The following is a 72,089-nucleotide window of genomic DNA, read 5'->3' on the forward strand; positions in this document are numbered from 1 at the left end:
TGCTGAAGGAACAAGAAAGCTGCCAATGATTGTAAGTACGTGCTAAAATTTCTTTGATACAATCAAATACTAAGACAATTCATTCTGGAGTTACTATATGCATATATTTATGAAATGTATTCTTATGCACCATTTGGAAAAATGGAAATAAAAGCCAAGATGATGTTAAACTGTGCATTAACAATGTGATAAACTTTAAAGCAATATAGATAATAAAACGTACAATCTGCATCTGGATCTATTTGGGGAAGAAGAACATATTTTACAGATAAATGCTTGTAGTCCATTATATGATTGATTTCATGTGAAAAAAAAACATTAAAATTTTGTTAAAGAGATATTTCTGTCCAGATTTTCTAATCTGGACCCTAAGGAGAACATCAGTTATTGATTATGCGATTAGGCACATATGAGAAAAGATACTATTTTAAACTAGAAAGCAATGAGAGCTTCAGTGAAGACTAGAGAGTAAACACTAATGTTAAACTGAGTGATCAAAAGCTTATTCACTTGAAAAAAAAGATAGTTAAAACTATGTTGATTTTGTTTTGATTTAATTTGCTTAGTGCTTTTTTTTTTTCTTTTTGCAAGAAAGTAATTGTAGCTAAAAGTTTATATCCATGTAATACTTTTTTAAAATTGAGGATGTGCATTAAGATCAATCCATTCTTTGCCTACCATCAGTCACAGATTCCTGTCCCTTACCTCTTCACCTCTTCATAGAAGTTGGAGACATTATTCCTTGTGCCTTTTAAGCTGGTAATTTACTTTGTTCTAGATTAGATCTGTAAAGTGACATGATTAGGAAAAAGAAGATTGTATTGTTTTTGATATAAGACTCACTGAAGCCAGCTGAGGTCAGGCTGCACAAAGACTTAGCCATAAAATGGCATGTCGAATTTTTGTTCAGCAGAATATAAAACCTTGTGATGCTTGTAGCTTACATTAATAGGAAAAGACATCAAAATTCTCTGTCTCCATAAATAAAAACTATTCCACAGAATATTAGAAACAAATAAAAGCCTAAGAGGGTTAATACGAAAATACAAGTTAATGAAGAAAGCTGAGTAGCACCTTGCAAAATCAATGAATCTCTGTTCATTCAAGTGGCATTAAAAACAAAACAAAACCAATAGACAAACAAATAAAAGGAAAGTAGAACTGGTCCTATAGTGAAAAGAAGAAAGATAATCTAGACACTGCGCTGAAACAAAGAAATATTTTTTCTTGATTTTCAGTGAAACTGATGTTTTAACATATTTGATTGTTACTGGGAATAAGACTACTGAAATAGAAATCATAGAATCATAGAATCATAGAATTACTCAGGTTGGAAGGGACCTCAAGGATCATCAAGTCCAACCGCAGCCTCACCATAGTACCCTAACTCTAACAACCCTCCGCTAAATCATATCTCCAAGCACCACATCCAAACGGCTCTTAAACACATCCACGGACGGTGACTCAACCACCTCCCTGGAAAGCCTATTCCAATGTTTAACCACCCTTTCTGTAAAGAAGTGTTTCCTAATGTCCAACCTAAACTTACCTTGACGCAACTTGAGGCCTTCAGGTGTGAAGAGACCTACCCCACTCTCACTGTAAGCACCTTTCAGGTACTGGAAGAGAGTAATAAGGTCTCCTCTCAGCTGCCTCTTCCCCAGACTAAACAGCCTCAGCTCCCTCAGCCTCTCCTCATAGGGATGATTTTCCAAGCCCTTCACTAGCCTCAATGCCCTTCTCTGGACCTGCTCCACTACCTCCATGTCCTTTCTGTACTGAGGTGCCCAAAACTGAACACAGTACTCGAGGTGAGGCGTCACCAGTGCCGAGTACAGGGGCGGGATGACTTCCCTAGTTGAAAATACTGAATTTAAGGAAAAAATAGGTAGAATTATTGTATTTGTTAATCTCCAAATATTGAAAGAAGTAGCAAATGATGTCCACAGTCATGCAATTAAGATATTTAGTAAATCTATAAAGTTTGAATTTATGTTGTGTGAGGTTAATATGATGTACATTAATCCAGTGTCAAATTTTTAGAACCAGTTATAAAGGAAAGACTGTCTTCAGTAGATTTTATTATAGTTTTTGAGCCAGAAAAATGAACACAGGGAGCTCAGGATTTGCCTAATCAAAAGCCTGATCAGAATTTCATGGCATGAGCCTATCTGTAATTGAAATTGGCTTCAGTAATGAAGTTAGAAGGAAGAGGGCAAGCTGGCTAATTGAGAAACACGAACATAAGATCAATAAGTATAAAATGCTCAATATCAAAAAACACTTGGAGAGAAAGAACTCAGCATGACCACAATGAAGATGGAAGTAATCTTAGCAATAATGAGGGAACTGAAGAAGGATCTTTTAAAGAGTCACTACTAAACAGTATTTCAGAACTTTAAAATGTGTTGGATTTGATTATTGACCAGGTCAGTGGTTAAGAGCCCATTACTTTGTTTTCATTAGATGTCAAAATTAGCTTCTAAAACAATCTGAACTGCTTTCTTTCCTACCTATTGGCTAGTATTTCCTGACTATTGGCTAGTATTTTAGCATTTTTCTGAGGTTTCTAGAGCTGTTAGGCTCCTTTTCTGGACTCTCTTCAACTAGGTCATGGAATTACACTAGAATAAGATGGAGAGAATAACTAGTTTTCCATACCTAAGCACTTCTGATCACTCAAAGTGACTGATTTGGATCCTGAATTACAAGGAACATGCCCAGTGACTTGTGAGTTTTAGAGAATGAGATTTCCGATTTGGTTTTCTGAGTATAAATTTATGCTTTCTATGCTGAAGTTACCCAGTAAGAATACAAAATGTCGTTCAAGGATGTCATATGCCATGCATAGTATTACACATAGAATTTAGTTTTAAAATAGCAAGCATCAAATAAATGCTCACTGTGAACTGTTCGAGATTTGTAGCAAAAATCTTAGAAGTAGGAAAAATATTTAAGTAAGCAAAATAACAGGGAATTTCAGAGGTTGAATACATTTCTCTCTCTTTGTTCAAAATTTGATTTCACCAAGAACTTCTATGATCCCTCAGATTATTCATTCCAGACTAGTTTGCCAAAGTTTAGGCATCTGAAAGGGACTTTGAAGCAGTTGCTGTGTTAACTTCTTTTTATCTAATGATAGCTGACCTTTTTAGGTTTTCCACAGCATAATTCAAAGCATGTCTCTAGCAATAATGATAGCTTAAGGATGTGCTAAACTGTACTGATTTGTGTCTTCTATTGTGTCAGCACTGAATAGTCAAGGTTCAATGGAGATGTAAGTGCTCTTCCTCCCTAGCCATGATCTCATGCTGTTGAAGAGGAAAAACCTGCTACAAAATAGTCTAGTTTAAGTAAAGTTCATAGTTATTCTATGAAATTTGCTAGCCAAATCTCCGTTTTTGTTTCCTGCATATGCCAGGTACGTTGGTCTTCCATTCCTTTGCTTTCTAAAATGGAAAGACTTATTTAAAATAAAGGCAAGTATACTCAGTACTAAAGAGAGCTTCTTTCCCATGTCTTCAGCCAAAAAAAAAAAAAAAAAAAAAAGCATTCTATTTTCATATAGCGGAGATCAGAGCTGAATGTATAAACTGTTTGTTTGCTAAGTCTCTCATTCTTATTTTTATATTGCTAACTCCAGCAATTCATTCTGTTAAGAAGATACAAGATAAAAAGTGAAAGAATCCATATATTGTCAAGTTTTCCTCAGCCTCTATAAGATATTAGAAGCTAAGACTCCCTTTATTTACCATAGGGGCAAATGTATATATATATCCATATATTACTTATGTTGTTTTTGTTTATCTGTTTTCTTGTTCTTAATATAAGTCCCTGCCAGCTACCTGTGTCCCTTCTAACACGTTGTGTTCATGACACACTTTTGAGAAGTACACTCAGAAACAAACACTGCAGTTGGCAAAATTTTCCCCCCTGTACTTCATCTTAACAGCAGTTGTTTCTTGATATGAATGTTTGTTATGAAAAACGGCTAAGCACAAAGCATTGCCTCTACTGATAAATCAAGAAGGAATCCTGCTATGCTAATGAATAACCAAAGATTTGCAGGCATATTGGAAGCTTCTATTTTATTTTCCTCAATTGTTCATTTTGCTACCATTGTACTTGTACTTCCCTGCTTTTTATTAAGGAAGAGTATTCTACCTTCGAGAATTTAGCAGATCATAGGCCTTTTCAAATGCATTATCAGTTGTGGATGTGTTTAAATTTGTGCAAAGCATCCAAATTACAGACCATTTTCTTCACCAATCTTTACGGTTAAGATGATCTCACGATTCAGGAGTAGAACAAGTTGACTGCAGCAGACAAAAATAATGAAAACCTCTCAGACATGAGAGATACCTAATTCCATTCTTGTTCAGAGTATATCTGCACCTATTTTAGCTCAACTGTCATATTTGTTTTTCTAACAAAATAATTCATTGTCAGTAATATTTCCTAAATAAAACCTAAGAAAAATATTGAGAAAAACAGGCTCCAAATTCTTATCTTGATGTTAGAAATAGATGCAAAACAATCAAGAAATTGGAATAGGCAACATCTTTCTGTCTGACAAAATAACTTTTAGCCTCCTTACTAAAGGACTAGCTACTAGCTAGGAATATGCCACATACATTATTTAACATTTTAAAGATCTAATAAACTCTAAATAATCACATTATTTTGAATCAGTTTATTAATACTAAGTAATGCATTTACCATGTATCATATTTTGTCTTATATGCCAACTAAAATTTTCTGTAGTAGATCTCATTCACATGTAAAAATTAGAATGTGCTTACAGTTAACAAGTATGCCTAATGCTACATAGGTTGCTATAAAACCATGTCTCCTATTTATTTCCATGGAAATTACAACACACACAAAGAACAAAATAACACTCTTTGACAGAGCAAATTCCCAGCCACAAAACACAAAATATTTTTCAACATAGTCACTATCATTAACTCACTTGCACAGATGAGATGAGTGAGGTGCTCTTCATTTTATGGTGTGACACTTTTTCATGAACATCAGAACGTAGTTTGTCTTTCATGTCACTCTCTGCATCCTTAAGCACACCACTCGTAGCCTGACTGCTTTCACAGCCATTGTTTGGTCTTCAAAAACGTTTGGCAAGTGTCCATGAATATCAGTGAGTGCAACCTTTTCCATGTGGAGGAATTCAATTCCCCACCTTTTCTTCGTAAGCACTTCCATATCAGACACCATTCTGTCAGACTGCCTCTCTGCTGCTATCTGTCGTGCAGCAACAAAAGCAATGGTGAATGAATTTGTGGGAATGTTCACTACAGCCATACCACCACCATCTGCCTCTGACTCTGTGGGCCAACACAATAAAATAGAAGGTATTACTTTCAGAGCAGCCCTTGTACATTCAAAAGTGAAGGCTGTGGCTCTGACTTAATGATTCAAATCTTACAAGATGCAAAAATAAGGTTATATAAATGGTCAATTCTTTAAACATTGTTGTAAATAATTAACACAACAGAAAAGAAAATATCACAATGAAATCTGTGGATTAAAATGATGACTGTACATCTTCTATGCACATCATGGAAAGCATAAATTTCTAAAGTGAATGCTGAGGTACGTTCTCTTTGATACTGTAATAGGAAATTATCTTAACAAAGTATCTTAACAAAGTTCCCTGAACAAAGAATCAGCTTGACAACACTATGAAGTTCTACCCTTACTTTTGAGAAGGATCAGAGTTATATGTGTTTAGTCTAGCTTTGGATCTTGTGATTAATTTACAAAGCTAAATATACCAAGAGAACAGCAAAGCTTTATGTTTGTTGGGCACCAACTCAAGATTCATGCTGGGATAAAAACTTTTGACTGATCTTTAAGCAATTAACAAAGACACAGTCTAAGCACAGAACCTTGAAGTTTCTTCTGTTGTAAGAGGGCTTCTAGACAAATCTTTCTGCTTTTGGTTCTCTGGAGACCTCTTTGCCTTCCTCTCTCCCTCTCTTCTGACTCTAAAAAGGTGATTATCCTGTCAATTAAAACAGAATAACATCTACTTCAGCCTTCTTCTTTCTTAAATATTAAATTCTGTGAAATACTATAGCAGAATCACAGGATCATGGAATGGCTTGGATTGGATGGGACCTTAAACATCATCTATTTCCAACCCTCCTGCCATATATAGGATTGGCAGTCACAAGATCAGGCTTCACAGGATCCATCCAATCAGACATTGAATGCCTCCAGAAATGGGGCATCCACAGCTTCTCCGGGTATCCTGTTCCAGCACCTCATTACCCTCTGAGTAAAAGATTTCTTCCTAACTTCTAACCTAAATATCCTCTCTATTCCTTTAAAGTCATTTCCCCTTGTCCTATAATTATCAGACAGTGTAAAAAGTTGCCTCCCCTCCTCCTTTTAAGCTCCTTTTAAGTATTGGAAGGTGGCAATGAGATCTCCCTGGAGCCTTCTCTTTTTCAAGATAAACAAACTTAGTTCCCTCAACCCATCTTCATAGGCCATCCCTCTCTGATGCCGTCCAGGACACTGTTGGCCTTCCAGGCTGCTAGAGAACACTGCTAGATCAAGTCCAGCTTTTCATTCATCAGGATCCACAAGCTCTTCTCCACAAGGCTGCTCTGAATTTGTTCTTCTCCCAGTCTGTACTCATACCTGGAATTGCCCTGATTTAAGTGCAACACCTTGCGCTTAGCCTTGTTAAACCTCATTAGATTCTCATGTGCCCACTTTTCAAGCTTGTCCAGGTCCCTCTGGATGGTGTCCCTCCCTTCTATTGAGTCAAATGCACCACTTGACAGTGACAAATAAAACTTTCATATATTGATGTTAAGCTACATAAATTAAGAAGTGATTTCCTAAATAACAGCCAGGGTGGAGATGAGCTGTAATTTGTGAGGGATTTACCTTTGGTTGCAAATGAGGAGACATGCAGCCTGTTCAGAAGAGTGCATGCATGTGAAAAGAAAAAGACAAGAAGAAAAGCAGTCATGCAGTTGGGCATAAGAAGAGTGCTGTGTAAATGCACTGAAAGGAAAACAGAAGAAACTAAAAGCAAGATTCTGTTCCTCCTCTGCTCAGGAAAAACAAAAAAAAACAAAAAAAAACAAAAAAAAAAGAATTTTGTGCGTAGGATGAAGAATCTTAGTTTTGTAATTCATTACTTCTCAAAAGAGATGGGAGTTCCCATCTACAGACCAGTGTGATGAATAATGCAAATCAGAAAATTCTCACTAGCTTGTCGGGGAAACCAGTTCTGTACAAATATGTGACAGTCAGTCAGTGGATAAAGGAAATGATTTAGCACACATTAACAGATGTGCTATTTCTCAATTCTTCTTGCAGAAATGCAATGCTGCAGCAGGTGAGAGGATTACAAGTGTTGTTTTTTATCATACTTAAATGACATTAGCTTAATGATGAAGTTAGCTCCCCTGAGATCAGGCAATCTTTTTTCCTCCAGCTCTGGCATCTTAACTATCAGCTATCTTGACTATCATTCTCAGATGCTGCTTGCATATTCAAAGGGAATCTGGAAGCTAATTTTTCTGTATGCCAGTACAAATGGAAGATAAGGTCAGGTTTTAGACAGAGTACTTAAAAATAAATTAAATAAATTTATATTCATGATATGATATCTTGTCAAGTTACATCTATGTTAGTAAAGTAACAATGTCCAAGTTAATTTTCCAGTCCTAAACTGTCTCCAAGACAGGAGGATTCATTATTCACATACTCTACTGGGAATATTCCTTTGCCTGTGCTACCTCCTGAACTATTCCCAGGACTTGTTTGATAGAGGAATTATTTAGTATGGCTGAAAATCAGGTCAAGGACAGTTTTAACAACTATATCGTGAACAGTCAAGTTCCAGTGCCCAGACCATGCACTGACACCGATTATAAGTTATGTGCGGATGGTAGGTGGGATCTTTCTTTGATTTTTATAATAATTTACCATTTGGAGGCAGTATCCTAATACACAGAGTGATTTTTATTTTCAAATGAAATGGTGTGGTGCCTTGTCTGAAATGTGCCTGTCATCAGCATGATAGAAATGTTTCAAATTTTCCCCAGACAGAAAATTCTGGTAAGCTTCTCATGAGTTCATGTACTATCTTATATCTCTGTATCTAAGCAGCAACAAAAGGAGAGACATTGCCCAGTACAGAAAACCTGTGGGTAGTAAGTTTTTGCTTTCAGTCTAAAATACAGCACTTTGGGTTCTGTTCTTGATTTTTTTTTTAATCTGATGTTATGCCTTTAATAAATAAGCATTCATAAAATAAAGATACAGGTTTTATTATCCTATTTGTCCCAGATAGTGTAAGTTTGTCACTTGCACCCATTGTCATTTGCAAGCATTCTCATTTTTCAGAGTCGCCTTGAGAGAAGTTGGTGCTGGGACAAATAACTCTCAATGTGCTAAATGTAGTATGTGCATCCTCCTAGAGCCTGGAGCTATCTGTTGGCAATGTGACTTAACAGAACTTCAACTCTGTTTTGTCTTTTTGGAAATTTAGATACTGAGAAACTTTAAGGAAACTTTAGGGGAAAAAAATATTTTAATGGTTTAAATAAAAATAAAACTGAGGGGGTTTTTTTCTGCTTTTTTTTTTTTTTTTTTTCCCTTGTGCTGTTCCATTGCAATTTTATCATCTATGATTTTATAGTGCAGATGTACATGACTGAAACCAGCATTATCTCTAGCTGTTCCTGATAAGATAAGGCCTCTCATGGTGGACTCATTTATTTAGCTGACATCTTTATAAGAAGTAAACTAGAATCCTTTAATTAATTTAGTAATAGTCCTTTGTTTCCTGTAAGCAGTTTAAATTGAAGAAATATATGGATTATAGCACAGTTTACAATACTGCTTCCTTACAAATGAATCAACTGCCAAATCAATCTTTTCAAGTGGCTCTGCAGAACCTTCATATGCCATCTATTCTGTCACCCAAGAAAAAAATTCTGAAATGCTTGGACAGCAACCAAACCTCAATGGTTTTGAGTCAGGACCTTTAGAAGTTTTCCTGATTTTTTTTAAGAAGTACTTTATGGGTACTGCTGGGAGAAAAGGCAATTCCTTGTACTTAACTGTACTTAACTCAACCTGCTGGCACACTTGTGCAAGTCTGGCTTCTGGCTTTGAATAGGCCTTGAGGCTGTGATCAAGTGGAATAATGCTAAATGGACTGATCTATCTCTTGCTCCATGAATTACTGGATGAATCCATAATAGAATTTTGGTTTTTTTTGCAGTAGTTGATCCATCTAGTCATGCTCAGGCATCCAAGGAAATATTCATATGATGTGCCACATGCCTTTCTCCAGTCAAATGCAAATAATTAGTGAGTATAATCGATGAACTTGAAATATTTATGCAGAAGTGTGCCAGTTAATTAATCTAATTATTTGAGTTTCATTGAGAATGGCATCAAGCTTGCAGGGAATACTGACTGACAAGAGCTGTTTGCATTCAAACTACCAATGCTTGCACTAATGAACAGTTTGGACATGGGTGCCTTCATTAAAAGAGTATAAGAGTTAAATAGTATGGATGCAACTGCTAGAGAACTGTGTCGAGAATACTAATTTATAAGTATAGACATGGACTCACTTTCATGATAAATACCACTCCTTTACTCAGATGAAAGCTTCCATGCGGGGCTGTGAGCTTTTGGCAATGGCAGCTGGCTGCCTGCCTCAAAACACAGTGGGTTTCTGTACCAGTGTTTAGGATGTGTAACATTTAAACATCACCCCTGTCAGAACATGACTTAGACATCGTTAAGGGATTCCCCTATGTTCCAGGGAGCCAAAGTCAGTCTGTGAGAAGCCTTCACAGGTGCAGATGAAGAGCAGTGTCTATTCAAGCCTTTTTAGCAACCTTCTAGTAATGTAACTCTCAGCAGGTAGCTTTGACTAGCAGCCAAAATTACAGAGCACACAGTCATAGTTCTGTTCTGATCCACTGGAAGGGAAGACTGCAATGTTAGATATAAAGAGTATTTTGAAATGCTTGGGCTTATGGATGCCTCATATCTTCAGAGGCCACCTCGGTCACAGTCACATGTGCACATCTGGTGTCAAAGATGCAAGATTAGGGATTCGGAAACATGAGTTTGATTTCCAACTGTGTGAACAATTTTCTTTGGGTCATTAGAAAGGTTTGCACATCTCTTTAATTTTGTTTTTGTCCCACATTTTTCTTTCATGTCCGTTCCCACAGTTATCTCTTCAAGGATGGCCTTTTTTTTTTAACTGTGTATTCTTGGTTTTTCTAGGCTACTGTGGTTTTCTTATAAATTCAGCCTTTCGGAATAATAACAAGGCAGTTTGTGCTAACTTTCATGGGCTTTTATTGATTTATAACTACTATGATTTATTACTTGCACTGCCTAATTTAATTTAACTAAAATCTCAATCCAACCATAATGCATATAGCACTTGTCACAGAAAACATCAAGGACACTTCTCTTCCTAGGAAAATCCATCCTAACTGAGTAAATAAAGTGTGTTCCAGCAAGAAAAAAAAATATAAAACAGCAGCCGATGCAATGGACCGAAGGACTTGCAGCTGAATTCTCTGGAATAAGTAACCAATTGTTCCCTTCATTCCCTTTCAGATACATCTGCAAGACATACGGCATGCTACAACCATCATCAATCCAAGATCTGAGCATTACTGGGTCATCTGGCAGTACCAGCTGCAACCAAATGAAAAATAAGGGCATGGATGTAGTTCTGATGCTTCAAAGAGAAGAGAGGTTTTATTTATTTTATGATAACTGTACAGATGACCCTTGATCTAGATTAAAAATTCTTCACAAAATCCCGAACACACTTTTACCAGAAATTTTTTGTGGTTAAGCATTTCAAAACAGGTGACAACGACCATTTTAATACCTGCTGACTACAAAAACAAAAATGTCACATGCATTTTCAAGGACAAGGAGGATCGAGGGCACCTAAAACATGCCAGGAGCCTTCTTTTGATGACACCAGTTGACATGACTCACATCAGCACAGATAAACTCTTTTTACTGGAAAATAGATAGCACTCTGAAAACTGCCTGTTGGAAAGGAAATGCCTCCTGCCTTATTTCAGCCTCGAAATCATACTTAAATATAGCTCAGATTTTGTTTAGCTTTCTATATAGATTTAGCCAGTACCAGAAGAGATGTAAGGCAAAGATACTCAAAGCCAAGAGCAAAGTAATGTTGATGTAGCTAGCTTGCGGTATGTTAACACAAGGCCAAAAATGACACCCTGACCTTGTTTTATTTTATAGATGCATACATTACATTACATATTGGTTAAACACATACACAAAATCTTCAAGTGGCAAGCAAGTTAAAAAGTGGACTGTAAATACTTTTCTGATCTGTAGACAAATTCCACTCTAAACAGCAGAATTTTCAGAGACTAGTCAAAGACTTTTTAGTAGAACACAAGCAGTAAAAGCGAGCAACAGGAAGGGTGCTACACATCGCTTTCTGGTAGCATTTTATATGTGTATTATACTTTTCAGATGTCTGTTCAAACTGTAATTTATTCAAGAAATAAAATGATTTGGGCAGATATGGCAGTTTTGAGTACTAGGTACTTTCTTAATCCATCTATTTATGTATTTATTTATTTATTATATTTACCATTGTTATTTAATAAGTCTTTGTCTTACAGTAAAAATACAAAGAATTCAATGGAAAAAAAAATAGTAAGTTTGTGAATATTGTAAATTTGGGCACAGAGTTAAACTTTCTCAAGGATTCAAACTCATTATTATTGCTTAAATGAGAATAATTTCATTATTCTTTTCTTAGCTGCTTATGAATGAATGCCCACCAAAACATTATTCACAGTGCTCACATAATCAGATATTCCTTCTAAAGTGTGTTTCTCCTCATGGAGAGGAAATGTATGATAACTTGTCTCTAGTCCCTAGTAAAGGAAACCATAGTTTTTGGATAATTAGTTAAATGCTAGTTGTCTAGGAGACATTCATGCACAAGAGGCAGCATTAATCTTCTTCTCTGGAGCATTGCTTGCTATCCAGTGTGCCCTCAACCTACGGCATTAAGCTCTGTTAATGAGTTTGGGAATAGAAATAGGAAACTTGCTTCTGTGCAAATATCTTGAATAACTGTAGAATAATTTAGTCAGCTTCTATGTTATTAATGTTGGTCTTAGATTTTCTCTGTGGAAGAGAGGAACAAGGAGTGTTTGTGAATGACGGTGTCACTAGAAGTTTGTGAAGTTATCTTGACTACATACACTGTGCAGATTCATTTATTTTTTTGTGGCTAAATCTGCAGATCTGAGCAGTAGTTTTTGTGTCCTGAGATGTGCATCAATGCAAGCTCTTGCACTGATGCTTCATCACAATGGGAAACCCTTTTCCAAGGAGATGGTTACAATGCTGTATTCAAGAAGTGATGTAATTTTCTTAAATTGTTTTTTTTTTAAATAATTTTATTTTGGACTTCATGTAACTTAGAAAAATGCAGTCAGTTCAGCAGTAACCATCTGTCTTTCCTGTTATTTTCTGACAATAATTTAAAAAATACGTAATTTATCTGTGGATACTTTGTGTATTCACACTAGATGGTTTGTGTGTAGGCAAGAAATTTGCTTGTTTAAATGTAGTTTAACACATTTATTGCATAGATTTTATATTGCATTAACACATGAGCAAGAGGACCCCAGGTATCTTAATTTTCCATGGGAAACTTCAGAAATTTTACATAAGTTCAAGCAGCAAAATTTCAAAAACCTGAAGATTGAGGATAAGCCAAAGTTTTTGTTAAAATATATAATGAAAACCATGGAAATTCTTGTTATTTTTGTGAATGGTGAGAGTTTTTGTAAAATAGCTAAATGTTAATCAACATTTAATCAATTCTACAGAGTCACAAAAAGACCTACAAGATCATCCAGTCCAATCATTCACCTATCACCAACAGTTCTCACTAAACCATATCCCTCAACACAAAATCCAAACGTTCCAAACAGACTACTTTAACTCTGTTGTAAGAAAAGTTATTGGATCTATGCTGTATTTTCCACTACTTTTTCACTTTCTCATTTCTTCTTTGTGCGCCATGAGTTAAATAGAGCAAAAATACACAGGCTGATTTCCTCTTGCTGCTCATTATTTGGCACACATTCACTGATAGCCTTTCTGATCTGGTTTCTGTGGTAAACCATCCTCATTTTTCATTTTCTTTTCAAAGACATTCTCATTGTCTTTATCTTTCTCAATACCCTTTAAAAAGATCTTCAGAATCTGCAGTGTGCTATTTGAATGATAGATTGACTAGCATATCCAACAGTATTACTTGTGAGACAACACCACTGATAAATTTAATGATACTGTTTTTTTTTTAAATTCTTCGTGCTGTCTCACTGTGAATACATATAAATTAGAGACCAACAGTGAACTTTAACAGGAATATAACTTATAAATTGAGGCACACATACATCAGATCTTTTAGATTATTCATCTCTTGAACTAGCTCTTATTATCTAGCAAGAGGAATAAAAATTTTAAAAAGTAATTTATTTTGTGGAGAAAGACTTAGGGGTCCTGGTGGATGAGAAGCTGGACATGAGCCAGCAGTGTGCATTTGCAGCCTAGAAGGCCAACTGTGCTCTGTGCTGCATTAAAAAGGGGTGGCCAGCAGGGAGAGGGAGGTGATTGTCCCCCTCTATTCTTGTGAAGAGTACTCTACTCCCCCTCTACTACTTGTGACACCCCATCTGCAGTACTGTGTCCAGGCCTGGGGCCCCCAGTATAGGAAAGACGTGGAGCTCTTGGAATTGCTCTAGAGGAGGGTCACTAAGATGATCAGAGGGCTGGAGCACCTCTCCTATTAAGAGAGGTTGAGGGAACTGAGCTTGTTTAGCTTAGAAAGGAGAAGGCTGTGGGGAGACCTCATTGTGGCCTTCCAGTACTTGAAGGGAGCATTTAAACAGGAGGGGGAATGACTGTTTATGGGGTGGACTGTTTACAGGAGGGTGGATAGTGATAGGACAAGGGGGAATTGTCTTACACTGAGACCGGGGAGGTTTAGGTCAGATATCAGGAGGAAGTTTTTCCACGCAGAGGGTGGAATAGGTTTCCCAAGGAGGCTGTGGATGCCCCATTCCTGGAGGTATTCGAGGCCAGGCTGGATGTGGCTCTGGACAGTCTGGTCTGGTGGTTGGCGACCGTGCACATAGCAGGGGGGTTGAAACTCAATTATCATTGCGGTCCTTTTAAACCCAGGCCATTCTTTGATTCTGTGATTCTAAGATAAGATGGAAAGGTTTGGAAAAATGCAACACATTCTGTGAGCTTTTTCAGCATTCTTAATTGCTGATAATGAGATCTTAATTTAATATTATTTCTACATATTTTGGGTACTTGTAATGAGTTCTACTTCACCTGGGAGGGCCATCAAACTCTATGACTCTATGCTTTTTCCTAAAACAAAATACATGTATTCTCACAAAAGGTTAGGAATGAACTCCATTTAGGTATTCAGGCCTTTGTAGATGTGAGTAAATATTTTGAAGCCAGGCTCATTCCTGATTATTTTGATACTAAATGAATTATTAAGAAAATTTACAGAAAGAAAACAAAACAAAACAAAAACCTGAAGGACAGGCATTCTTTTGAAGTCTCAATATAGATTTAATTAATTTAGTATGGACTTCAGTCAGTGCAGCAGTATCAGGAGTTCTGCAACTCATATTAACATAGGTGCTCAGCTCACCATCCTTCACTCTCTTCACATACCGCACTTTCATTTTATGTTGTCACAAATATTAATGGGAAGAAAGTTCTGTGGGCCCAGTTTGCAGATAAGGATTTAGAAGGTGGGGTTAGGTGATGACAGTTTTCCATAAGTGGTTACAACCAACTTACAGTGATGTTTATAACCATTCTAAATCCTCCTGAAGTACTTTATATATAATCCTGTTTGCAGTGAAAACACTAAGATCTCAGCTGTGCTTTCCAAGGGATATCATCCAGACTTAGAGCACCTGTTATGAAAGCCACCAAAGGAACTGTAAGAGATGTCTGAGGAGGTGTAAACATTTAGAGACTTGAAATTTGGAAGGAAAAAAAGTGAATAATGCTTTTTCCATGCAACACTTTCCTAAGCTCTGCTCTACCACAACATATTTAGCTGCAGATCTTAGCTACTCACGAATCAACTAGAAGTAAGCAGAGACAAGACTGCCCTGTTTGCGAGGTGTTCTGTAGCAGTAAATGAAAAATGGGCACCCAATATAATTATATTTTTCAAAACAGAACATTCAGTAAGTTAAATGTTTCCATTACTAACGTTGAACTGTATCTGAATAATTCTTTGGGTAGTTTGTCTAAAATTCTACTACAACAAATGCAGTCCTGACAGGCATATTTTACAACAGTGTGGATATAGCTATGTATTTGCTATGAGACTCTTCTTCAATTCCCTAACATTTATGCCTCTTACAGCTAATTTTACAGCCTTTTAAAAGCAACAAGAGAGAAACATATAAGCATGCCAATCCTTAGCAACAAATATGCCTGCAATGAGTTCTTCAGAGCCCTGTATGTGCCACTGTATTTAGGCAGCAGGTAGAATTTATAAATATTATGTTAATCACACAGATTAGTAGAAAGACTACCTGTGAGTGAAAGTATACTTACAAGAAGTGAATACTGAAAACAGTGAAGGTCTCTTTGATCCTTCAACTATGTTAAATGAGATACTTACAGGTCCTGAATGTGAGAATACTTGAACAGACAATTATGGTTAGCCAATCTGCAGTGTATTGTTTTTATTTCTCAATATAACAAATAATCAAAATCATTTTTATGAGACTATATATCTTTAAGAACCTCTGAAAACCCTAGTCTGAGTTTTCTTTAGAAGAGGTAAGAATTAGTACTATGTAGCATGGAAGTATTTTATGACCTGTAGTCTGGGATCCTGGAAAAAAAAAAAAAAAAAGTGGATTATTTTTCTTTAAAAATGGCTGGAAGGATTGTATAGAATTCTGTATTTACTCAAAAGCGCTGTTGGAATAGTCCTAGGATTTCAAGTTTGCTATAGTCTCCAGGTTCATGATCATCACTCAGAGCACGTTAAGCATTGCATCTCAAGTCAACTTCATGGAAAAATAAGTGTTTGTCCTCTTCTGTTCTGGTGACCAAAAACATAACAGTAATGTGATAAATTATGATAATTTGTCTATATGTATTACTCTGACAGCTTTCAGATTGCTCATAACACATGATTCCCATGCTGGATTATCCTGTGTGGAGCTAGAACTTGGACCTGATGATCAGATGTTGTACTACAGAACACGGATTAATGAGGAAATATTGGTGGGAGGTAGACAGTTGGACTGAATGATCTTGGAGGTCTTTTTCATCCTTGGTGATTCTATGATTCTGTGATCCTTATAAGTCCCTTCCAGCTCAGGATATGATATGATTCTATGATTCTATGCTGAAGGGTTTCCTGTCCCTCGGTGTAAATGAGGTCGTGTCTGTACTGACACAAGGCTGAGCCAACTCAGGCCCCTGCCAGATGCACAGGAGGTGAGTAAATTTGCATAAGACTGATTGATAAAGACACAGAACTGATCCTTTCCCAATTGCCTTTGCAGGCAGCAAGGTCCTTAAATGACATCCTGCTCTCTTTAGATAATAGGCTCATCTTACAAAGTACATACATGTCTTTCTTTCTTTTAAATCTTAGATACAAAAAGATTTTAATAATAGACAGAAATATAATTATCTAAGGCTCAAAAGCTGTCAAGTGGCAAAGGGAAGAGAGAAATATTTTCACTAATCATAGTTCTGGTATTCAGGCATAAGAATTGAAGATAGATTTGACTCATAAAATGCAAGGTAACTTGACTATTACAATAATATGGGTTTAAAAGTCTTATCTGATATTCAGGCTGAGATAAATTCTGCAGTACAGAGTTGATCTCTATTTAGGATTTTTATCATTTTCTCTCCTTTATGTCAGTTTGGGTTTGTTTGTTTGTTTTATTATTGTTCTTTTTTTTTTTTTCCTATTTTTTTCTTCTTTTATGTTCTTCTTTTTTGTTTTCTTCTTTTTGCAGATCGACTTTTTAGTTGACAATATTTAGAAGAACAAATATCTGAGCCAGCAGCTATCTAATAGGATATTGGATAATGAATAATAATGATAGTGTTCTTTGATGTACAGCCAAGCAAGGTAAGACTTACTGAAACATGTAACTAACAATAACAGATGAATACAAAATGAAATATTCAATACTTGTGGAGATGGATGTGACCACTAATGGCTGTAGTTTTGATGATTCTATACAAAAGGCAACTGCTAATACGATTTTTTGTTGTTGTTGGCAAATGAAACCCGTTGATGAAACCAAAAAAAAAAAAAATGGTTATAGGACTGGACTTGTAGCAGTCACCATGTTCATTGATTTAGGAAGAGGTATACATAGAAAAGACAACAATTTTTTCTGATATGATTAATTGAGTAACAAAAATAAATTGATTTCTGAAAGTGAGATCCATTTAAGTAACGACTAAGCAAAATAAGACTTCTTAAAACTTGACAGAAGAGAAGAATATTGCAGGTGGTAATGAAAAAATGGAAAGGGAAATATTCTGTTCTATAGCATATAAAAAAAAACTTCAAAAAACTCGAGGAAAATTATCAGCAACAGTTTTAAGGGTAGCAAAGTAATAAAAGTGCAATAAACTGTGGAATTCATTGTTTCTAGTTACTGTAGAAGCCAAATGTTTAGATGGCTTCAGAAAACAATTAAACATAAAACATAATGCCTATTAACCAGACAGCTAATGTTTTTCCTCAGGAAGATGCTAACTTGCTGATGGCTTAAATTTGGAAAGTTGTAATGGTGGAAAGTATCACTGTAAACTTGCCTTGCTCTTATTTTCTCCTTTAAACACTTATTTCTGACCATACAGTCATAGAATCATAGAATCACAAGGTTGGAAACGACCTATAAAATCATCTAGTCCAACCATCTTCTCATTACCACTGCTGCCACAAGCTACTAACCCACATCTCGCATCTCATCACCCAGACACCTCTTGAACACTGCCAGGAGCAGCGACTCTATGACCTTTCTGGGCAGCCATTCCAGTGCCTGACCACTCTCTGAGAGAAAAAGTTTTTCTTTATGTCTAACCTATACCTTCTCTGATACAACTTGTGGCCATTTCCCCAGGTCCTGTTTGTTGCCTGGGAGAAGAGGCCAAATCCCTCTTCACCACAACCTCCCTTCAGGAAGTTGTAGAGTGCAATGAGGTCTCCCCTGAGCCTCCTCTTCTCCAGACTGAACAATCCCAGCTCCCTCAGCCGCTCCTCATAAGACTTGTGCTCCAGACGCCTCACCAGTTTTGTTGCCCTTCTCTGGACACGCTCCAGGACCTCAACATCTTTCCTGTAGTGAGGGGCCCAAAACAGAACACAGTACTCGAGGTGCCGCCTCACCGGTGCTGAGTAGAGGGGGATGATCACCTCCCTGCTCCTGCTGGCCACACTATTTCTAATGCAGGCCAGGATGCTGCTGGTCCTCTCGGCCACCTGGGCACACCGTTGGCTCATGTTCAGCTGAGCATCAACCAACACCCCCAGGTCCCTTTCTTCTTCACAATCATCCAGCCACTCATCTCCAAGCCTATAACGCTGCATGGGGTTATTGTGGCCAAAGTGCAGGACCCGACACTTGGCCTCGTTGAACCTCATCCCATTCACCTCAGCCCAGTGATCCAGATAATCTAGATCCCTCTGTAGGGTATTCCTACCTTCAGGCAGATCAACACCACCTCCCAGCTTGGTGTGCCATCTGCAAACTCACTGAGGATGCACTCAATCCCCTCATCTAGGTCATCAGTAAAGATATTAAACAAGATGGGACCCAATGCATACCCCTGGGGAACACCACTTGAAACAGGTTACCAGCTGGATTTCACTCCATTCACCGCTACCCGCTGGGCACAGCCCTCTAACCAGTTCCTTACCCAAAGAAGTGTATATCTGTTCAGACCACGGGCAGCCAGTTTCCCCAGAAGAAGCCTGTGAGGGACCATGTCAAAGGCTTTGCTGAAGTCTAGGAAGACTACATCAACAGCCCTTCCTTCATCTACCAGACTGGTCACCCAGTCATAGAAGGAGATGAGGTTGGTCAAGCACGACCTGCCTTTCACGAACCAGTGCTGGCTGGGCCTGATCCCCTGGACACCACGCACATGCCATGCAATCTCATCCAAGATGATTTGCTCCATAACCTTCCCTGGTACTGAGGTCAGGCTAACAGGCCTATAGTTCCCTGGATCCTCCTTACAGCCCTTCTTGAAGATAGGAGTCACATCAGCAAGCCTCCAACCATCTGGGACCTTACCAGTTAAACAGGAGCGTTGATAGATGGCCGAGAGGGGCTCAGCAATCACCCTCACCAGCTCCCTCAGCACCCGAGGGTGCAGCCTATCTGGTCCCATGGACTTGTGACAGTCCAGATGGAGGAGGAGCTCTCTGACTGTCTCCACTGGAATTGCTAGGGGCATATTCTGAGCAGCATCCCATGGGCATAAAAAGCCCAGAGGATAACTGATCTGGCTATTAAAGGCAGATGTAAAGAAGGCACTGAGGACCTCAGCCCTCTCTTTGTCCTCAATGACCACATTCCCTGCTGCATCAAGTATAGGATGAGAATTATCCTTGGTTCTTCTTTTGCCATTGATATATATATAAAAGGATTTTTTATTGTCTTTTACTGCAGTGGCCAATCTGAGTTCAAGTTGGGCTTTTGCCTTCCTAACTTCCTCCCTGCATACCTTAGCTACTTCCTTATAATCTCCCCAAGTAATCTGTCCCTTCTTCCAGAGAACGTAGACTCTCTTTTTCTCCCAGAGTCTCAACAGTAATTCCCGGCTCATCCACACCAGTCATCTTCCCCTACGGCTCGCCTTACAGCACTCAGGGCAGCCTGTTCTTGTGCCTTTAAGATTTCGGTCTTGAGGAGCATCCAGGCTTCCTGGGCCTCTTTACCCTCGAGAAGCAAATCCCAAGGGACCTGTGCTACAAGCTCCCTGAACAGATCAAAGTCCGCCCTCTGGAAGTTCAAGAAGGTAGTTTTGCTGGTCACTCTTTTGACATTCCCAAGAATAGAAAATTCTACAATTCCATGGTCGTTCTGCCCAAGACAGTCCCCAACCTTCACTTCTCCCACCAGTCCTTCTCAGTTAGCGAAAACCAGGTCCAGCAGGGCACCACCCCTGGTAGGCTCTCCTACCAGTTGCATAAGGAACCAATCTTCCACGCAGTCTAGAAACCTCCTGGACTGCTTCCTCTGTGCTATATTATATTTCCAACATATATCAGGGAAGGTGAAGTCTCCCACTGTCAGACATGTAACACCGATTAGAACAATCTTCGATCTCATGCAATATGATCTGCTTTCTGAGAAATTAGAAAATGAACAGCCTGATGAAAGCCTAAAGACAATGTGGTACTTTTGGTCTGATATTATGTCACTGAGTGGCAGTACGTCATTGAATCTGAATACGGAAGATATAGGTCAAAGCTTGTCATGCAAATCAATGTCATTTACCTTTCATAGCACTGAAAGTGATACATTACATAAAAACTTCCTTGTCACTGTTTTAATTCCTGCTATTAATCCACATTGCCTACTTGGAATTTTCATTCTGAAGAACATAGATTGTTCCTTTCTGAATGTAGCAAAGGATAAATCCAGAGCTCTGACATTAAAATCTTCATATAATACATAGATGCATATGGAAGACTTTTATTCCTTTAAAATAATTATTAAAAAAAAAGAATGATCAAAAAGATCTTTGTGCCTCTATATTCTTATTTCTCAAAATACTCTGCATGAACATACCTATCTTGTCTCAGATCACAATAAAGACCCTGTGCTACTTCTAAGTGGATCAGGAATAGATACCAGGGAAATTATTTAAAAAAAAAAAGTATTTGGAGTTGAATTTTATTTGACTTCTCTCAAGTGAAAAGTTTCATCTAAGCACTTGGTGGAAGCTGTAACAAATTGAATAATTTTGTAATAAATTTGCCATTGTTTCTACAACAAGCTTTGGTATTCACATAAACATGAGGTGAAGAAGAGCTTTTTCTTTATTACTTATTAAATCCTGCTGACTGAAATTGTCCCTCTTCCAGCTTATGTACATACATACTTCAGAGATCTCTTCAGGAAAGATGTATCGTAATTTGTTCCACCGAGGTTGGATCTGTAGCCTGATCATTAAGTGTGTTTGCTTTTAAATGCTTGTATACTTAATGGAGTAGTGAATATTACACATGGAGCTCTTTCAGTTTCCTAATCAAAATGAACGTTTTTGTGAACTCCATTCAGTATTTGGCAGTAAATAAGAAGGAGGCCTAAGTGAAGCATGGAGGAATTGTGTGCTTACACTAATAAATAATTTTTAGAATTTTACCAAGTTGGAAGGCTGGAATCAGACTTTTTTTCTCTTGAAATACCTTCTGTGTTGATAGATATTAGTAATGATGGCGGTATGAATTAGCCAGCTGATGACTTTTCTTATCTGATCATTGCTAGAATTAGAGCAAGTCACCCTGGCTTTGCCTCATTGTAATGGTGCTAGGAGCTAATAAATCAATAGAGCTTAGCTGGTAATCTTAATATATCTGGGTAACTGTAGTTTAGCATGCTGTTGGATTGCATAAAGCAGGATCCTGTTCTGGTTTCTATACATAAAGAGAAAAATGCCTGAAGTTGGCTAAACAAGGCTTTTTTTTTCTGTATCAGTGGTTGTTTCAAAAATTCAGCAGCAGATTTGAATAATATTTGTCATGCTAAAACTAGTTTTGCTCTTTCAGTCCACAGTTTATTAATGAATTAACGATAAGACAAAAGGGGACCTAAAGAAAATGTGGTGCTATAAGTGTGTTGTGTGATGGAGCATCATTACCTTCATTTCTAAGGTTTTCTGATTAATTCCATTGTTTTCACAAGCCTACAGTATTATTTTTTCTTTTATAGTTCTTTGCACCTCCTTCTTGGTAGTTATTACCCTTATTACCCCACCAAATTTTATGGCTGCAGAGGTTTCCAAACCTGGCCTTTTCTATCTGTCTCTCTCTCTTGCTCTCAGCTTCTCCCTGTTTACCCATTTAATATCTTCTCTTCTTCGTAATATTTAGCTGATGACAGTCAAATTCTTTCAAGAACTACTTAGTGCTGCTGCCAGGGAAGCAGTAGTTCCACCTTGAAATAACATTACAGGAGGAAAGATACCAGAGGGATTTCACAGACAAAACACTGTATATGACTGAGCACGATTGCTCAAGCAAATAAATGGTAAGGCTGTTTTTCTATTGAGCAATCATGTGGCATATTTCATGATAGCAAGAAAGGAGGCAGAGAAAAGTTGTTAAATCAGAGTAGTGAAAGAAAAATGGGAAGGAAGGACATATTCACACAAAACATCACCACTGCCAATACTACAGTCTATTTCTCTTCAGCAGACATGTTTATGGACTTGCTTCCCAAGAATGAAAATATGTGTTAAGTATTCAGCCAAGAGATCCTAAGGCTCAGCTTCCTCTAAACCTAAGTCTGCAAAAACTTTTGACTCCATTCTGTTCTGATAAAAGGTTCCAAATGTGGTATGATACTAGAAGAGTATGAAACTAATCCTCTGAATAAAATCAGTTTTAAAATGAAGAGACTAGTCTTTTACACAGGAAAAACTGCTGCTCATTTGTGCAATCAATAAAATCATATATCAACAATAGAATGTTTACTATGGAGAGGGAAAATATGCTTGATTAGCCATTAAGTTTGGATGCTGAATTACAGTTGGTTTGTTCTCTATGAATGTCAGATCCTTTTAGCTATCAGATGCAACAAAGCATAGAATTGTGTTTGACCTATATTCACATTATCTAATATCATATAATAAGTGGCACTGAAAGCCACAGGGCATATCTTTCAGGGCTGATAATTGCAGTATTTGGGGATTAGTGATGGAAAAATATGGATTAGAGATGATATCAGTGTATGTGAAGACTTCAGATAAATAACGTATTAGACAGCATTTCCATTAGATCTCAATTTTAATAGAGATAAACCTGAATTTATCCTCCTTTTAAGGGCAGGACAGCCAATAAATTCTTTGTAGGAGTTTTTAAAGCCACAATTTATGGAATTTTAAATTGTTAATTAAAAATAAAAAAAAAGGTAACAAAATAGGAATTACTTTTGAGCATTTATTGTTCACTTGCATATGAAAGAAACAGATTTAAACTCTTACATTAGTCTTATTATAAATAATATAATTAAAAGATAAGTCAGCGGTAAAATTCATCAAATTAATCTATTTTACTAACACATCTTCACAAATTAGAAAGCCACAAGGGAATACTCTAATCATTCAGTCTGACCTCTTGCATGCTACAGGTCAGACAACTTTTCTGAATTAATTCCCATTTCAGCTGGCACTTATCTTTTAGAAAAGCATTCAATCTTGATTTTAAAATATACTGCTAAAATGACTCACTTTGAGAAGTATTTCCCCAGTAGTAGGTTTTTGTGGCTGAAGCATATTCTAGTTCAGTTGAGTTTCTCTCATATTTCTATGTATCTTCATCTGTTTCTACAGGTATACTTATTTGTACTATCAGTTATAACACAAAGCTTTCTGGCTACAGAATCATGATGGTGCTGTGTGTAGCTGATTATCTCAATTTTTTGATAATTTGCCAACTTCTGGAAGGTCATTCACTGATGAGTGCAACAGAACCCAGAACTGACAGCAGAAATACATGAGCTCAGGGATGGCTCTGTTTACTGTTTCATTCTGGAATCTGTTTGTTATGGAGTTATTAACCTTTATAATGTGTGGCGCATGTTTTTTTTATTATATAGTCTACTTGATCAAAATGTAATGTACCAGTAAAAGCAAATGTCTTACAGCACTCTAGGAATAGCATAGTTATGCAGATTTGTGTGCAGATTTTGTGTATAATCGGTCATTTATGCCTTTATCAATCAAACTCACAATCTAGTTAGAAAAAAAAAAAAAAAAAAAAAAAAAAAAAGAACTCTAGGATATATTTTTCATCAAAACCATGTTGTTTCTTAATATTTGTGTCTTTTTAGTTCAATTCCTTACTACTGGTGACAGAGGAAGAAAGAAGAACTCAGTCCAAAAAAAACCAAAACCAAAACAAAAACACTACTTCACAGCTACTTGGAAGCAAACATTGAAATTATGGATCAACATTTTAATATATGAAACAAGCTGAAGAATGTGTGTGGCTTCCTTCTACTGATCACCAAATGGCCATACTCTGTGTCAGCTGTGAAGACCATGAGAAACTCCGTAAACATCTCTTTCTGTGCACCAAGTACACCTGCATTTCCACATTCTCAAGAGACCTTAGATCTCTTCCCAGCACTCAACCCAGCACATTTAGTGATATAACCCCAGCTGTTTTCACTAGTCAGGAGTGTCCAATCTTTATTTACGAGGTCTGCAATATCTACTTTTCTACTTTATGCGAGGTGTTGATCTTACCTCTATATCCAAGTATATCTCATTCTTTAATATCTTTGTCCTAAAAGGTTCACGTAACTTCCCTGTGGATGGAAAACGGATCTTTTTTCTTTATTTTATGGAAATAAAACTATATCAAAGAGAGCAAGTCTATAGAAATAGGTGCCCAAAGGCAACACCAGGTAGAAGAATGCTGGATTAGACTTTGAAGGCAATAGGGAATGCTGTATGCTTACAAAGGATTCAGGAAGCTAAAGCACTGTCTAGAGCTAAGCACTGCAGTGTTTATGAATATCTGGCTCTCTCATAAGTTTATGTGTTGGAAGTACAGTCAAAGCAGACTCACATTCTTCTGGAGGTGCATATAGACATTGAACTGAGTGAGACGTGTCATTTCATAGTGGAAATGGTGCTTATATCGGCTGAGACTTTCCCATTGATCTGTTTTAGCCAGTGCCCACTAGAGCTAAGTGTTCATGAACATCTGGCTCTGTGTTAAGTTTATTCATTAGTAGAGTCACACAACTTTCACAAAGAGACACGAATGTCTCATTTTGAATGGCTCCCTTCATCCTGTGTCTCCTCCGCAGCAGCATGTCGAATTCACGTCCTTTCACCTGCAGGTATTTCCAACAGATGCCCTTTCACGTCCAAACACGGGAGAGCTGAAAAGTGAAGCAGTGGAGTCAGAAGAGAGGGATGCAACCGTCTGGATGCCTTTCCCCGCGGCCGCGGAGGCTGCGCACCCTGCCCGCTCGGGGAAAGGCAACCGGGCGTGTGGGGCCGGCTCGAAGCCCCAGCCTGGTCCGGCATTGGTTCCCGAAGTTCCCGCGTCATTTTCTCCCCACACCCCGCTTGGCACTGGCAATCACAAGTCTCAATGGAGGGGCGGGAGAGAGCTGTGGAGCGCTGAGAGGGTTCCTCCAGCCCCCCGGATCACCACCAGGGATGTCCGGGACTCAGCCCGAGGATGCTTCGCCTCCTTGCAGGAACTGGACATCCTCTCCAGAGCTGAACGAAACGAGGGAACCTTTTTTAACTCCATCCGCCGATTACGACGATGAGGAGTTCCTGCGCTACCTCTGGAAGGAGTATTTGCATCCCAAGGAATACGAATGGGCGCTGATCGCCGGATACATCGTCGTGTTCATCGTGGCTCTCGTCGGGAACGTGCTGGGTGAGTCTGGCTTCCGAAGTTTGCCCAACCTGCCTTCACTCGCGGGCAGATTCCGCCTCTCCCCGTTGCAAACCTCGGGGAACCGGGCTGCGGGGAAGGGGCCGCGGTCACCGGGGCGGGTCGGAGCTCGGAGCTCGGCGAGGCAGCCCGGATAGAGCCGCCGCGGGCTCCGTCGCTGTCCGCGGGGTGAGGTGCTGAAACAACGCACACCGCCGGCGACTCCGCCTCTCAACCGGTTGCCCTTGTTCCCCGGGCTGGAAATCACAAACGCGGGCATTTTCTAACGGCTGTCCGTAAGAGACGCGCGTTTTCTAACGGACAGGCACGGGGGAACGGCCTCGGGGTGACGGACGCCGGGGAGCGGCCGCTGGACCTCGCCCCGCGGCGAGGGGCCGGGTCGACTGTCCGCCCTCAGGTCGGCGGTCGGCGGCTCTCTCGCAGCCCCGGCGGCGGGGGCGGGCTCCTTCCTGCCGCTCTCCCGCCCCCTCCCCGCTCCCACGCACCCGGGTGGGAGGCGGCGGGGGGCTTATCCGCTTCCCGCGGGCGCCGCTGACGGGGACGGGCGGGGGCGGTATGGGGGCCGGGGGGCAGCGGCTCTGCCCTGCTCCTCGTCCCCAGCCCCAGCTATGACCGCGCCGTGACAGCCGCCCTCGCCTCGGCGCGGGGGAGATGGCCGCGGGGGTCCCTGCGCTCGTCGGAACGCGTTGAGCGCGATAAATAACGTCTTTGTGAATGAACGTGCGCATAGGGAGCGGAGTACGCCGTGAGAATCAGCTCCAGCGGAGCCACGGCCATTTGCATTTTTCATTCCCATAACTGACATTCTCATGAACGGAGCGGCTCACTAGCGCCCAGCCCTGCCATGTGGGCCCTTCATTCATGAATTTCAGCGCGTCATGCGCTCTGCCGGCGCTCCAGGCTTCCCGAGGCACGATGCAAATAAAGCTTCAGCCAAAGACAGCGTTCTGCACGGCTCTTTTTTTCTTTCGATAGTCTGACGGTGCTATTTTTGTCTGGAGCTGCCGATAAACACCGAGCGTGTACGTTGGGCAACACATGGAGCCTTCACCACAAAGGCTGTGTAGCAGAGTGCGTGCTGGACTGCTGCTCTGTGGTCACAGTATAAGACAGCTGCCTTCTCACAGAGCCTGTGCTTTGTACTAGAAAGAAAAGTGCCTTCCGTCTGATCCTGAAAGAGGACAGCTTTTAGAACTGTCTGTGTTTAGCCGTCCCAATCTACTCATTCTGTAAACAGGCTGTCCTCTAGCCTTTCAATATTCAAGGTCAGATCTTCGGCTACCGGAGCTCTCATCCTGTTTACTTCTCCTCCCCCCCCCCACTCCCCCGAAGGAAGAGAAGAAAAGATTTCCTCTCTTTTCACTTGCAAACAGAAGCAATATCGGTGCTCCTCCCTGTCGTGCCTACCTTATCTTTGTGCCTGGGATGAAAGCTGGCATTTAGCTGTCCACCCACCTGTCCTTCGACAGGATTGCTTCTATCCAAGCCTCCAAGCCTTTATGCATCACACAGACCTCACCCTTCCAAAATGCTGCCCCTGTTCACTGCCAACTTATTGGGATCTGCAGGTGCAGATGTTCATTAGCTGAATACTGTCTCATCTTTATGCAAGAAAACTGATTGCAGGCTCATGTGTTGTTGAGGGCAGAAATTGATGTGGTCTTGCAAACACATTTTTGTGAAACCTTGTTTATTCAATTAGCAGTGAAAGTCTGAGAATGATGCATCTCCAGAAAATTCCTGCTTGAAAAATTCTTACATAGGGTTAATCTGTGATTTAGTCTTGGACCTTCTCAAAGTAAACCAGATGTGGTTTAAATGGCTAGCAGTGTTTTGGTAGAGTATAGTAAAGTTTTAGTGCTTCATCATGTCATCCTTAATGATGCAGCCTCTGCTTAGATTTGACTAATGCATTTGGACTAGTGTGAGATGAGAAGTCAGAGTTTTGCTTCCATTTGCCCATGTTTCACTCAGTTAGCACTTTGAAATACAGGAAAGACCCTTGAAAATCTTAATATCTGGTTGTCGTTTTCAATTGTGTATTCATATAGAATTAGGTCACTCATTGTACTCTCAGAACGACATTTGTGCAAGTGGAAAGCATAGCACAACCCTTAGATATTAGTAATGAACCAAATTTAAGCATTCTGACACTTAATTAACAGCCAAGGTAGAAAGCTTGAACTTTGACATTTTGATTGACATTTACTGGGCTTTTGGCTGATCTGCTCTGCAGGAGTTGTCCTGCTAATAGTAGCATACAGCAAGGTCTGCACTGCTATTTAGCTGCCAGTTTAATTAGGAGTGTTGACATACTCTGTCCAAACTGCTGCACAAACCAGCTAAAATGAAAGGCCTAGGCAAGCCTCTGTGTTTGAATGCAGGTTTGATTACAGCATTCAAGTTCTTCATATCAGTAATTCTTGTGTGTGCCCACTCTAGCTGCTCACCAGAGATTTCACTGGAAGCCACTAAAAAGGAACAAATTCGGAAGTTTTAAAACATTCAGATAAGCTGAAATCATGGTGATAACATCAATATGTTTTGTCCTATTTTCTTTTTCATTTAGACATGATTTATCAGCAAAAGCAGAACAGTCACTGAGGGTGAGGACTTTCTGTTTTTCATGTAAGACCAAAGCATTCTCTTACCATATGCAGAAACAAAATTACAACTTCTTTGCAAAGCAAGGGGAAGCCAAGGGACTTCTTAACAGTGGACTTTGAACTAATTGTCTACTTCTTTATTTAAAAACAATTATTGAAATAGAAATGCAGGAAAATAAAGAAGGAAAGATATATTTAAGATGCATGGAGGTCTCTGGTTACTGGCAAATAGATTCCTCATGAAGTAGTTGCAGCAGTTAAAAACTGGAATAAGGCTAAGAGGGATAAATAAGTAATGTCCAGTCCTACACATTCAACTGCAATTACACAGACAAAGAATGGGAATGGTTCTCATTTAATGCATTTATTCAAGTAGGTCAGAACTTTTCTAGTGAAATGTTTTCCCTTAGGAAGCATACACTCATCAAACCCAAATGGTACGGCAGAGATCACTTGACATGTTTAAAGAAAGGACACAACACAAGCAGCCTTCTAGTGTCTTGACAACTGGGTTGCTGGCTCTCTTGGCAGTCTCCCTGCAGCTGGCAAGGGCTGAGGGCCTGAGCTACTTGCCTGCACCCAGCTTGAAGCTCTTCAGCACTGCTGGCTTCTGTGGATTGGAGACCATGCAGAACATCAGCCAGAGGCCTCAGAAACCTTATTTATTCATGGAACTAAGTGATATTTGTTTCTCCTTCCAACTTAGAATGAAATCCTGCCTAATTGACAGAAAACTAGTCTTCTCTGGATAGTTCTATTATTTACCGTCTTTCATAATAATCTCTTCTGCCATGTTATGGCAACATCTGTACAGAACCCAACTGTTGTCCTTTCCTCAAAAAATTCACAGTCCGATTCATAAACTCAGCAGCATTCATTTGATGTTTACTTACTATTATTTGATTTTTAGAACTTTTTTTTTTCTGAGTGTAGAAGAAAAATTGAATGTCTGGTTTTAAAAACAAACTTCAAGTCGATGCTATCAATAGTCTATTCGATGCTAGCAAATGTCTCAGCGATTGCTCTGTTATCACTACCCAGGTATCTAGAGAACACTGAGATCTATGCATACATGCATGTGTTGGCAGAACTGGATGAACCATGTTTTCCTGTAAATGATGCCACGATTTTCATAGAATTATAGAATCATAGAATGGCTTAGGTTGGAAGGGACTTTAAAGATCATCTAGTTCCAATTCTCCTGCAATGGCCAGAGTTGCCACCCACTAGGGCAGGCTGGTATCCACACCTAGTCTGGACAACCTGTTTCTTCACCACCCTCTGAGTAAGGAATTTTCTGCTAACATCTAACCTATGTCTCCTCTCTGTTCATTTAAATGCTTTCCCCCTTGTCCTATCACCCCTTGTACAGTCAATCCCTTTCCTGCTTATAAGTTCCCTTCAAGTACTGGAAGGCTGTGAGGTGCTCTTTCTGGAGCTTTCTCTACTGCAAGATAAACAAGTCCTACTCCCTCAGCTTTTCTTCACGGATAGGTACTCCAGCCCTCTGACATTTTTGTGGTTCTCCTATGGACCAGCTCCAACACTTCTACATTCTTCTTGTTTGAGAGCCCCAGGTCTGGATGCAGTACATCAGATGAGGCCTCATGAGGGCAAAGTAGAAGGGGACAATCAACTCCCTCTCCCTGCTGGCCACCCTTCTGATGCGGACTAGAATACAAAACAATAATTCTACTGTAAACTCATTTGATGACAAAGGAGGAGGATTGGAATCAGAAAAATTGGGAAAGTACCTAGTCTCAATGGTCAGAAACCATCAAAAGGTACTGAAAAAGAAACAAAAATTGTATTCCTTTTCATATGGGCTCCCATATTGTGTTTTATTCATAGCTGTTCTTCATAGTCTTGTGGGTTTTTTTTTTTGTTTTTTTTTTTTTTTTGTTTTTTTTTTTTTGTTTGTTTGTTTGGTTGGTTGGTTTTTTTACTTTTGGAACTGTAAGAACATTTTAGAAAGTAAAACTTTAAGACTTGTCTGCCATCTAGCAACTGCTTTCTACAGCACTGCTGATGAAATATCTCCTATCTGATATTATTTGATATGCCATAAACTTTGACTTAAGTGCTGGATATTTCAGCAGCTCCTGCAGAAGAACAAACTATCAGTCAGTAGTCAGAATTCCCATACTCACATGCATTTGACAGATTGCCTAGGAAGCAAATAGCAAACATTATTATTCCTTTTTTTTTTCTATTTTGTCATTTTTACTTTCAAGATGTCCTCCTGATAAACATGTGGAACTCTTCTAGAAGAACTCATCTAATTGAATCTTACGTTCTCATAGCTGTAAGTCTGGTAGATCTGAAGACTAAATCTGCTATTTAGTCGAAAAATAGCTGCAGTCTCGAGAGTTATAGGGCATCAGGGTATGTTGCCCAATGTTGATGAGTGAGGTTTTGAAAGAGTCATATACATAAGGAAGAAGGAAAATAACTCATCATAGCTCTTCAGCCTCTATCCAGCCCTACAAGACTTTCAGAAACAGTAAAGCCCAGTCTACCAGGAGCTGAACAGGGACTAACACACCTTTCCCCTAGTTTTCCTAATGCAATTCCATTTTATGATGACAGATGCATTTTGAAATATATAATTCAGAAGTTGCTGAGATTTTCAGCTCTGGAGCTCTCTTTGATTTTTCCAAGCCACACAGGTTCAAATTTGATTCATAGTGAAGTGTGAAATTTTTTATCATAATATTATGTGCACTATGACAGCTACATTAAAGGTCCTTCCATCTCAAACATGAAGTGTGTCAAGATTTTGTAGTTTTTTATCATTACTATGGATAGACAAATATGTATAAATGCATCTTTGTGTGTGGTGGGGCAATTTAAAACTGATCAGCCTGCGTTAATCCATTTAGTGAACTCTGGAAATTGTGTGAAGATAATTTCTGCTTCATCCAGAATTGATCAAAACTAATATATTTGGCAGACTATTTGCATAGTGTAGCTGACCTTCCAGTAAAAACTCGCATTCCATTAGACTGTTAATTGCCCAAGATTATGTAATGTGACTGAGGTAGAAAATGAATTCTGTGCCAATTAGATGATTGCGCTATTACTCCCAATTGTAATTTGTACAGATAAGCTTCCAGCAAGCAGAATTTAGTTCTTATGTTCTTCTCTTGCATTGTAATAATGAAGCAATATGTAAAATACAGAAATGGACAGCCAGCAACTCCAGCTCATAATTCCTTTTAAAAGCCAGAGTCGAATAAAGCACTTGGTAGCTAGAAAACACCTCAAAAGTTACACTGCTGCTAACTGTGCAATGTATATGTTTTTGTTTGTTTGTTTGTTTTAATGTAAACTCTCATTCTGTGGGAGACAATAGTACATTTCAACCAGGCTGACAACAAAGAAAATGTCTTACAATTACATTTTTCCATTGCTATTCAGCTATATGTCTTATTGTTCCAGTGTTTCCTAGACTCCTGTAAGAAAAAAAGAAAATGCAAAGGAAACAGCACATCTAGACTTGTTTATCTGTGATACATAGGCTGCACACCTAACACTTGCTCCTTTTGTCATGCTTCGATGATTTGTTGATGGGTGTCTAGTCTGTCCTGTGAGGAGAAGCTGTCACCTTACATACAGGGTATGTAATTCCTTTGTAGGTGCAGCCTAGAACATAATCCATCTATTCTGCTTCCAATTAATGTATTCAAGGATAGTTCTTCTCTGCTGGGCATTGTTACCAACTGTAGGAATATTTTCAATATTTTCATTACAATAGCCACTGTATCAGAAGTATCTGTTTTTGTATTATTCTTTCTATTACTTTTTCAGTGTAGCCCTAATCTTGTATTAGACTCTTTTTTCTTTTTTTTTCTTTTTCTTTTTTTTCTTTTGATAGGGCGAGTGGTCAAAAAAAATGAAAAAATGTTTGAGTTCAGAGCTTGATAGTGGGTAAGAGATTGACAGCACAGGCACTAGATATCATCTTCCTATTCACAGCAGAAATTTCTTTGTTTTAGATCTTTTGTTCTCGCTGCTGGTTTAAAAAAACCCTAATTATATATCCTCTGCAATTTACTTACAGTGCTTTGCACCCCTTAATCAAGATTTTTAATGAAGTTATTGAAAGACTCTTAGAAAGCTTTCCTAAAATAAACAAAATAAGCTTGGATTTAGGCACCAAATTTTTATACACTTATGTTAAAGCAGAAGAATTCTCAATCAGGAATAGAACATAATGAAAGTAATTTCAGTGATAGATTTTTCTAACTGAACAGTATACATTCATTTATTGTTTCTACAGGAGCTCTGGAAGAATCTCATTTTGTAGCTTATCTACTCAGCCTTCATTTCAGCGTGATCATGTTGATAGACACTCCACCACTGAGGCTTTGATGCACAGTACATAATGTCATAACATGTAAAAGAACAAGGGAGAGATTTCATAGAATCATAGAATATCCTAAGTTGGAAGGGACCCAGCTGGTTCATTGAGTCAAACTTCTGGCTGCACACAGGACCACCAGAAATCCATGTAAAGGATCAAATTTTAATGGCTAGTGTTTATAACCGCGTAACTTCTTTGTGGCTTTATTTTTAGTCAAATGATTGTGATAATGAGTTTCTACAGTGAACTAAAGCCATTGAAGCTCAGCATAGTGGAGGCAAAGATATAACATTTTATTTATACTCAGGTGGAATTTATTACAAAAAAAAAAAAAAAAAAAAAAAAAACGAGACAAGACATTGTGCCTTTAATTATCTAAGGAAAGGTCATGTATTGCTGTTTGCAGAAATTACGTTTTTATTTTGACCAAGAAGTCTAGTTGGAGGATGACCCATTAAATGTGGTTGACAGGACTTCTAGAGTCTTAGGAAATTAATTTAGGTCTTCTGTAAGGCATATATTGACAGCTGAACTGGCTATTCACCAATGGAAGGAGAGCTGCATAATGTTTAATATGCTCAAGACATTGTAATTCTTCCAGGAGGCAAGCAGCTGCCTTATATACCAGCTGGAGCCTCTGTACTGTTTTCATATTTATCTTCAGATACAATGAGCTATGCTCACTGAATAGGTGGAATTACAGTCTCTAATTAAAATGCCCTGGGGCACAAAACCAACAGGGATTCAATTTGAACATGAAAAAAAACAATCTAAAACCCTCACCACATTGTCTTATCCTCAGGACTATGAGGTATATGAATTTTCTCAATGAACTTAGTATCTTTCTTAAATTTTAACTTTACTTTTAATTGTTCTGTTTAGTCCTTCTGGATACTCTCCTGTGAGCCTTCGGGGGATGGACGAGGGATGCTTGAAGTGTGAGTGCTGATAAAAACTTCGTTAGAGCAGAATGTCCTCAATGGGGAAAACCTCAACAAATTTTCCCAAGCCTTGCCTGCCCGACAACTCGAGCTAGTTTGCAGTCTTTCACTGACACTGTGTGGCTGAGGCAAGAACAGCAGTCGTTTTGGTTAAAGCTCTTCTTTTGAGTCTGGTGGTGGGGAAAAGAAAACCAACAAAACAACACAAAAGCATCTGCTTGCTTATTTTTGTTTGTGGAAAAGTTACTAGCTGGAACCCTTAATCATTTTATAAAATAAAAACTAAAATACAGAAATTATTCAAATAAATAATGCAGGTAGTTAAGTTCCAGCACGGTGTCCTCTCAGTCTGGGAGTACAACACAGGAGAAATTTTCTCAGTTTATCTCTCCATTTCTTATTGAGCTTGTGAGCTTCTCTTTTTCACTGCCCATGTTTATGCACGTTCTCCCACCTTTCTCTCTCACATTCATAGCTGGGAATATCCAGGGCTGAGTAAAAGGTTTGAACTTATTCAAAGCTTATTCAATGTTTTCACTGGTTCATAGATCTACTGAAAATCCCAGTTTGGGCCACCACAGGATGCTCTAACTAAATAGGAAATCCATTCAGACTGTGGTGTCTCCCATTTTTTTCTTAGAAAGACTGGTGCTAGCCTCATCTTTCATGATTTTGGAGTACTCCTTGGCAAAATCCACTTCCAGTTGACAAGTGCTCCTACCTTTTTCATCACTGCTTATCTTCTCCAGGTCAGCAAGAAAGCTGCTGATGTCTGTCATTCCCTCTGTGTAGGCAGATGTTGTACTTCAGTGAGACATCTTTGTCTGGCATGTTCTTGTAGGGTTTGCACAGGATCTGCATGGCTTCACTTCTCTGTTGAACTATTTGAGATGGATGGGATGAGAGTAGAGAGCATACAAAATTATTTTGCTAGGATACTTTATTACTTCTAGTATATTCAATGGCATAATCTGACTACTTTGCACTCTCATAAAATAATATTTTTTTGAACATCCCATAAAGACCTTTTCTCTGTGATCTGCTAGATCACTGGTGTGGCTGTGAGGCTGACATCCAGGGCAACTGAACAAGCTTGGACCGAGAGGTAGACTTAGAAAGACAGCCAGTCTAGGAGAAATATATTGAATTTACTTGCTGTCACTTATACCATACTGCCCTGTTCGGAGATCTTGAATCAAATCCTTACAGTTCTGTTTAGCCTGGCACTGAAGGAAAACATTGCCAGTGTGTAAGCAGGGTGAATGCAGTGCTTCAGCCAGCAGAGGGCAATGGATGGGGGGAAACGTTTTAAAATCCTTTATTTTCAAAGGCTTCTGTAAGAGTCTTTCTTAACCATATCTTTTTTTGTTTGTGTGCTTGTTTTGTTTTTTAATAGAGTCAGGGAATAAGTCTCTGGGAGACTTCCTAATTAATAAGGTAGTATGTAAGCATGCTAGTTAAATCACACAAAGAATGAAAATGAGTTCAGACAGGTAAACACATAAACATACAGAAATTATCTTTCATTTCTCTGTTTGTAAATTATTATTTTTTTCACCTTTCGGGAGTCTCTTGACCCTGTAAATTAGAATTCCTTTCAGACTTACTTTCTTTGTACTGGTTTTGCCTCCTGTGCACTCCTGCCTTACTAAGTAGCAAGAAACACAGTCCTTTTTATTTCCCTGAGGAGCAGCAAGTACTGAAGTTCATCTAAATTCCATCTTAGTTAAGCTAGTGTGATCTGGAAGGCTCAGCACAGAGCTGTGAATTAGGAGTCTAATATTTTTATCCCATGTCTGTTTTACCGTACGGCCTTCGACAACTTCTGTTCTGTGCTTTACTTCCCTTACTTCAGAGATGAAAATTATTTATTTTCTTTTTAGCCCTTTGAGGTTTTGTTTGCTGACAGTTGTAGAAAGCGCTGAACACAACGTGCAACATGCAATGAATTGATTTCTGGCGTAGCTTGTTGTCAGTGAAATGGAACTTGCATTAGTTAACTTTGTGGATTTTCTCCTCTGTTACATGCTGACTGAATCTGCATTGTCATAATGTCTGTTATAATTGTCATCATCCTATGATCCTATGATAATTTTAGTAATCCCATGTAGCAATAATTAATGAAGCTCTGGATAGTTATAATTATCTTACTGTGATAGATAAGTAGTTACTTGAGTAGATAACTGAAATCACCCAAATGAGCAGTAAATACAATTAATATTTATACTTTGAGCTTTTGATTTATAAGTCTTGCCTTTCGCATATCTAGGGCCACAGCCAAAAAAATAAAAATAAAATAAAATATCCAACAAAAAACAGAAATTCAGTATCAGGAAGAAAATAATATAAGAATTGAATACTGTGGGATACACTTCTAAGGGCAGAAAAGTGCTTTGCAGCGGGAATTTGGCTTGATTTTACAAAACCATGATTCAATCAATCTCAATAAATCAATAATCTCAATTTATTTCTTTTGTAACTTCAATTCAAATTATATTGTATTATATTGTGTCATCTCACATTCCACTATCAAATTTAGTTAATTACTTTCCTCCCTTATCTCACTGCTGCTGTTTTGCTTTTAGACCCATCTCGGTGTGAGTCCCCCTACCTCATTTAGTCATGGAACCAGGCCAAACCAAGTCAGAACCACTGAAAGGAAGATAATAAGAACATCTAAATTGACACAATAGGGGTTTTAGAAGAAACGTTTAAGGAGTTAGTTGGTAAAATCACCTTTCCTGAAAGAAATTGAAGACCATCTCTCTCTTCCCTCTCCCACTGTCCTAAATCACCCCCAAATACTTAGATCTGGACATCATGAGGAAATACTCCAATCTTAACTCTTGCTAAAGGGCTAGTGAGGACTTGAGTGGGTATTTGGATCACTGCAGTCTGACAACAAAGATGTGATCCAATCTGAAGATCATTCAGAGAGCAGCAAGGAGGATGTTTGCAGAAACATCTGCAGTAATAAATAAAGAAACAAACAAATAAATATTAAAAAATCAGAGTTCTGAAGTTGTACAATCTGAAAAGAAAACTGTGTAGAGGTATAATAACAATCATTATATATCATATCTCACATATGTGAAGTGTTGCCACAGGGGAAAGCTATTTGTCATTGCTGCCTGTGTACAGAAATGTTATATAAAGAGCAGCAAAAGAGAAGTAGATTAAGCACTAAAAGATTAATTTCTTTTTATGAAAGGAAATATGGCTCAGCATTGCAGCACATTTAAGAGAGGCTTGATATTTTCACCTGTAACAGATTTTGAAAAGCAAACTTGCCAGTAGTGGCTTACTGGTGCTTCTGGTGTAGTTGGGTTGGCATAAAGACTTAAGCAAGTCAAGATTTGTGAAGAAATCTATTTTACTAGAACAACTGATATTAGCTGGGAGTTGGACACAAGGTTTCATGCACACCATGCTTCTTAGGACCTGAAGAAGCATCTTATCACAAGAACTTATGTGACTTCAAGGCTGTATTTTTTTTTTTTTCCATCTGTGTTAGTTTAATAAGAGAATGGTCTAACTCTAGCTGATTCTGTTTTATAGCTCTTGAGAACCCTTCAAACTCTTTTCTGTGGCATTCTGTGATCTGTTTAGTATTTCTAAATTAAGCATAGTGCTATATCCTGACAGATTAAGGAGACTTCGACTCTTCATTTAGATTTGTATGATGGATGAAATAATGTTTGTAGGAGAAGAATCTTTGATATACAGTTAATTGCACTGTTTTCTTACAAGAATTACACTGTGGCACTGCAAGAAAATGCTGAGTATGAGTCTCTAGAGAGCTTTTGATGAATCTGCAGTGTTCAAAAGCTATTGATTGTTATGATCTCTGAGGAGCTAACTATTAAAATTATTACAAAATCTATTTTAGGCAAGTTTCTCAGGCTCATTCTTTGTATTTTTAATGTATTAGCTTATGAATTTATTGTATCCATGTTAAAGAAGGGATTTGTTTCATCTGAAAAAGCCTTTCAAAATTGAAAAAGATAAAAAGAGAGAAAAGACACTAAGCAAAATTTAAAAGCACATCTTTTAAAGTATTTTCTACACACTGCTTTTGATTACAATAATCATGGTCAAAAATATGCCACGCTTAAAGTACATTGCTCTTAATACAGCAAAAATTGCATTCATTTACTTACTTCAAATCATAGATACCTTTTCCCCAGGCAAACGGTACAGATTCTCTGCAAATGCAGCAAACACATTATGTCCAGCAAAATAATTTTATTAATTGTTGTTTTCTTGATAGAGTTCATAAGACTCCATGTAGCAGTTCAAATCAAGCAGCACAATAGCATAAAAAAAAGATAAACCTTTACAGAGGTAGGTATTTATTGTCATGGAATAGAGCCAATGGATTAAAATAGTCATGAAGAATGTTGCAAGAATAGTCAGTGAAAATAGTACTTGAAGTACAATAACCTAGTTTATGAAACATCAGATGTTTTCCCTGCTGTGGTCTGTGCAAAACTACTCTTTGTTTATTGAGAATCTCCCTACATGAACATTTTTTTTTTCCACTCTAAAAGAAAACACACAGCTTCTACACCAAACAACATACTCAGATGTTCTGTCCCTTAAACAAGGGACAACATTTCCTTAATTCCAACAAAAAAAAAAAAAAAAAAAAAGTTTTCCTGTTAAAACATTTCCTAAGACATTTCCAATTTATTGACTTCTCTTTCCAAATTCAGTTTGTATTGCAGTGTGGAAGAATCATCACATGCGAACAGTCACCAACTATTTCATAGTGAATCTATCTCTGGCTGACATTCTGGTCACAATTACTTGTCTTCCAGCAACTTTAGTGGTGGACATCACAGAAACTTGGTTCTTTGGGCAACACCTCTGCAAAGCAATTCCCTACTTACAGGTATTATTTTACTGTGTTTGTATATATGTTGTCCATGTTACACAAAAGAGAGAGAGCTATAGTGTCTCGCTCATGGTGATAATGCAAGTCTGTCACAGCTACTGAGGTAGAAACCTCAGGATACCTACAGATCATGAAATCACTGTTCTACTTGTGAATAAATTTGTGCTTTGCAAACGCTGTTAGACTTGGGCAATGCACCTCCTGGATCGTTTGTCTAATACTCTTCACTTTTTTATGATCTTTTTAACAATTCAGAAGAGATATGAAAAAAAAAAAAAAAAAAAAAAGCCTGGTAATAAAGAATTATACTCTGTAAGGGGACCTAAAAAGCTACACAAGTATCCAGGACATAGAATCTGAACTTCTGAAGAAGTCTGAAGGGACTCTATGCCTGCATGTATGTTTAATGACTTGTTTTTCTCTCTTTAAAGGTAGTCATACTGTCCTGGGAGTCAATCATATTGGCTACTTTTAATATACTTGATCAAGCCTTCTGTCTTATTGCCACTTACTACCAATGGACTTAGTAGTTATGAGATCATTTGCACCTATATGATTGACAGATACCTTTTCTGAGTAAAACTGCTCAGGTGAACTCACTGGGCATAGTAGAGTGGCAGCATACTTGGCCTTTTTTGTCATTATAAATCAAAAGAATGAAGTATAACTCTTAATGCAGGTGGATGATCATCTCCATGCACCAAGCATGATCTGTGTTTTCAGTAGAGACCAGGCTGAAAACACACATTCTCAAGGGCAACAGTTCTCCAGCAAGTATGTCTTCTACTGCATAGGATGAAAACCACAAGACTTTCAAAGCCTCCATTCTAATGGGAGAAAATCTGAAGAGAAAATGAAATGATCACTGAACAATAAAACCAAAGTGATAGGTTATTTGCTATACTGAATAGAGGGCTAAAGTAATATTGTCTGCTCTAAGTTCATTGGTTTGTTGTTGTTTGTTTTTTTATTTCATGGGATTCTAGATTTCCATTGTTCCTTTGAAAATTGAAAAGGTAAAGTAGTAGTACAGATAATCAAATATAGCAGAAAGAAAAAGCACATTTTAAAAAGTTGTTCATCAAAGAAATAATGATCTAACTGTGACCATTTTTTGGAATAAATTTTTCACATACTTTGCAAATTCTAACTTGTATAAATTTATTCTTTCAGAATCTGACTGCTACTCCTACTCTGGGTAGAACCCTTATATGTGTATTGTATATAGATGTAAGACACAGAAATAGAGATATAAGGAAAAATGTATTTACTGAGAGGGTGGTCAAGCACTGGTACAGGCTTCCTTAGAGAGCTGTCTGATGCCCCACACTTGTCAGTGTTCAAGAGGCACTTAGATAATACCATTAATAATATATTTAACTTTTATTTAGTCCTCCAGTGATGAGGCAGATGGACCTGATGATCTTTGGAGGTACTTTCCAACTGAACTTTTCTATTTGATTGTACAGTAGATGAGTGTATCTGTTGGAATTCCATAATAAATGACTTAAAACAGAGTCTTTTTCAGAAAATAATTTCCACTTAGTATGTTCAAATAGAAAGCTAGGTATGTTGAAAATTGAAATCATTTTAAAAACTGAATAATTACGTTTACATTTACATAATATTTCCTTTTCTTCAGACAGTTTCAGTCTCTGTGTCTGTACTAACACTTAGCTGCATTGCTTTGGATCGATGGTATGCAATTTGTCACCCTTTGATGTTTAAAAGCACAGCCAAGCGTGCAAGGAACAGCATTATAATTATCTGGATTGTGTCCTGCATCATAATGATTCCTCAGGCTATTGTTATGGAGTGCAGCAGCGTGTTCCCAGGATTAGCCAATAAAACCACCTTATTCACAGTGTGTGATGAACATTGGGGAGGTGAGTGTGTCACTGATCATAAAGACCGAATTTTTCCTGTTGTTATGTAACAAAAATATCAGAATGTATTAAAATGCAGTCAGGTTTCATAAACAATGTTCATAATTATATAATCTTTCCTAGAAAAAAACTACTGTTTTTTGAAATACTCTGAATTTTAATTTTCTTTTATACTGCTAAGACTAAAAGTAGATTTGGAATCAAGTTTAAATGAATGAGGCAGCCTAATGTCTTGGCCATGTTAATGTTTACCACAGGGTAAAAATATTCCCATTTTTAAAAGCTTATGCTTATATAATTCCCAGTGATTGATGGAAGTTGCAGATTTAGAGAATTCAGTCTTCAGAAATAATTACAAAAAAGCAGATCTCTTATTTACCTGATACATTGATTTTGCTAATTGATAATATTTAATTAGGTCTTTATAGATATCTCCTGTGATTTCAATGCAATCTGCATGTCATAGCAGAAGATGACAGAGATGTCATGGATACGGGGTAGCAAGTTAGTCTACAATTTGAGATTTGTCATAGACAAGATAATTCAAATAACTTTAATATTACAATCAGTTATGAATTATTCTATCCAGGAAGTGTTACTGTCTTTTGAGATTAACTTTGAATCTAACTACCTCTGTATCTGAATTCAAATGCAGGAAGTTATAAGTATTGCCTGGGAGTATCTTCTTCCATTTTGTCTCAGCTCACATAACAAGTTGTGTAAGACACTTATTTGAATGGTTAAGATTCAACTCTGGTGGGTCTTGGCATAACTCCAATGCTAATAGAAGATATGCATTACATGCTATCACTTTGATACTGGATATAGTGACCATCAGTAATACCGTTATTCACACACAGGAAAATAAAGCCAAGTTTGCCAAAACATGTGATTGTTTAACAGCCTCAAGACATTCCATATAACAATTGTATTCTCCATCAGAGTTGTGTCTGTGGATGATTCCAGTCCTGTGAACAATTGAAATAAAATACAACTTGACCACTTCTACTTAATTACTGTGATAAATAGGTTCAAGCAGCTTGAACTGCTGAGGGCGCTTCCATGTACTATTCCGAAAGTTTCTCCCCTGCTAATGGCCTCTGTTTGGCCATTGTGGAATTAATGTGAAGACAATGGCTTTCACATTCCCTGTTCTTTATCTTCTTCATCCTTGTTAGTCCTCTGGGACAAGGCAATGGGGCAGACATGGCCATTAGCTAGCTGGATGTTATTCCAGACAAAAAGATGTGCAGAAGGTATGTAGGTTAAACTAAGACCCTGTTCAGGTGGGACTATTGTAGCTGGTGTTTTATTGGAGTGGTACATTTGTACTTCTATTGTTCTTTATTCGCCTGTGTATTTTGAACCCCAATCTGCAGTATTTTTTGTGACTATTTTCTTTTACAATAGTCACAAATATGAAATGTACAAATGTGTCCAATCATTCTGGGGTTATTTATCCACGAATTCCTCACCTGAAGGTTAGATTGGAAGTAAAGACTGTCTTAATCAACCTAGGAATTGAAAATGATGGAAAGCACTGTAGTTAATTAATTGGAGAGTCAGGAGAGTATTGCATCAGGGAACACAGTCTCAAAATTCCCAGATCTCCATTGGCCTCTTCTTGATTTCCAACAAGAAAATTTGTCTTTCAGACTTGAATCCATAGTAACTGTGGAACTATTTCAAAAAGTGTCTTATTCAGTATTGAACAAGAATAGTTGCAGCCCACAGACACATCTGAGCTGAAGTACCCATTATATAAAAGAAGCTCCCAGGCTCTACTCCAGTGAAGTATATATATCCAAAGTGAAATCTGTTTATCTTCAGCTGATGCTGTTAGCCTTTACTCAGACATCAGGAGAGATGAAATGGGAACAGTAAAGGCAAGCTCTTGCCTGCAGAACTGAGTTATTTTTTGCATGGATTCAGGATTGAATAGCAAACACTCCAAAATAATTTTTTTTTAATTGATGTTGAACATAAAATGAAAATAATTTCACATTAGAAATCCATTAAAGTTTTCTGAAATGGCAAAACTCTTCATTTTACTTAAGATAACAATTCTATTTTTATCCTGATGCCTTTTCAATTAGTTCTTCTTCTAGTGATAAAGCACCATTCTTGCTAGTTATTCTTCTAGTGCATTTCTTATGCCCTTAAAAAATAATCCTCTAATCACCTCATAATAACAGCTTACCTTAGCAACTTGAGAAGATGACCTTTCTGTTTATTAAGATACAAGTAGGTTGCTCAAATCATGGTATGTCTTAGTAAATATAGAGTTAACTATATATTAACCATGAGGATAAAATATAATACATCTCTTTCTAATCATGCAGAATGGAGTATCATTAGCCACAAATAATTTTGATACAATTTGAATTGTCTAAAGACAGTTACTTGGGCCACTGCATAGAAGATGTAATTTTTCTACTGAGAATCTGGGTTTGAAATCACAAAGTCTCCCAAATAGATAAACAAAACATGCTTAAGAGGACATCAATTAGGAAAGATGAGTGAGCATTGCAGCCAGAAGAATGATTAAAGAGCTAATATTTTCCATGAGAACACTTGCATTTTCCTTGAGTTTTATTTTGCCTTTTTTGACTATAGAGTATCTAAGGTGAAAGAGATCTAACCAGGAGGAGGCTGAAGGAGAAGGAAATTTGTTCCTAAGAAGCCATACTTGCAAAGAGAGAGTACATGTGCTTGAAACTGCAGACATTCAAGAGCAAATTCTACAGGAGAGTAAAATTGTGTGAAGAGGAAGGTGCTTATATTTGAATGCTAACTGCTTCATTTAGAACTGGAAATAATTTGTGTTGTCTAAAATTAAGATACATCTAATGAAATATTTTCAGAGTATCATGTGCACCTTATATCCCAAGGATGTTAAATTGAGAATTGTTAAGACTGAAATTTTAACAGGAGGTGCTTGATGACACTTTCCAAAGTATTTCAGAAGTCTATACTAGTTCTGGGAACTTAGGACCGTTGAAACATGAGGTGCTATAGGGGACTAACAGACAAGAGGATGTCTGGAACAGTCCAGGAAAATGTCAGAGATGCCAAAGCAGGAGACAGCACTGTACCCAGACTTAGGTTCAGCTGCTGAAATCTGTACTAGTCTGGTGAGTGTCTGGAAGGTCTGAACCATACTGTGACACTTGGGCTCCTAAATGGAGAACAAATAGTAGCCACTCTGACTAATAAAAAGATTTCAAACATGTGGTTGGACAGATGCCAGCGACTGCAAATGGTGTAATAGTTCAATGTAAAACAAGATGCAATTCCTTTTTAATTGCTTCTGGCATTCCTGAATATAAAATTCATTGCCAATTCTAGTCTGAGGGTTTTTCATTTTGAGTACTGTCTAATAACAATATTTTATTTGGGAATGCAGAAGGATCCAACTCACTTAAGGAGCCAGCATTGGCCACAGTTCTATAATAGTCTGTAATTGCTATGTGCTGAATTTGATGATAAAGTGCCAAAATAATGGAAACATATATTAAAATGAGCTCATAATGTGTCCAAGCCAGCTAAACACATTCTCTTAGAGCTGTTCGTGAAAAGGGTGTTAGCCAAAGTGCACTAGCCAACCCCTTTGCATATGATGTGGAGATAATCCTTTCCAAATACTATATGATTGAATGGAGACAAAAGGAAGACTTTGTGTTCCATTTCCTCCTGGATTACTCATGAAATAGTACAAAAACATACTGTCTTAATTCTGGAAAATAACATAACTGGAAATTGCATTGTTACATGAAGGTTTGTACATCCTGTATTGCTACCTGGAGTGTAGAAAAGAACAAACAGACCCTGAATTTTGATCAATGCTGTAAGTTATTTAAGAGCACTGTGCAGCTATTGAACAGGCACAACTCTGTTGAGTAGTGTTAGAAGCTACTTGAGTTAGATATGACCTGGAACAGCATGTGAGTGATACTAAAAACACAAACTATGTTATTATGTCCAAAATAAATGCAAGGAGTGAGAATGTTTGAACTATATTAAGTGGTTTAAAAATGCAGAAGTTAAAGCAAAATGTAAGGAATGTTTTAATGCAGCAGGAAGCCAGATTACTGTGAATACTGAAATCATGCTTGGCATTGTGATGGATTGATACTGCAAGAATAATATAGCTGCTTTGAAATGTTATTTTAGTATTTAACTAGTTGTAAGTACTCTGACACAGGAACATAGTTTGAAAGCAACTGTGTTGTGTAATATAATTTTCTCTACTATGTGCAGGTACTTTCTAACATTTTTACTTATTGAGCTTTATTCCAAAAGTGTACTTTTTAAGCTGTTTTGCTTCTGCATATTGGTAAATTCAAAAATGCATAGGCATCTTCCTGAGATTAGCAAATCTGGGAATGTTCCATGGATGCTCTAAAAAATTACTATTTTTCCCTATTCTGTGGGAAGTTGATATGGGTACCAATTTAGTTGTACATTTATGACTGACAGGAATATTTTGTTTGCTAGCCATAATAAAACCTTTTGAGTCTGGGTTGTTTTCAGTTTATATGAACACATATATTCACATATAAAATTCTGGCAAAATCTGGAAGATGTAGTTTCAAATTTATGCCTACTTACTTAACTAAAGTCTGGCACTGCAACACAGATCTGAGAAGGAAACTTAAGAATAAAGTCTGAAGTTTGTTTAGTAACCCCTGCAACAAAGAAAACTGTAGGATACTGGTCATTTATTTGGTGGAGTAATCATGCTACATAGGAATGCCAGTCCCGCTTCAATTCTTGTCCCTGTGACTATTTGTTTTCTTTTTGTCCCATTCTCCCTTTTCAACAAAACTGTAGTGTGGTGGTGTGAGAATCATTAATTTCTTATTAAAATGATGATCACTCTGGCAAAGAATTATCTTTGCCCTGTCCCACAGTCCATTAAGTCAGTTGCGGATGGCAAAAACAGCCTTTCTGCATTAGAGTAAGAGGATCAGTGGTTCCAATCAGACAGCTGATGTATTGCCAGGTCCCACAGACTGATTGATGCTCTCATTCAAGGAGCCTGCAACTCGCTTGATAAATGAACAGCACCCCAAACACGCCCTTCCTCCTCCTTTCTGCTGTGACTGTCGAACAGCTTTAAAGCTTTTTGTTGGCTTGAGAAGCTAAACAGAGTCATGCTTCTTAGAGAAAAGTTCTACAAAGAGCTTTGCTGTGGGTGGAGGAGGGACAGTTTGCCTTTGATGTTATGCAGCTGGCACTTTCCAGGTGGCTAAACTTCAAAGGCAAGTCTTAGGATTTTCCTCCAACCTGGTTCATCAGTTCTTTGTAGATAGCTAGGCTCATTTAATGTTTCACTTTACTTGGAATGGTAAATTGGAAGCCATAAACTCCAGATGTCCTTTTAAATATGTACTGTCCTTCCACCTGAATGGGGCCTGGCTGCCTGCAGAGCACTGAGGAGGCGGGTGGCACCTCCTGAATAGCAGGATTGTGCTTTCAGCTCTGACCTCCTGTGATCCCAGTAAGTCACATGCCTTCAGTTTCTCCTTAATGTCTCTGCTTGTGGAGCATGGATGTTAATATTTCCCTGTCTCATTGGTCCGTGGTGAGGTTGCTTTTTCTGAAATACAAAAACAATTTCACAATTTTGAGATCATCCAAAAATATGCAAACTCAAGTTACTGCTAATTATCAATCAATCAATCAATCAATCAATAAAATAATTTTTAAGAAGACCCAAATGGCCTGCCTCCCACAGGGATATTCACAAGAGCTCGTAGTTGCAGCTGTTCAGGTGAAAGTTAGTAAGATCTTTTGCTACAGAGTCTTAAAACAAGTCAGGAGCCAAACACTTCTCATCTGAACTGTTTGAACACATATCCATCAATGCTGTGAAATATCAATGGCAATATTTCTACTGCATTCACTAGCAGTGAATACAAGCAAGATTTTGCTCATTGGTATGGTATATAGTTGCAATTACATAGCAATTTTCTATTTCCATGATATATATTTCTGAAGTTACAACTACAGTCAACAGTTTCAGTGAGAGATTTCATAATTTTGAAACACTGGGAAATTTTGACTTGTATTTAAATACACTTTTCTTTTCTTTAATTGTCTTTCCAGCTGAGGTTTACCCCAAAATGTATCACACGTGCTTTTTCCTGGTGACATACATGGCACCACTGTGTCTTATGGTGTTGGCCTACTTGCAAATATTTCGAAAGCTGTGGTGTCGCCAGGTAAGTCACTTGCATTAATTCTCTTTGCTTGCTTTTATGACCGTGACTGATTCTCACATGAACCCTTTTTCTATATATGTTCCATGTTGTCATATAGGATCTGATTTACATGGATTTTTACATTATCACCAGGTCCAACAACACTGCTAGCTTACAGACACCTTGGATAAAAAATGAGAATTAAAAAATGAAGGCAGGGCAGTCAGGCTGAATGTAAAACTCTTCTTGTTTATGTCTGTGAAGGGCTTCTGTGAGGGACAGAAGGAGAGGAAAAGTCAACAGAAAGACTTAGAGGGTAGAAAGATCTCATATGTTATATTTAAATACTGAGTATTCAGTGAGAGTAGTCAGTTCCTCATTTTGTTAATAGTTTGTACAGTTGCTTTTGTATTTTTCATTCTGTAAAGTCTCAGTTTCTGAGCAGCAGTCTGAACATAAGTTGAAAAAGAAAGTTCATCTATCAGAACTGTGAGATTGAAATTGTCTGATGTGAGCCATGTTAACCTGACTAGCATCAGTAATGATAGATGTGAATTACTGAGAAATAATTAGCATAATCTATAACATGAACATCTAGTTTTTCAATTTTCATTTTAAAAATATAGAAAAGTAAACAAAAATACAGAACAAAATAGTATCAAATAAGCAAGCATACAACATGTAAACTAAAGTGGTACAAATCATGTGAATTTTTTCAGAAATGCTTTTTCCCCTCCAACATTTTGAATTGGTGTCAGCTTGCTTGAGAATAATTTTTTGGATGTGAACAGTGCCATAATCTATCATACACCTATCCGCAGTTCCCTCTGCTGTCTTCTGCTTTGTCCAGGATGTATCTGTAGCTGTAGTCTCCCACCATCCCCTGCCCGATCACTCTATGAAAGGCAATCAGTTCATCCTATTAAAGAGATAATGCAAGATACTCCCTCTCAAATGGCCTTGACAGTGGCTATCAGGACATGGACATGACCCCTTTTTCTTTGCAACTGTCTGAATTTGAGGATGTCCTAGCCAGTGTGTATTATCTACCATATCAAGGGCATATTCTCATTGGATCAGATGGAGTCACTGTGGAAATCTCTAGTGGATTTCAGATTTCTAAAGATATATATGTTTAAAAATTAAAATCAAATTATATAGTGACAAAAAATATCTCTTTCGAGAAAATAAAATATTAAAAAAAAACAAAAAACCTCTTTAAGGCATTTTGATATCTCACTGGAATAGGAATTATTCTCATTTTTAATACTTATTGGTTAAACTAGAGTAAAATCTAGTTGTTGATTATTTTTACTTTTAATTTCTTACATTTAATAATAAGTTTAAACAATAAAATAGTTTCAAGATAAGAATCTTCAATAGGAAAAAGCCTTTGATGGGTTACTTTTTAAATGAAGTTCAGTCTAACATAGCCCTAAGATGCTCTTTATTGCTTAATAATTATCTGTGACTTTTTCTGTTCTGTGGTGCTTAATGACCTTACCACCATATTCCTTCACCTTCTCTTCTGTTATTTTCTTTACAATCCTCCTATAATCTGAAACTATCTGTTAGTTTAGTTTATGCAAGCAATTGTTCTTAACTTAAATGTAGTTTGAAAATTCTAATTAAAGTTAAAAACAGAAGATAAGTTGCTGGAAACAAACCATTTTGGTGTTTCTGGTTGATTTTTTTTTTTCTGTTTTTTGTTTTGTTTTGTTTTTGTTTTCAGTTGTTCTGTTTCTTCTTCACAGTATTTCTTCTCCCTATACATCTTGTACGCTAAAAAGTGTACAGGGATTTAGGGTTTTTTTTGGTGGCAAAAAGACAAATACTGTTATACACCTACGACTGTCAGTGATGTGAAACTGCAGACACCTTGTTTCCTAGCTTAGATGATAGCAGTACATACAACAGTGTGCAGTAAGTAAAATTAAAACCACTTCATGCCTATTAACAACTGCAAGTTGGCTGCAGACGTCAGGCATTTTACTAGATGCAAAAGGTGGACCATAATCAGTCATGCGGAGCAAATTAATGCACCACTGTGAGTGTATTATTTGATAGTATCTTCAGTTAAGTAATGATGCTGTTTACAAGAACTTTAGTTAAGTGTGTTAAATATCTTGTTGCAAGATGCAATGCATCCCAGATGCATGTGACAGAAAAAACACCACAAACAGTAAATTCCTTCTGAGTCTTACAGTTTTTCTAAAGGTTCATTGATGCTTTTCTTTGTTGTTTTTTTTTGTTTGTTTGTTTGTCTTTTAAATGGAGTGTTTTTCGCATACTAACATTCAGATGACTAAAGATAAGAGAAATTTATAAAGTATCTTTTTTGTACTTTGTACAATAGATCTTAAAATTACTGACTGTGCCTCTCAGGCAGATCTTCACATATAAACTTTGCAGTCTTTGATTCAATGATTCATCTGTGCAAAGGGAAGAACAATCATGCCACAAACACCAGGATTTTGAGTAATTTATTTTATTTATTAGAAAGGAAGTAGTATCTTAGTGACAGTGTTCTCTTGTGGATTTTAAGTGGATAAAAAGTGACATCTAAACAAATAAATAGGACTGAGTGGTCTTATGGTAAAAGAGTTGATACATAATTCATATTATCAAGTCCTGTATACTTTGTTTTATTGATGTCCAAATGCATTCACACAAAAGTCTTTTCATATTAACAGCCAGGAGCCCTGCCCATTTTTATTTTGGCAGCTGAAATACACCTTCCAACTCTTTGCAAGCTGTTCTTACATTTGAGGAGACTGAGTTTACTTGTATATCCCTTGGTAATAATTTGAGGAGATAGAGGAAAGGTGCATCTGAGAAAAACAGCACCACTTTTCATACTTGTATACTATGCAACTAACTGTATGTATATATATATATAGTATATATATATATATATATATATATATATTTGGTTACTGATTCAGTAACCAAAGCAATACATGTATTTTACTAATGTGTTTATACTTGTACATACATAATACATGTGTGTGTTTACCTAAATACTGATCTGTAAATCTTTCTGTATATGTAGACCTCTCTGAAGTTTTCTGTCTGTTAGATGGTCCTGGTTCAACTATGCATCTATGGGTAGATGGTACTTTTTTCTGATAAAATTCTTACTTTATCATTGGTTATTGGACTCTAAGTAGCAAGGCCCACTTCTTTGCCAGATAAAGACAAAGATAAAAAGGGTATATAGGTAGAAACTGTGGAAAGGCTCTCAATGCAAACTTCTGAAGATTTGTCACTTTGATGTAGAGTGGCATTGTACATTGTATACAGTCCCTACCTTTGATCATATCTTGCTATTGAAGACTGCATATAGAGCAGAAAAGCTCCTTCTACCTGAGCAGACCATACATAACTGAACAAGCCATGTACACAGTCATGTCTAACACTTCTACAGAAACAGCCATTCACAATTCTGAGACAAGCTACTCTTTATCTTCTTTGAAATTGCATCTATTAAGAAAGATGGTCACAGAACTCTTTTTGTGAATCTTCAGCATCATCAGGAGGGAGGGGTCAGTAGAGATTTAGCTAATTTTTTTACTGCTTGCATCTCCATTATCTGATGATTCTTGCTAAAAAAAAATAAAAAATAATAATAAAAAAAAAAGATAATTCAGTATATGAGAAAAGGAAGGAAAAGCTTCAAAGTTAAAAGAATGGGGACACAGAATACCCCATATAAGCCAGAATCAGAATCTTAGTATGTCATCTTTGTAGTGCATGGAAAGTACACATTGCGGTACTACATCCCACAGCTAAATAGATTGAATCCCTTTAAACAGAACAAGATACGTTCAGGTATGAAACTGGCATTTCTGGTTTAACTGAGTGAGTAGGAATCCTCATTTAACTGAATGAATAGAAGAAAGTGAATAAGTGCAAGACTTGTTTCCTTCCCCTTCCCCTTCCCCTTCCCCTTCCCCTTCCCCTTCTCCATCTCCTTCCCCTCTCCTCTCCTCTCCTCTCCTCTCCTCTCCTCTCCTCTCCTCTCCTCTCCTTTTCTTTGTTTTTTTGCTTTGTGTTCATACAGACTTTTGTTTAAAGAGAAAAACAACAAACAACAAAACAAAACAGTTATTATGTATCTCTCTCTGTTCTGCTTTGTTGTTTTCTTGTTCATTTTAACACAACACTGCCAGATAATCCAATAGTTACAAATCAGTTTTGATGGTGCACATAGATGCTCAGTTAAGGGCTTCTCTATGCAAGGAAGCTATTCATGGAAAAATAGATATTAGCTATTCTAGAACAATTCTGCATGTGCATTTTTTAGTTTAGAATAATTGTTTCCATTTTGACTTGGTTTCTTTGTTGTTTTTTTTTGTTTGTTTGTTGTTTTTTGTTTTTTGCTTTTTCTCCTGAAAAATGTATTTAAAATTTCATTCCCTTCTGGTTAGTTTCTGTGGATAAGACCTAATTTTAAAATTCTACAATAGAGGATGTGAATTCTTCAGATAATTTTAAACAAGAACCATTTTACACTCGTGGGACTCATCATCCTGTAGACAACTGCATTACTCATTATAGAATTATGCTTCTACCCAAGAAGTTTTTACAGTGTGTAATATTGAAAACATAAATGGCATCAATTTCTCTGAGAAAATCCTTGCCATCCATAGTCTTGCACATGTGGCTGTGCACAGGAAGTAATTTTAAAAACTAAAACAAAATTGCTTTATTTCACTTGTACAAGGCTTTTACAAGGACAAAAAGCAAAGACAGATAACTTTTTAATAGTTCAGTGCTACATCTACCCCTTGAGTGTTGTCTATGATCAGTTTAACTCTTCCTATGTCTTGACACTCTTCATTACTACATATCCAGTTTTGAAGACTCTTGCAACAAGATTCACATTTTAGCTATAACCTCTTTAATTGCTTCACTGTCATCAAGATTGCCATGTTTAAAATTTTAATGGCTAATGTAGGTTTTATATCCTTGTTTTTTATCGCTGAAATCTGTTTCATAGCCTAAATTGGCAATATATTAGTAGAATAAAATACAGTCATGTAAGATAACAGTTGACATCGATCTTCATAGCAAAATAAGTGTAGAAGTGGGGTTGTTAAGTATGATAGTCTGAAGATATCAAGGCAAATCAAGTGGTAACTAAGGATAATTTTATTGCATAAGTTGGTATATTGGACAAACAGCCAAACAGCACTCCTTTTGTCTAAAATCTGATTTGTTTCTCCCAGCTGTGTAAATTAATATGATAAAATAGAATACTTCTCCATACAAGCTTATCTTGACATGTCAATATGTCTACTTTTCTTGTTAAAACTACTTACACTGCTCGTTTTTCAAGTGCCAATGATAAGGATGCCCCTTATTCTGTCCTTTTTTAGATCCCTGGAACTTCTTCTGTTGTTCAGAAAAAATGGAAGTCTCTGCAGTCCTCAGCACAGCAACGAGGGCTGGGACAGTCAACAAAGTCAAAGATCAGTGCTGTGGCAGCTGAAATAAAACAGATTCGTGCAAGAAGGAAAACAGCACGTATGCTAATGGTTGTCCTCCTGGTTTTTGCACTTTGCTATCTGCCAATTAGCATCCTCAATATCTTGAAAAGGTAAAGTTTATCCCAAAATGTAAACACTTGGTAAAGTTTTCTGTCTAAAATCAATCTCTGTTATGAGAATCTTAATATTCTGACAGATACTTTTGAAGGACAAGGTCTACTTATTTCATGAGAAAGAGACAGAAAATAAGCATATATTTGCAAGAAAAAAATGAACCTAACTTATCTACAGTACTGAAAATCTTGGACAGTTTGTACAAGCCTTATTAGTAATCTCCTCCTCATGAAAGTGATCTATCTTATCTTCTCATTAAAACTTGCCATTTACATGGGAGTACAGCTTGTTTGCTGTAAATGAATCCTGGAAGTGCAGTTCCCTAAAACAGCAGCTGAAAGCTGCCAGGAGAAAATAGTGTAATGGCTTAGCCCCAAGGACTTTTACCCAAGCTTCATCAAGTACTGTTTTGAAACCCAGTTTTGAATCTATTTTTAGGATAATCCTTCAGTTTTTCCATTAAGCTGTTGTTTTTTGGGTTTCGCTTTTGTTGGTTTTTGTTTTTGTTTTTGTTTTTTTTTAACTTTTTACCTATTTCTCTCCTTCTCATTTGAGATATAATTGTTTACACTCTGTTTTTGTGCAGAGCTTGACAAGTTTTGATACAGTTACATCTCTTGAGACCACTGACATACTGATAAACAATGACATATAGCAGGTTTGATCTTGAAGCTATTAGCTGTCTTCAAGAGATAAAGGATCCTTAGAAAAGAAACATAGTTTTGTTGGTGCTTGAGAAATATTTGATTTTTAACGTTGGATATGAAGGCTAGAATGCATCTCACTGAATTCTGACATATTTCTGAAGTCTGATTTAAGCGCTTTTCATGCTCAGATCACTTAGTAGGCAATACAGAAATAAAGAAGTATTTCCACCTCAGGGCCCATTTGGTCTAAACCACAGAGGAACTACAGTCTCCTTCCACTGCACTAGCAGAGTAGGCCTGCAAGTAGATGCGTGTTTAAAATGAAAAAATTGGGCGTAAGGAATCAGGGCAGATTTTTCTGGAGTACAGAAGCTGCTATTGTGGCCTCCATAGCTCAGTTCTTGGCCAGTTCAATGCTTTTCTAATTCCACAGAGATCCTGTTGAATAACGGTCCCAGAGCTGGAAACCCCAGTTATATGAATTGGTCAAAAACAACATTTCCCATCTTATCTAGCACCCACTGGTGTTGCTATGTAGCAGAAAAGTCATGTATCTGCACTTTTCCGAAGTGCTAATGCTTTATATTGTGCAAACCCACCAAGAATAGATGCTGAGCCATAGGGAGAGGAGTTTATACTCTCAAGCAAACAGCAGCATTGAATCTTCTTTTCTGTGATACTGAAAATAAGTCATCAAAGGGAAAATTAGGCTAGAATTGGGCAATTACTCCTTCTTACATGATTTTTAATTTTGCCGTCTTTCAGGTTTGATTTTCTTTTTCCTTAGGGTTTTCGGGATGTTTAATCATGCTGATGACAGAGAAACCGTGTATGCCTGGTTCACATTCTCACACTGGCTTGTATATGCAAACAGTGCAGCCAATCCTATTATTTATAACTTCCTCAGTGGTAAGTTGCAGTTATCTAGAATTCAAATTTAATGTACAGTTTAAATGTAATGAGCCATAGTAAATAAGAAAATGACTGTATAACATCAGCTGCACTCCTTCAGTGAGAGCTAGACCCTGTTCCCTGATGAATAGCATTATCTTCAGACTATCTACCTATAACTAACCAAAAGAGTGCCAGCACCCAAGTCCAAGTGCTTGAATTCAACTGTCCATGCCATTAGTTTGTTGGAGAAGTCACTGGCATGACTTCAGTCTAAAACAATTATCATTCTCCTAAATCACTGGATAATGTCAGGATTAGCACAGCCCAAGGGCTGTCCCCAGTTGGCATTTTGTATGCAGCTATCAGGTCTTGGAGTTTGCAAGTGTTTAATAATACTTGCAGGGCCAGACTGGGCCAACTAGTTTCAAGGTTAAAGAACCAGTCAGGATGCTGTTTACTTACTAGTATGTTTGTCTTAGTTTGTTATTTGTCTTATTTGGCTATGAGCTGCAGAATCATGACCAAAACTGGTTGTTTTACAGCAGGGAGAAAAAAGCTTGGTAATCCTCACTACACGTTTTCCTGCTTTGTTGGTTTTTGTGTGTGTGTGTGTGTATGTGGTGTCTAGTGTGAGGATGATCTAAACAATTTATCCCAAGCTCTGAAAGCAGACTAATAGGCTGTTGAATACATTTTAAAAAATTTATTGAAATTGAAATACAGAATAACCTCTCTCATTTCACATGTAAAGTAATGCTGCAGTCATTTAAGCCTACTATTGCTCAATTAGTTGTTTTGTTTTTTTTTTAATGTGTTGTTAATCAACAAACTATCCATACCTTAATTTCATAGGTTGTTCTACTTTGTCCATCCTGTCTTGCAAATAATTATTTAGACTTCATACTATACCTCACATATATTCTTATGAAGATTGTATTTTGTCTTTCTCCAAACCATTTAAAATGTCGTTTGCTGCTCCAGTAGTGATAGAAAAACATGTCAATGTTCTGGATTAATTTTGCATTAGATAACTCCTTTTTTTCTAAGCTATAAAGTTGATTGAAACATGGTTTACAGTACAATTTTTTGTCATTACTCTTTTCTTCTGTTTGACAGGGAAGTTCAGAGAAGAATTTAAAGCAGCGTTTTCTTGTTGCGTCTTTGGTATTCACAGTCACCATGATGAACGACTCACAAGAGGTCGTGCCAGTACAGAGAGTCGAAAATCTCTGACCACCCAAATCAGCAATTTTGACAATGTTTCAAAACATTCAGAACATGTTGTACTGACCAACATAAACACACTTACGGCAAATGGTAATGCACTAATTACCCACTGACAGTATCATTGTTCCCACGTCTTTTGATGCTGTGCTAGTAAAATCTAATTGTGCATAGAACAGTCTTTGAGTATAATGAGAAAAAGTGTTCACAATTAAGAACTGACAGTAAGAAAAGTAAGTTACAAAATATATTTTACAGAGTATGCTGCAAACTTGATAATATATTTATGAATCAAAATTTTGTTTAATCTCCTTCAAAGTCTGAGCTGCAATTGGAGAAGGCATAGAGTAAAAATATTTCGTTTAAATATTTTCTTTGGATTTCTGCATCCTTTAATTTCCTAAGTAAACACAGAACAGATAGCTGAAGATGTGAAAATAATTTTCTGTGATGTTGCAATCTGTTTATAAACAGATATATTTTACTTAGAGCTAACTAGCTGAAGTTATAAGACGTTTTGTAACAGATACCTGTATTAGCCAAAAAAAAAAAAAAGTGTAGCTTGAAATACCCAAATGTCTTTGGCTATTTCAAATGATCTGCTCACCAAGAGTTCTGATGTGAGTTGAGCTGATCAAATAAGAAATTGGCATGAACTTCTCATATTTTATGTTCTTTTTTGTATTGGATATGTTTTTATATGTATTCCGAATCAGTGGAGAAGCCACTCTTGATTTTTCTCCAATACAGGTTGATGAGCACAGTTAAAAATAAAAGGCAGAACTTGTTCAAACTTTGCTAGTTTCACATAGACACTAAAATGACTGTGCAATTCTCTAGTCTTGTGAATAAGTGGAAAATGACATCTAAATTATGATTTTATATTTCTTATTACATATATATATGTTATATGTTATATTCTAGTGGGATTTTACAAGAGATGGAATTCATCCTTGCCCTCCAAGATATGTAAGCACTGTTTGTCTAGAAGTTACTTAGGCTAGGACTATATAGCTATATATTGATAACAGAGAACTTAGTACGTCCAAGGGCAGGTAATCAATTCTTAATACAGGTATTTAAAAAGAACAAAATTAATTACATCTGAAGGTGTACGCCTTCCACTACTGTAGAACATTCACCAGGTGACTCACTTAGTTCAATTTCCATCTGTCAGTGTTAATTACCCAGAAATAAGTTTGTGCTGTATGCTTTGCTGGAGCATCAGCTAAAGGCTGATTAGCATACTCCACAATGTCTAAAGCACTTTATACTAAAATGCTGGAAATCAAATCCAGGAATGAATTCCTTCTATATGATGATATTAAAGAGAGGACTTTCTTCCTCTAGGATTGTAGGATGGGATTTTTATTCAGTACCTATATGTACATACAAATAAGTGCTCTAGATGTTTAAGCAACCAAAAGAGATCTAAGCTCAATTAGGTTATATAAACACGGGCATCAGAAACTACCTATTGAGATTTTTCCTGATTTTTAGGCATACTGTTGTTGGTCCAGAAGCATGTTACACTTCCCATCTCTACCTGTAAACCTCATATGTCTAAATGGACACTAGTGTTTTGCTAGCTGTACTGACACCCTTTAAACACAGTCAACAGTGCCTAAAAAGCTTTTCAGCTCTCTCCAAAATAGGCAGCAGATAGTTGGTCATTAACTACTGTCTACTTTCCATATTGTGACCAGGTTAGCCAGATTTGCCCTTCTCCTTTAGTGTTGTCATTTCTATATGTATGGTGCAAGCAAGAACACAGCAGTGAAACCCAGAAGGCAATGGGACTGTAGGTGATGTTTTAGTCTATTATTTGTCATCATTCTTTTGTACTGACACAGGAACCTGTAGTGCTCTGCTGTTCAGTGTCACATGGATAAGGAACAACAGGGCAATTTACCAAATAATGCATGTTTAATAAATTGAACATATTTAAATTTTTAAAAGTTTAATACATCAAAAATCCCCTAAGGCTTCAGGCAAGAAGTCTTTTACATTTACAGTGAAATTTGAAATGTTTTCTGGCAGATTATTTTGTTAGTAAATCAACACCTCTATACCATTCAGAGAAAATACCAGTTGCAGGGTGAGCCAGCCAACTACCTGTTACAAGCAGTAAATTATCTTAAAATTCTTATCTTACAGGTATTACAGCTACTTTCAGCCCTTTGAAGTCAATGGAACTGCATCTCCACATACCAGGGGTGAACGTGTCTTCAAATTTAGATGAAGCAGTGAGAATTTCTGCAGGATGCACTGGCAACACAGAGAATGCAGAATGGGATAAATTTGTCCCTAGTGTAACTAAATTTACCTCAATGGAATTGCAGCAAGGATGACTTTGGCTCAAAACAGCTGAGAATGGCATTTGTTTTTAGCTGTGTTACAGACTGGAACAACTGGACAAAAGGATTCCTGCAAAACGACTGCCTCTTCTACTTCTTCTCAGTCTTATGGAAACCTACTTACCTCAGTACGAGCTAAGCAACATGTCTTTACAAGTCTTTTTAAAGAGTGGATTGTATCATACTTTGTAAATACTGTAGATATTTATTTTTATATATTTTAGATGCTGTGGAATGTTCTAAAATGTACCATATAAAGAACTCTACGTATTTGAAAGAAGTCTCATTTATTTATATCCTGTTTCTATTAATGAATGACTTATTTACAAGGAATACTTACTTATGCACTAGTGGTATTCTGGAATTACTTTGCACTTCTTTTTCTGCTGTTTCACTTGTAGTAAATTCTGTATTAAGGAAGTTTCATTTCAGATTGATTTTGGGAGATTCCAGACTACTTTTCTAAGCACAGACATGCTTCTGAGATATGAATTAAAAGTGCTGAAAGTCACACATATTTTCAAAAGTTACACTAAATAGCCAGTCTCTTTTTCTTCAGATGAGTGCCTAAAAGGTAACTACTTAAATAAAACTTGCATGATGTTCAAAGGTGCTATTCCTACTCAGGCCACTAGGAATAACAAGTATCAGCACTTCTGAAGAACTGGACATTTTAACTTTGGTAATTCCTTTTAGTCCATAATGTCTGCAAGTGCTGCTACAGAAGATCTTCGAAGACACTTAAAATAGAAAACACTGGTTATTTTGCTTGCTCTCACAATTCCTCTCTCATCTGCCATTTAACACCAATGATACAAACATTTAACAATTTCATGTGCCAAGAAAATGTTGATTTTTGAACAACTAAAATAAAGTATTTCTCTCTGGAATTTTAGAGCAGATATTTCATTGCTCTAGCAGATGAAGTACTCACTCATCTACTTTTCATTTATGGGAGAAATTCTTTGGTCTGGGGCTTCCTATCACATATTGTAGTATTTTTCCTTGGTGAATTAAGCTGATACATCAATGGAGCTTTAGTGTACTTGGGGTAAAGGCCACTGGCAATTTTTGACTCCTGCAACCCTTTGACATGCTGGAAATTGAGGATCTGGCCTTAATTTTTTCTTTTGTAAGAAAAAAAAACAATTCTTTTTTCTCCTCTTTGTTTTCTTTTCTGACTTCCACTAATATCCTCAAAATATTATGACGCTACTAAGAACTTATTTTATTCATAATTAGAACTTCATATTCTTTTGTATGAACAGTATGAGATGTAATTTATTCACTGACAAAATTCTTTTTTTTTCTAGCCAGAGTGAAAGGCATATCTTTCCGACACAAGTGATACAATCAAAACTTATCTAAGGTTTGAAATTGTAAAGGTGGGTGCAGTGTTAACTGATTCTTGCCAGTACATCAAATATGGTTACCCAGTTAAATAATTTATTATCTTGATGAAAAAAAAAAAAAAAAAAAAAAAAAAAAAGTGCATCCAAAATGTGGGGTTTTCTGAAAGAAATATTTTTTGAGGCAGATATTGTTTTTTCTTTATTCATTTTATTTTATTTTATACAATTTGAGAACTACTTAGATATCTTTTTCTGAATTTTTCTTTGAAGATAAACCCTACACTGATAATGGAACATACTGAAGAGGATCCATGAAACGTGGAAAAAGAGTTTGTAAAACTGGGAAGAATATAGGAATGTTGTCAGGGCCTGTGGGGATGCAACAAGGAAGGAAGACTAAGGTTCTCTTGGAATTATTCCTTGCAAAGGAGGTAAAGAACAGCAAAAAGGGTTTTTTTAAGTATGTCAACAATAAAAGGAAGATTAGGGGAAATGTGATTCCCCTAATAAATGAGTTGGGCGCCTTGGTAACAGGAGACATTGAAATAGCAGAGATTCTGAATGCCACTTTTGCTTCAGTCTCTAATAATAAGACTAGCACTCAGGAATCCCAGACCCTAGAGGTAAGAGAAAAAGTTAAAGGTAGCCTTTCCTGTGGTTGAGGAGGATCTGGTCAGAGAGTATCTATCCAAAATCAACACAAACAAATCCATGGGCTTCCATGGGATGTACCCACATGTGCTGAGAGAACTGGCAGAGGTGACTGCTGAACTGCTGTCTCATTTTTGAAAGGTCTTGGCAAATGCGAGAGGTGCCTGTAGACTGAAGGATAATCAATGTCACTCCAGTCTTCAAAAAGGGAAAGAAGGTGTATCCGGGAAACTAGGCCAGTGAGCCTCACCTACATCCCTGGAAAGGTAATGGAACAACTTGTCCTGCATGCCATCTCCAAGCAATTGAGAGAAGAAGATTATCAGGAGTAGTCAACATAGATTCACCAAGGGGAATTCATGCTTGACCAACCTGATAGCGTTTTAAGATGTCATCACTGGCTGGATAGGAGAAGAGCAGTGGATGCTGTGTACCCTGACTTCAACAAAGAATTTGACACTGTCTCACACAACGTCTTTGTTATGAGACTTAGAAAATGTGGGATAGATGAGTGGATAGTGAGGTGGATTGAGAACTGTTTGAGCGATAGAGCCCAGAGAGTAGTGATCAGTAGAGCAGAGTCTGTTTGGAGGCATGTAACTAGCAGTGATTCCCAGGTGTCAGTGCTTGGTCCAGTCTTGTTCAACATCATCATCAGTGACCTGGATGAAGAGATAGAACCCATCCTCAGCAAGTTTGCTGATGTTACAAAGCTGGGAAGATTGGCAGACACACCTGAGGTTTAATAAAAGCAAATGTAGAGTCTTGCACCTGGGGAGTAATAACTGCATGCATCAGTACATATTAGGGGATAACCTACTGGAAATGTGCTCTGTAGAGAAAGACCTGGGGGGCCTGATGGACAACAGGTTGGCCATGAGTCAGCAGTGTACCCTTGTGGCCAAGAAGGCCAATAGTACCTTGGAATGCATTAGAAATAGTGTGGAGGTGACCCTTCCCGTCTACTCTGACCTGCTGAGGCCACATTTATACTATTGCAACCAGTTCTGAGCTCACCAGTTCAAAAAAGACAGGATTTCCTAGAAGAAGTCCAGCAGAGGACCACAAAGATGAGAGCCTGGAGCATCTGCCGTATGTGAAAAGCCTGAGTAACCCAGGTTCATTCAGCCTGGGAAGGAGAAGACTGAGAGGAGATCTGATTAATGTTTATTAATATCTGAAGGGAAGTCGGAGACAAATGGATGAGGCCAGGTTCTCCTTGATGGTGTGTAGCATTAGGACAAGGAGTAATGGCCTAAAATTTTGAACATAGGAATAGGTTGCTCAAAAAGGTTGCAGGTTCTTCTTCTGTGTAGATATTCAAGGCTTGTCTGGAGGCCTATTTGTATGACCTGTAGGGAACCTGCTTCAGCAGGGGGGTTGGACTAAGCGATCTCTTGAGGTCCCTTCCAACCCCTGCAATTCTGTGATTTTGTGATACCTGTGTCAGGTGATATTACTTGTGAGTGTGAATGCAAAAATTTTACCTGAGATCATGGGAATTTTTGACATGTTTACAGGCGAGAAGGCTGTGGCATGGTCCTCCAATTCAAGAAGTTCTTCAAGCAGCAAATGGTTATCATTTGAGTATTCCAGGAAGGACCACCCTAAACTGGCTGTAGTCTTACACCTGTCCACAGTATCTAGTATACTAGGAGGACATGGCTGGGTGGGCCTTCCATCTGAACCCTTACAGCATTATCAATCTTGTGGTCTGTACTATCTACTCATATTTCTGTTTGATCTGGGTTTTTAGGTTCATGATTTCACTCATATGTTTTGTTGCTGAACTGTCAAGTTGCCTGAGAGTTGTTCAGGAATTGAAGAAAATTACCCATTTATGTAAACATGTTTCTCTTAGCTTATTCCTTGCAGAAGTGTATTTAAACTGGAAAAGTGAAACCATGCTTTAGCTCTCATTTATCTACAGAGGCAAACTCATCTGACTTATCACCTATTATAAAATTCATAGTTGGCTTATCTTTTAAGTAGTCAAGTCAGTTTCTGACATTTGTATTGCAAAGGGTTGTGTTTTTTTAAATATGTATCTTAGCAAAATTCCTAGTCTGTATATACTTACTGTTTGTTCCTCTGATCTGCTGTCCAATGTGGTCCACAGTAACTCTTTCCCTTTAGTAGACCATGATTCAGTCCCACATCTGAGATGAAAATAACCAAAATCACTTCTGAAGTGCACTGAAAAGTGCTTACAGAAGATGGTCAAATGCGGCAACAGTTAAACAAAACTGAATGTTTGAAAAGGCATTTCGGAAGAGATTATAGGAAACAGCAAAAGCCGTGCTCTGTTTGTTCCTCCTGAAATCAAGTACTAGCCGAACACAGGAGAAATGCCAAATTGCATGATAAACGCCTAAGAACTACCTCTCACCTACAGGCAGTCCAGCTCAACCGCTACTGCAAGGAGACAAATGAGAAGGGTGTAACAAATGCAGCAAGGGAAGCTCTGGGCGTAGGGAGAGGCTTGGGCTGCTCCCGCCCGAAGGAGGTGGGAAGAAGAAGGCACGAAGTCTGCCCGGGTGGGCTCTCAACTCTGCCTCCCCCGCCGCTGCCGCGGCCCCGGCCCCGCTCCCCCGCGTCCCGCCCTGCGCCTTCCTCGGGGGCCGGACCGGGCCGGACGGGCGCTGTCCCCGCGCCGGGTGCTGAAGGGGAGGCGCCGCACGGCACCTGCCGCTGCTCGGCGCGGAGCTGCACCGCCGACGGCCGGCCATGGCCGCGCTGCTCTGCTTCGGTAAGTGCGCGGGCGGCGGGGGGATGCGGCGCCGCCAGGAGGCCCCTTCCACTGGCGAGACGCTAGTGTGAGCGTACACCTGGAGAGGGCTCGTACCGGTGTGTGTTATACAGGCCTTGAGGCTTGGACTTCTTCAGCCTGGTCCGCTAACGAGTCAGAGGTAAAGGCAGAGAAGCACCGCCAGCACTGATAAGAAGTTGAGCTGGTGAGGAGATCTGCAAACGGGATGTTTTTTGTAAATAAACAGGCACTTGTTTGCTAATGGGATAGCGTTCAGTGCTGGCAGTGCTATGTGGGTAATTATTGACATTTCCCCGTGAGGGTGAATGGATAAAAATAGGAAAATCAACAAAGCTGTTAGAAAAATAATTGGTAGAAAGGAGTATGAGACAAGTTTTCTTTTTATTTTTTCTGCCCTCTTTTTCCCACTCGGTACATTCTGTATATATGCTGCTCCTCTCGTTACTCTAAACTTCTAGTCCACTGTTAAAAACATTCTATAGGGAGTTCTGCCTGGGATTTTATTAGAATAAAGCTGTCGTTTTTCACATTTGCAACTCCTGATAACAACTACTGTTTGTTTTTCTCCTTTGGAGCTTGCTATCTATCTATTCTTGCTGCTGGTTAAGAAGACCCAGCTCGAGAAATCTTAGTTTCCTGTTCATTATTATCTAGCAGATAATCATTCTTCAGTCTTGAAAGAAAGACTGTAATTCCCCTGTGCCTAATCTAGACAATGAAGGTGCTACAATGTCCATATTCTCCCTTCCTTTTTAGACATCAAGTTCTTAAAACAAAACAAAACAAAACAAAACAAAACAAAAAAATTGAAGCAAAACAAACAAATAAAAACAAAAAACCACATCTTTACACTTGTACAAAAAGAGATTACTGTAGAAGTCTAAATTTAAGTGCCTTTGTGTCAAACTACATCACTCTAAAAGTTTTAGCTCAAAGTATCTTTTAGATGCCCTGAACTTTCCTAATAGCAAACCAGTTTTGAGTACTCCAAACACTAAATAAATAAAGAGAGTGATTAAAGTAATGGCTATCAGTTCATGCAATTGTGCTTAAACTGAAGTGTATTGGATTCTAAAATCAGACCAGTCTGCTTTGTGTCGACTTGACACTGCGTGCCCTCTGTAAGCTGCTGAAGATATAAAAGATCGCAATGTATCATTATATCTGGAGAAGTCCTTTTTTAAGGACTGAATTAGCCTCACAAATTAGGCTACAGATTATTTTACAAAAACATCTCTTCCATTTTGCACAGTTTCCAGTTGGGTTCAAAATACATGCACTCTGAAATAATCCTAACAAAGTTGCTAATGAGCTTTTTAATTAATCCCCAGTTTAACTATTCATTTTTAGCTACAGGTACTGAAATGCTTTCTTAACAGGAATACTCTTAATAGAGTCTTTCATACTGCAGATCCTAGCTGAAGATGTATATTTCCCATTGTATCAGTACCTAAAGCATATTTAGATGATCACCCAGCAAAGCGTCCTTTCTTAAAAAGTTCCTGGGTACATAATTTTTCATTGCCTTATATATGCAAGTCATTTTCACCTGTCCAGCATTATACCATATAGCTGCATTTTCTGTCATCTAAATAAACAGTGAGTAACTTCACATTTAGAAATAATCATTTATAAACAACCCCAGGAATTGCATTTTGTGATAATGAGCCAAAACTTTTTCCTTTGGGTGAGCCAGTTTGACATTTTTCAGTGTTGACTGCAGAAGTTGCTTCTATCAGTCTTCTAGGCTGATTAAGAGAAGCAGCCTGCATGACTGTTCCAGGCTTAAAATGATTGATTTCACAACCAGCTCAGCATAGATCTGAGAAATGGGAGGATTATGGACAAGTGGGAAAGGATAAGCACCAACTTCACTGTCTTATGATGAGCACATGTGACCTCTTCTGTGTCTCTGCAGCACACTAAATGCTATTGCACCTGTTAGATATAAAGTATTAAATGTTACAGCATCCTTATCAGTGTGTCTCCACGAAGTGATCCCTATCATTATATCAAGCTAAACATCATTTACAGAAGGAATAGCATCACTTCTAAGTAGCAGGAGCTCTTTGAGATTATTAAGAGCTATATTTGTTTTTTTGTTTCTCAAATGCATCATTTGAAACACTTAATTTATCTGAATAATGGCCTGACAAACACAAAGAGAATAGTTCATCTCTCCTACAGTTCATATTTAAGGATTTGAAGAGAGACGGAAACTCCTCAAATTCCACATGAATTTGACTGAATGTCATAAAAAATGGCATTGCCCAATAACCAAAGCAAAATCCCAGAAAATGTTCAGCAGCTAGTTTGATAAAACCTTAAATAAGTGTCTGAAACTTAATTTTACATCAAATATACATGGTTACAAATTAGAGGTTGTGTTACCATGGAAATGTTGATGAAAGAACTAACCCCCATCTGGTTTGTCTTCTCGGAGCAAAGCAATCTTATTTTCTACAGATAAGCCAGAGATGGTGCTGATTTAAAATTCTTTACCTTGAAAACTTTCTATCAGTCTTTCATAACTTTTCGAACTTTCTAATGCAATGAACACTGCCTTTAGGTTCAGTGCACTCAGGGAAATAGATAAAAAATGTGGGGATTGCTTTCATGATGATGATTTGCAAAATAAAATCAAAGAGATTGAATAAAAGTCTATTATATAACACTTGTAGAGCTGTCAGATCTCTTTTGTATCTTCTATTCATAGGAATTCCTATGTACCCTGCAGTTTCATTAAACTGCAATCAAATAAAGTGATACATTCTCTGAATGTCATACTCAATCTTCCTTTCTGCACTTTATTGTGGCTCTCAGAACTCCAGTCATTTCTATATATCTGTACACAGATGTCATACATAGCTATAGCTAATGTCATAATACTGGGATAAAAGCAATATGAAAGAAGCCACACTGCAAGTTTGAAAATTTTGGAGTTTTCAGCTGTAAAACTGAGGAAAACCTTTGTTCTAATAAAAAGTAAATTACTAGATCACTTTATAGATAAAATACAGTAAATTGTATTGTTATAATCTAAGTGCTAATGAGAAAAGACAATACTTGTGTTAAATAGTCATTATATTCTGTTTTACAGTGCTGCTCATGTACTTCACAAGTGTATCTACTGCCCAGACTACTGATTGCCCGCACTTCAGTAAACAATGTATGAATGTTGCAAATGGGTGTGAGAGCATCTGGACTATTGTTGAGGATGTCTGCAATATTTCAGGTAATTCTTTATGTTTGTCATTTTTGAATGACTGAGTTGTTGCACTTCTGTAGTGAGCCATAATATTGCTGTGGTAAAAGACTGAAATCAGTGAGATTCCAAAGAGCAAATGGCATCAGCAGACAGTTGATGTCTGAAATCCTTGACGGTAGCCGATACTATCTATTGCTACTAACAGTGATGATGTCCCTTACATAAGATGGTAAATGTAATTTCCAAAATATAAGCAATGTCAGAGTCCGAGCCAACTCAGCAAATCTGAATTCAGAGGAAATTATTCTCCTGTAGGATTATGATAAACATTTTCCAGCATGTAACTAGAATAAGATTTCAGCCTTTTTCTCTGTAATTCAAAGTTGATTTCATACCATAGCCAAAACAATGGAGTAGTCTGCTAATTTTTAATACTGTATTATAGTAAGAAGCAAATTAAATAAAGCATTCCTCAAAGAAAGTTGTTATGTAGGAAGGTATATTGTCTTTTTTCAGTGAATAGTACCCATATGTCTGAGTGATTCACTTCCAGGGAGTGATGGTACACAAAATTGCAGGTTATGAATATGACTAATCCTCCTTGAATTGTTGAACAGATTCTTACATAAAAGAAACCAAAAATCAGTCTCTCTCTCTTTACTGCAATTCCAGTGTTTGGTGCATCATTTCCATCACTTCCTAGTGAAATATAATTGTGTTGTAAGTGGGAGAAAACCAGGTATATGTCTGATCTAAAACTCATCTTAATCTCAGTTGTAGAAGATGTTGCTTTCTTCATAGACCTATTATCTTCTTGAACAAACCATGTAGAAGTACTTAGGTATCAGTCACCACCTCTCCCTTTTTCGTAATCTAAATTTTTATGTAAAGGTTTAAAGAGCTCATCATTAACTATTAAGTATTCACTTACGAGATGATGTGAATACAGAAGGGAGAAAAACAGTGGCAAAACAGCATGGCAGTGTCATTAAGATGACCTAGTAATGTTTCTTCTGTGTGCTGATAAACGTCAAGAGCCTTGATTCACCAAAAACTACGTCTGTACACAAAAATAAAATGGTGCAGGGGCTGTTTTCTGGCCCTGAATTCAAGCGTTATGGGACAGCACTCTGAATTCAAGTGTTATGGGACAGCATGGACCCATACAGCTAAATTTAGTGCTGACTGTAAAAAAAATGCTTCTCAGGAGTGATTCTAGATCATAGAATCATAGAACCACAAAGGTTAGAAAAGACCTCCAAGATTATCTAGCCCAATCATTCCCTTATCACCAATATTTCCTGACTAAACCACATCCCTTAGTTTCATGGATTCATAGAATGAATCGGAGAATCATAGAATGGCCTGGGTTGAAATGGACCATAATGATCATCTGGTTTCAACCTCCTACTGTGTGCAGGGTCGCCAACCACCAGACCAGGCTGCCCAGAGCCACATCCAGCCTGGTTTTGAAAGCCTCCAGGGATGGGGCATCCACAACCTCCTTGGGCAACCTGTTCCACTGTGTCACCACTCTCTGCATCAAAAACTTCCTCCTAAATGAGCACCTCCAGGGATAGTGACATAGCCACTGCTTGGGCAGCCCATTCCAGTGAGAAGAAATTTTTCTTAACATCCAACCTGAATCTCCCCTGGCACAACTTGAAGCCATTCCGTCTCATCCTATCTCTGTTTATGTGGGAGAAGAGGCTGACCCCCACCTTGCCACAGCCTCCTTTCGGATATTTGTAAAGAGCTATAAGGTCTCCCCTGTGCTAGTTCTCTCAGCTGCTCCCTGTAAGACTTATGTTCAAGACCTCACAGCTTTGTTGCCTTTATGCTATGTTGTCCATGCTATCCTCACCACGTAGCTGACTCAATCCATTACAGGTACGATACTAAAATGCAGCAGTCTAGGCACAGACACTTGCCATTAGCCTAGCCTGTGCCTTGGTCTTATTCATAAATTCAGCCAAAAGGATTTAGATATTTAACTGCCACTTCTAGCAACTTAATTCTATAAGGCAGGTTCTCAATTTCTGGGAATTACCAAAGTATTTGAATCACCATGGGAATGCTCCTTCTCCTTGTATGGACACATCCTGAACAAAATCAGCCATCTCCTGATGCCATGATCCGTTAAGAGCTTCAAATGAAGCAGAGTTCATGAAATGAATGTCCCTCTGTTTGTTGCAACTTCATAGGCCAGCCTCATGTTTGGTCTGTGTGGCACACCAGGCAGAAGAAGACACTGACTTCACACCTGCAGTGTGAGCTACTTGAATGCTCCTGCTGTCTGATTTGTTGCAGAGATTTGCACTCAGGTGTCCCATGTCACAGGCAATATTTAAAATAATTAGGGCAGGAAGTCATCTGTGAGTTCCTTCTTAGTGTGTCCTGTTCCAGATACAAATCTGCTTCGTACAGAATGGCCAAGTACTTTTAAGAACAGAGAGAGTAAATGAAAAATACATGATATCTTAATGGCTACAAGAGTCCCCAGAGGAACTGGGTTTCAGCTTGTGCTCTGTTGAGTTTTTAAATATTTTATGAGTTTCAAAAATTGGTATTTGAAGAAAAGTATTGGAATATGCTGTACTTTCAGGATCAAGACAGTGAGCTAAAGATGAACTGTCTAGACCCAAACTTCTTCCTCAAATTAGAAGATGAATTTGCATCTTTCACGTCATTCACAAAGGCATTAGCACCAAGGCTACTTGACATAAAGGTCAGGATTTGCGCTGTAGCTTTCACCACAGCCAGGTGAGGTGAACCAGCATGATCAGTTCTCTGGAATCCCCCTTAGATTTGTTGCATGTTCCCATGTTATGCTATTTCCCTCACTTATTCTCCTGTGTATTTATTCACTGATATTAATGGCATATAACTGTGCCAGGGAACCCTTCTAAAATTAAACTCTTCCCACGATTGCTTGTTTGGTTTTGCGTTTGTAGATTTCCTTATGATAATAGCTTTTGGCAAGAACTCTTTGGTGTTGCAGAACACTCAAATTATGTCTAGGACAAATTATTCTAAATGTGTTTAGTATGTGCCATGACCTCAGAGGGTATGAACCCAAAGTCAGACACTGATGGTACCTCAAAGAGAGCCCACTGCAACAGCAACAGAAAAACTTAAACAACAGCATTACTGCTGAGAACATTATACTACCTGTCAAGAGAACTCCACCTGTGCAAGAGAAAAAACTTCAAGGGTGAGCTGTGTGAATGGAAAGAGTCCCTTCAGTGTTGAGCACAAAGATGTCAGTTGGAGACAATAGGCAACGGGGTAAATATTGCTTTTTCTTTATGAAAACCTAACTACAAATGATAATCATGCTCCTGTTCTGTGTTACAAGTTCAGCAGTTCAGTCACTCAGGAGACAACCTCCAAGTTAAATACATGCATTACCATGACCTTCATTTATTACTCTTCAGAGCAGGACTGGGAACACTCAGCCTAAGTGACTCCTTTCTCAGTCACACTGCCCATCACTGCTTCTCTACTACAAAAGCTTTCTCAGAATCTCAACTTATAGTCTTCTGAGACAAACCCTTCTTCTAATTTCTTTTCCATGTCCTGATATTGTGAAAAAAAAAGGGGGATCAAAATGTTCATGAGATGGAAAAGATTAAAATATTCGCTTTTCATTCTGAAAATTTTGAATCCAAAATTTTTGCTTTGAAAATATCAAAAATGTTTCACCATTGCAGAATGAAGATTTTTAAGGTTTGGTTTTGTTGTGTTTTTGGTTTTTTTTTTTCCTTCTTTTTATTTCACTGAGCATACTTTTTTACTGAGTTTACTTAGAATAACATAATCACTGAGACTGGAAAGGTTCTCTGCAGATCTATAGCAAGACCCTTGGTCAAGTAGTGTTGATTATAAGTTGTCTTCCAGGAGTGTGTCCAGTTGGATTTTTAATATCTCCAAATATGGACCTTTGCAATCTTCCTGGGCAACCTCTTCTTCTGTTTCACCACCCCCATAGTAAAAAAAAGTTTTTTCCTGATCTTTAAGTGGAATTTCTTGCATTTCTGTTTGTGCCTTTTGTTCTGTCACTGGATTGGGCCTGACTGATTCATCTTCCTCTCATCAGGTATTTATATGCATGAATATGTGTGTAATCAGTATGCCCCTGAGCTTTATGTCCTCCCAGCTAAACAATCCCATCTCTCTCAGACTCTCTTGGTGAGGCTCCAATCCCTTCATCATTCGTGGCACTTTGCAGGACACACTTGAGTATGCCCATGTCCCTCCTATATTCAGGAATCCAGTATGGGGGACGCAGTACTTGAGATGTGGTTCACCAGTGCTAGAAGGGAAAAACCCCATGCTTTCCTTCTGATGCAATTACCACTGAGATGACTGAAGAGCTGACTGTGCAAGTAGAAAGATTATCACCCTGGAACTGTAAGTTTCTTTTCTGTCACACTTCTATCTGTGCTCACATGTACATAAATTATGTACGTATAAATCAATCAGATAATGAAGAATGATTGCCAAGCATTAGGTCAGAGAATTTTTTTTTTTTTTTGTAAATGCCTTGGTAGCATTTGTATAAGCTGAAATTTATTACCTAGAACTAATGAATGATAAAGCGAAATAATTGAAAACCAGCAATAAAATATTTTCTGCTGTTCATCACAGCTGAATCAACAGAGAGTACAAACAGACCAGTGCTGATAATAGGTTCTTTCTACACAGCTTTCAAGAGGCCAAGCAAGGGGTAAATCTGATATGCTTCCTGATTCTGTTGATGCTCTTTGTAAGTTCATAACCCCATAACCTACATCCTACCTACTGCTGCTCTAATTCAGCAGTGTGTTTGTAGGACACAATGATGGAAGTGTGGCTGGTGCCATCAACTTGAATGAGCCAAGTGAGGCTGGGAAGCCTGCATGAAATATACTGGGATTTGAGTTTCTTTTCTTCTTATCTCTTCCCAACTCCATCCTGGAAGTATCTGTAAGCCCATCAGGAAAACAGTCAAAGTTTTGTAAATTAACCACTTCTTACACAAGCTGATCTTTGCTGTTGTTTATCTACAACTGAAATTTGTCCTTCTGAAGTTGTATCCTGAAATTCTTTTATTTTCCCTTTCTCAGTTCACAAAGTAGAATATCCTCCCACCTGCCTCAGTGGATCTCCATAGTCCCCATGTCACCGTGTACTTTCCTCCCTGTCTTTACTGTCAGAAAGTGACCTTCATAGCTCCTATTAGACTTCCTGAGTTCCTTGGCTACTGAGAAGAGAAAGACATATGAGAGCTAAAGGCCATGTCTTTCTCTACATCATAAAATCATAGAATCATAGAATCATAGAATCACGGAATCATACTCAGAGACTGGTTTGAGTTGGAAGGGACCTTAAAGCCTATCCATTTCCAACCACCTGCCATGGACAGAGTTGCTACTCACTATATCAGGCTGCCCAAGGCCCATCCGACCTGGCCTTGAAAGCCTCCAGGGATGGGGGTTACACTGCTGCTGAAAGTGCAGAAGGCAAGTTGAGATGGGATGGAGATATCAAGGTAAGCCAAGGCACCATGACTTTACTGAGACAAGAGATGAAGTGGAAGTAGAGGATGGGAGCTGTAATCTGTGATAGAATACAACATACCCCTGGAGCAGTGCACATCTTCATGGATCCCCAAACCCTCCTTAGTCAGTGATGGAAATGGAGAAAGTACAGTGCAGGCACCATTTGAAAAAGGATTCAGGATTGGTAAAACGGGTGTGTACACTATTGTGCAGTTAATTCTCATTCCTTCAGGCACTCCTTCCTCTTGCAGGCCTTCATCTCAGCTGCTCATCTGCTGCCATTCATGTCAGCAACCTGTAAATGACATTAAAACTGTAATCACATTATAGTTGTCAGCAGCAGTGGTGACAGAAGGCACCGCTCGCCTGAAAAGCAGCAAGGCAGCAAGGCAGGCACCACTGCTAACAGGGCACAGACAGGAGCCGTAGGCAGTTTGTAGGTTAAAACAGATCTTCATGCTGCCCCATGACCAGTCTGAATCTTGTGAGCCCCATATATGTATGCCTTACCCTAATATGGCGAGATAACTCATGCAGCAAAGAGAGGGGAATGTGCTGGTCTAGGGAGCTGCGTGCCTACTTTCACAAGGCAGAACATGGCTTTCACATGATAAAGCTTTTTAAAAATGGTAATAAATTGTTTCCTGTATAACTTTCTTAACCAACTTGAAACTTTCTCAAGCAAAAATGGACGCACTCGTAAAACCATTTAGACCATAAAGCAGAGGGCTAACTGATTTATTTTGTCTCATGCTGCTGAGTGGCCTCTGATCCCAGCTATGTTCCTCCTCTACTCCCCTCCCCTGCAGGTATTTCCACCACCAACCTCCAGCACAGTGATGTGTGCTGGCTTACCTCACTGTGAACATGGTCCCTTAAATGAACTCTTTAAGCCAAAAGTGCACTAATTCTGTTCAATTCCTGTCAAAAGTAATCATTTTAACATTTCATGTACCTTGGAAGAGAGAGCAGAAACAGACATTCTGGCAGCAGGTCAGGCCGAATACAAGAAGGAAATATTGTGCCTACATCTTTATTACATTGTTCTGAATATTATTTAAAATTTGTAAATTATGTCAGGTTTTCAAGGAAAATGAGGTTTGAGGCATCTTCTTGTGGCAAAACATATTATTTCTGTGCTTGAATTGTTTT

The 72,089-nt window shown here is 37.9% G+C and overlaps 1 protein-coding gene across 1 annotated transcript; it reads left to right on the plus strand.

The window, feature by feature from the left end:
- The first annotated feature begins 25,536 nt into the window (after positions 1-25,536).
- HCRTR2 (hypocretin receptor 2) lies at positions 25,537-57,407 on the plus strand. Its single transcript, XM_042862266.1, has 8 exons — positions 25,537-25,765; positions 38,412-38,590; positions 40,236-40,479; positions 46,591-46,706; positions 52,067-52,287; positions 53,726-53,847; positions 54,949-55,149; positions 57,214-57,407. Exons 1-8 carry the CDS (start codon positions 25,537-25,539, stop codon positions 57,405-57,407), a joined length of 1,506 nt encoding a protein of 501 aa, XP_042718200.1.
- Positions 57,408-72,089: the final 14,682 nt, after the last annotated feature.

Source organism: Lagopus leucura, unplaced genomic scaffold (assembly GCF_019238085.1).
Source record: "Lagopus leucura isolate 7727_CA_CO unplaced genomic scaffold, USGS_WTPT01 Super-Scaffold_73, whole genome shotgun sequence".
NCBI classification, from domain to species: domain Eukaryota; kingdom Metazoa; phylum Chordata; class Aves; order Galliformes; family Phasianidae; genus Lagopus; species Lagopus leucura.

Bases quoted from the DNA above. Each gene is read 5' to 3' on its own strand.
- HCRTR2 (XM_042862266.1), top strand. From the start codon at position 25,537: ATGTCCGGGACTCAGCCCGAGGATGCTTCGCCTCCTTGCAGGAACTGG. The intron at 38,591-40,235 runs GTATTATTTTAC...CCTTTTCTTCAG, and splicing joins AAGCAATTCCCTACTTACAG to ACAGTTTCAGTCTCTGTGTC. The intron at 52,288-53,725 runs GTAAAGTTTATC...CTTTTTCCTTAG, and splicing joins ATCCTCAATATCTTGAAAAG to GGTTTTCGGGATGTTTAATC.